The sequence below is a fragment of the Mustela lutreola genome, chromosome 4, assembly GCF_030435805.1.
Source record: "Mustela lutreola isolate mMusLut2 chromosome 4, mMusLut2.pri, whole genome shotgun sequence".
Classification (NCBI taxonomy): Eukaryota; Metazoa; Chordata; class Mammalia; order Carnivora; family Mustelidae; genus Mustela; species Mustela lutreola.
The window spans coordinates 11,371,884-11,442,906 of record NC_081293.1 but is presented as its reverse complement, the minus strand read 5'-3'; the positions used below and the strand labels follow the sequence as shown (position 1 = coordinate 11,442,906).

The 71,023-nt window shown below is 49.8% G+C and overlaps 1 protein-coding gene across 2 annotated transcripts; it reads right to left on the bottom strand.

Annotated features, from left to right (window-relative positions):
• Nucleotides 1–13,700: 13,700 nt before the first annotated feature.
• On the bottom strand, nucleotides 13,701–52,076 carry RGS10 (regulator of G protein signaling 10). Of its 2 annotated transcripts, none has more exons than XM_059173043.1 (5): nucleotides 51,929–52,076; nucleotides 40,180–40,298; nucleotides 38,694–38,780; nucleotides 27,928–28,071; nucleotides 13,701–14,055 (listed from the first exon to the last, which is right to left on the bottom strand). In XM_059173043.1, the coding sequence occupies exons 1-5, from the start codon at nucleotides 51,975–51,977 to the stop codon at nucleotides 13,909–13,911; spliced, it is 546 nt and encodes a 181-aa protein (XP_059029026.1). In that variant the 5' UTR covers nucleotides 51,978–52,076; the 3' UTR covers nucleotides 13,701–13,908. The 2 variants fall into 2 exon arrangements, with proteins under 2 accessions (XP_059029026.1, XP_059029027.1); XM_059173044.1 differs by lacking the exon at nucleotides 51,929–52,076 and adding an exon at nucleotides 46,274–46,430.
• Between the last annotated feature and the right edge of the window lie 18,947 nt (nucleotides 52,077–71,023).

Sequence of the window (71,023 nt, the reverse complement as noted above, 5' to 3'; positions counted from 1 at the left end):
CCTAATGCAGCAGCACAAGGGGCCCTACTGCTGCCGTTCTGGAGCCACCCCCTTCTTCCTGGCCTCGGCCTCCTGACCCTGTCACGTAGCCCCCACAGAAGAGGCAGGCTTGAAATGAAACTACGGGTCCAGGAGTAGAAGAGCCCCGGAGCTTGGCAGCATGAGCCAAAGGGGCTCGTTGTTTTAGGAAAATACTCCAGAGACGAACCTGTTCCACAGACCAGTGCAGATTTATGGAAGCCCTAAAGGCGGCGTGCGTGAACTTGCAGTCTACAAGGACCCAGAGGTCGAGTGGAAAGGACGCAGGCCTGGACAGCGGGGCCTCACGCTCTCTGCCAGCCTCTGTTGGGGGCCTGGGGGCACTGCCCATGAGGGGTCACGGGCTTCCTGCCTCTCAACCTCTGAACTGAAAGAGAAAAGTCACCGCTCAGCCCCTTACCCCTCTAGACCTCTGTGACACTTGAAGCAAGCTCTTTGGGCTAAAGAGCATCTTAGAACCTGTGTCTGCTCCATGAAAATAAAAACTAGGCCAGTGAACTCGTTCTACCTCTGAGGACACCGTGTGGTTTCTGCAGCCTGAACTTGAGCAACGCTGGGACATCAGGAAATTCTTTCCTTCTGTTGCATCTCATAAAACCTTCTGATGTGGCGTCCGCTCCAGCATGCCCCCCTTCCATTTCACGTAGAAGTGGTCCAACGAGTTGTCTCAGAAAACTCATGTTATTGTGCCTCGTTCTCGTCCCTCTGCCCCCTGCTGGCACCCTCGCCTCCTTGGGGACCCCCCGAAGGAGGTTCTTGGGGGAGGGGGCTGTGCAGAGTCCTCTGAAACGAGCTGCCAAGCGGTTTGTTTGCTTTTCTTTTTCATCCAAACTCCAAATGCCTCCAACCCAGCACCTGCAAATTTTCCTGGCGTATCCTTTGAACTTGCCGCAAGGGACTCAGTGGACCATTCCATGTCTCGGTGGCCGCATATGTGGCCTTCCCCCAACCCATTTGTGTCAGAGGCCCCCTGTTCCCCTCTCCTACCCCACCCTCAACAGCAACAACAACAAAATGGAAATGAGAACTTCCACCGTGCATGCTTGGCTATCTGCAAACACCCGGGAGAGCTTATAAGGCCCTGGCTCCCTGGGCCCTGTCCCTGTCACCACTGAGCTGAGCACACCAGCAGCAGTCACCGTGCCGAGGGGCACATCCGGGCGGGAGAGATGTAATTAGCAGCATCGTCTGTCTCTTTGTGCCGAATAGACAGCAAGATGTCACCACCCACATAATGCTTTGGCAAACGTACTGTCACTCATTTTCACAAACAATTCGGTGGTTTAAAAAAACCTTTTTAAAAAAACTCTTTGCCGGGTGCCTGGGTGGCTCAGTGGGTTAAGCCTCTGCCTTCAGCTCAGGTCATGATCTCAGGGTCCTGGGGTCGAGTCCTGCATCGGGCTCTCTGCTTGGCAGGGAGCCTGCTTCCTCTTCTCTCTCTCTGCCTGCCTCTCCGCCTATTTGTGAACTTGCTCTCTCAAATAAATAAATCTTAAAAAAAATAAAAATAAAAAACTCTTTGCCTACAACCAGCAAAGAAAAGGCTGGGGGTGGGGGTGAGGGGGACCCAGGGTGAGAATTCAGCCTGTGTTCCAAAGTTACTTGAGAGTTGTTCTGGGGACAGAGAAACCAGACCAGCCTGGTGACTCTTCAGGCCAAAGTCTGGCAGATCGATAGTCTCGTGCCCAAAGGGCTGGCAGCAGGAGAAGCACCAGGTTCACGGGGAGAAAAAGTGAGCTTAAATACTCAGGTGTTTCTGCAGCTGTGACATCTGCCTCTGAGTCTTATTTTTGCCATCTGCTTAATGGGCACAGGGACCCTGTGTGTTCCCTCCAGACTTGCAGCGAGGCTCAAAGGGAGCGCTTGGAGGAGTGAGCGCTTTGTGACCTGTGGGGTGCGAGCTGTTGTGTAGGGAACTCGGAAGACGGTACTATTGCTAAGGTAAAGCAAGTGACCAGCGCCTTCCTGACCATACCCCACAGCACCGAGCACTAACCCCTCCAAGGGTTTAGTCCCGCTGGTCTCTCCTCACGAAGCCCAAGGATTAATAAAGGAGCCCTCATCAAACCCAGAATCCACACGGTCCAGTCTCAGAGCCCTGAAGAGCCGCAGTCCAACGTGTTTTCCTTTGGTTCCCCCCAAATCCTGAAGGAGATCAAGATGCTGAGGTCCAGAAACTTCCTAAAATCCCTGTTTCTCTTCTACCCCTTCCCTCACGCCCTCCCCCCCTCGCCTGCACCTCCCCCTGCTTCTCCCTCCCTCCCTCTTCACCTTTCTGGGTTATGTGGCTCTATCCAACCTCTTTGGGCCAGAAAGAGCCCTTCCTCTGTGTGGGGGGGGATGCGACCCGACTGGCAGGAATGGGATTCTCACAGGCAGCTGGTAACAGAGGAAGGCTCCCGGGTTAATATTTATTATCCCACTGAAATTGTTTCGTTGGATGGTGTCCTCTAAGCTCTCCGGAGTCCAGACTTAAGAGCTTACAGAAATGTCGAAACAAATCATGCCTCTCGGGATATTCCTTCTGTCTTAAATCTCCTTTAAGCTCACTTCCTGCTTTCCCTCTGGATGGAGATGACGGAGATGAAGATGTGAGTTCTTGTCTTTGTTAAGAAGCATCTTCCAGAACGTAAACCCACAGCTTCTCAGAGTTGCAAGAGGCTTCAAGGGTCAGTAGAATCGCAAGTGATGTCTGCCCATCGCCGGGCCGGCTCCATCCCACTGGTGTGTGCCAGACCTCTGCTGGAGTGTCTCTGGAGGGGGGGACGCTCCTCCTGCCGCTGGAGCCCAGGATGCTTGGCTTCTTCCCAGCAAACTCTACTGAAGGGCACCCTGGCCTTCGTTCCCCGGGGTCTGCCTCTTCTGCCCCACGTGGCCGGCTCCCTGTGGCGGGCTGGAGAAAGTCAAAAGAAATGACCCACCAGTGTCCACCCAGTGCCTAGTGTAAAAGACATGCCCGGGATGTTTGAGCAGATGAATATTTTTAAGGCACATGACTGAACCTTGACCCATCAGGTTCTTGTTGGATTTGCAGCCGCAACAGTTCTGGAGCAGGGGACGGGGAAGTCGCTGCAGTGAGGAGGGAGAAGGAGCGGGGTCCCTGACTGCAGCTGCTGCAGAGGGCAGGTCCCAGGCACAGCCGGTCACTTACCATGGGGGCCGCGTGGCCTCGCCGGGTACACTTCATGTCCGTGGAGATGATGTAGGTGTGAGCTGGAAAGATCTGCATAAACTTAGGGGATACAGGGGTGCCTGGGTGGCTCAGTGGGTTAAATCCTCTGCCTTCGGCTCAGGTCATGATCCCAGGGTCCTGGGATTGAGCCCCACGTTGGGCTCTCTGCTCCACAGGGAGCCTGCTTCCTCCTCTCTCTCTGCCTGTCTCTCTGCCTACTTGTGATTTCTCTCTCTGTCAAATAAATAAAATCTTTTAAAAAAAAATTGGGGGGATACAAACTTATGAAGGAATGAAGAAAGAAACCCTAGAAAGACCCCCAACACTTCCATTTAGAATTTTAAATAATTCACTCTGGGAATGTTGATAATTGCATAGAAAAGGAGCCCCCGATTCCCCCCCCTCCCCACCCCCAGTGAGATTTGGGGACATTGTCTTATTTGCTATGGAATGGGAAGGAGAAAACTAGGCGGTAGGATCACTCAGCAGCCCTGGAACACTGTGCCGGCCCCATTAAGTTAGACCTCCCTCAACCCTAAGTGGTGCCTTGAAGATCCATTATTCGCACCCCTTTCCTCCTACCCCGTGGGCAGAACTCAAGAGCTGGGCAGGACTTCTTCATCTCTGGGTGCCACGCACCCCAGCACTTGGGGACTGTCACATGAGATGCGCTTACCCAGTGCTGGGTTCGAGAGATCAGGGGAGTGTGAGGCAGTCCCGAGGCCAGCAAACACCCTCCCCCGGCTGGAGCAAGACCCAGTCTCTACTGGCAGAGACGCTGTTTTCCTGTCTTTCCCCATTTTCTTCTGAGAGTGAAGTCTGTCAGATGAGCTAGAAGGCTTGTCGCAGCACAAGCTGGTTAAATGGGGGGACAGGGGCAGGGGGCTCAGGAGTGTTCATTTTGATACGCTTCCAAGATGTTTCTGAAGCAAAGCAGGCTTAGGAAGCGCAGCTCTAGATCAGAAGGCAGTGTTTCTGTCCATCCGACCATCTGTCCTTGTTCACGTGACCTTCAAACAACTGGGAATCCTTACAGAGGAAGCTACCAGAAACCACATACGGAGGCCCCCAGATGCCACAGCAAATCAACCGGAGTACCCCAGAACGCTCTCAGTTTTCGAGGGAAAGACAGTGACAACGAACGTTGTGAATTCGCATGTTCACAATGTCAACGTTAGATCGTGCTACATTCCTTTCCATGGAGTCCTATCTTTGCAAAACTGGTTTTAGGTTGTTTCTGCGACAAAAAGTCAGTCCCACACGGAAACCACTGTGGGACTGGACACAAGCCTGGTGGCATCGATCTGATTGCAAGGTCTGAGAAGCTGTGTGGGGCCCACAGGTCCTCACATGTCATTAATAAGTATTCTTGGTTATTTTTGAATGAAACAAACATTCTTGTAAATTTTCAGTTTGTGTTAGGTTTTCCTTTCTGGGTCCCCCCCCCTAATCAGCTGCTAAGTTATTAAGCAAAAATAATTATGAAGTTGTTTGGACCTTTTAAATAAATGGAATAGTTAAACTTTTGTTTGTTTAACTTAGGGATGCTGTGAAATTTCCTGAGACACTCAGGAGCCTCTGGGCTCGCGGGAAAGGTCAGGAGAGACCAAGTTCTCTCTCCTCGGGAGTAAAGGAAATACAAGTTGGATGACACCAGGAAGAGACAAGAAATGAAATGTAGGGCATTTTGAACTACACTTAGTCTGATTTCTTCATTCTGTAAAAACTTAAAAAGATGGGGAGGTCGGTCTGAGAGACATTGCAATATCTGCTCTTTGATTGGATCCTGGTTTGGAAAAAGGACGTTTCCAAGTGTTCTGTAGCTTGGAAACTTTGAATACGGAGCAGGTATTAGATGATACCAGGAATAATTGTTCATTTTATGAAGTGTAATAAATGCTCTTTTAGGTGAACCATCTTGTCTACTTTTTTAAATCCTTCAGGGAAAAAATATGAACAGATAGAGGAAACACGTCAGAATGTCAACAATTATTAAGTGTAGACAATTTTATTATAATCACAATTAAACTTTTATAAATATTGTGAAATTATTCCAATAAAATGTTTTTAAATCATGGTTTAGTGGTGAGTTGAACAAGACAATTTGTCGGCCCTGAAGAAGCAGGAATGAAGAGACAGGGCCAAGTCCCGTGAAAATCTCTCCCAAATTGGCCACCACATTATCCAAAGGCAAAATGGCGCCTTGACTGCTAAAGACTTTTGCCACGTGACTGGTTTCCCTAATGGTAAAAATGTCAGAAGAAGGTCTGAAGGAGCTCTGTGCAAGTCCTCACTCTGCGTAGCTAGACAAGGAGTTGGGGACAGGGCAGAAACACTCTCCATCTGCTGAGAGACGAACACATGGAAGCTTGGAAGGATGAGAAGCAGAGTGGGGACCCTGGCTTCCTCGGCTCCCCCTGGTCCCAGGGCTCAGGTCAGTGTTCCTGTGGGACGGACTTATTGAAGTCCCCCTAAAAACTCTACCCCAGATGCTGCTGGTGCTTCCATATCCACTGAGCCCCTACTTAAGATTTGTCTACTGAACATTCGTTTTATCTCAATACCCCCCCCCCCAATAATAATGCATCCCAGAGAACAGGGGAAGAAAGAGTAAAATTTTAGCCTCTTATCTTGGAAGCTTCAGAAATAATAATTACATCTTAGAACAAACACCAGAGCTGAAAGACGGGGATTTGGAGATATAGTTAAAATCCAGCCATGGGAGAGGGAGAGAGACTTAATATCTCCATTTTTAAACCTTTAAGCCTCTGTGCACACGGCAGTTAGTTCCGGATCTCGTTGTTAATGTAACTTTAAGTAGCGGGCCGTTTATCCCACCAAGTCCTAGAGTCCTTTAAGTAATAAACTTGCATCAAAATATTCTTACCAAGGGTTTAAAGAAAAAATATATATATTAGCGGTGACTTTAGAAATGAATGAAATGAATAAAACCGTCTCCCACTGATAGCCCGGGGGGTTATCTGGAGTCTCTAGAACCAGCAGAGGCCAAGGTGAGGGCATGGGAGACAGGTGGGCGGAGGTCATCGTCGTCCTGTCTGATCAGCCATGGGACTGTGGGAGCCAAGAAGGGTAGAGCAGCTGCCCTACCTTCCTGCCCAGTCCCAGTCTTGGTGACACACCCGGATGCCCAAGGTGGTGACCTTGGTCAGAGGGCACAGATCCAGTATTTCCAGGGCGGCCTCACCCCTGCGTCTGTGCTCTCTGAAGCTCTGGCACAGAAACCCCTTTATATCTGGACCTGGGGAGGAAGGAGTGCAGTGTATTTGCCAAGGTAGTGGAAGGGGGCGGAGGTTGGTGCCCAGGGCCTCAGAGGGCACTCCAGGGGCAGGGACGCAGCCCACTCACTCCCTCCACAGCTCACCAGCTCCCCCGTGAGCCCAAGCCAGGAACTTCAGAAAGGTTGTCCTGCTGGGTTCCTCTGCCCGGAGGACTCAGGGGGAGCGCTGGCCAACCAGACAGCTCCTCCCTGGCATGCACGCCAAGGGGAAGTCACCGAGGCTACTAGAGGCTCCCCAAAGGATACCTGGACTCCCTTCCCCATCCTCCTGATGCAAAAGGCCTCCGGAGGAGACTACTGGCTCCCTATTCACTGCGTTTCCCTTGTGGAATGCCAAACCCTGCTGGCAGTGACACTCCCACGGTCTTCCTCCCCTTGCACTTGGCCACTTGGCAGGACTAGGAACCTGGCTCCAGGTGGACAAAGGAGCTATCTCCTGGCCTTGTTACTGAATCCCAGGCCCACTCAGGTCTCTCCTCACTCTCCTGGCTGCCCTCTGCTGGGGCTTCTTCCTGAGGCCTCACCCTCTCCGGCTTGGAGATCCACCTGCTTTCAGCTTCTGTCACGTTAAGGACATGCAGATCCAACTTCCTGGCCCGCATTTATTGGATCACTAATATTTATTGACCTGTTAAGGACCAGGTACCGGCTAAGCACATTACATGAATTATCTCCTTAAATCTTACATTTGGGACTGATGCTTCCCCATCAAACAGGTGCAGACACAGGCTTGGAAAGATTTACGACTTGTCCAAGATCACACAGCTAAAAGGGGATGGGCTTGGGTTAGAATTAAGGCACTCAAACTCCATGACATGATCTTAACCAAAATCCTCCTGCTAACCAATCATAAAATAATAACAACAAAAATAATAATAATAGAGATCATTGAGTTTCTTCCACTGCTTAGACTCTAGAGGAAGCTACAAGTTTAGTAAAAATGGACCCACGTTTTCCTATCTCCAGATCATGGACAGTGACCTCATCCATCTAAAAAAAATTCAGAGAAATACTCCCTCAGGGAGGGGCAGAATCAACTTGTCTGGGGGGACCAGGGTCTCGCCTCTACCATCACCAGGCTCTGTGAACACAGATATTTACTGAACAGACTTCAGCACTGGATTTCTTCCCCCCTTCTTTTTAGGAGGGTTGGTGGGCGGGGGGAGCATGTGGCCCAAAAGCCACATATCCGCAAAGGCATCCTTCCTCTGGAGACCAAGAAGCAGCAAATTCTTTTCCTGGGAACATCTCTATCAAGCAGACATCTGTTACTCTTAGGCGATCTGTATGCCATAACAGTTTAAAAAACAGTGTTTAAATGCTTAAATAAGAAGAAAACAGTTTGCCCGTGTTGCAAAACAGCATATAAACTGTACTGGAATTAGCTCAAGGGAAACATTTATCTTCCCTAGATAATCTTGAAACTGGACTTTTTTGGGGGGGATGGTGTATAATTATGTTTACTGGCATAGAAAGATGGTCATGATGTATCCCTAATGGAAAAAAAAAAAGTTGGTGACAAATACAAAACCAGTCCACTGAAAGGAGCGTTTGACTCGACCTTCCTCGCTGCGGCAAAGCCCCTTCTGCACATCCTGCAGAAGGAAAGGGAGAATCGGCCAAGAGCAGCCAGTGGCGGCCTGCTCCCTGGGAGAACATGGAGGAGGTTCTCTTTTCTCTAGTTGGAATAGCCAGAGGCTGGCCTGAACTGAAATCTGGTCCCACTTGGGACAGTGACAGGTGGTGCCCCGGGTGGGGAGGAGGGGGGTGTCTGAAAGACCCGTGTTCGAATCCCACCACTATCGGCCATGAGCTGTGGTCCAGGTTCCACGTCTCTGAAGAGCATTTCCCCCGGGATACAGTGGAGGTGTCCTACCATCCAGTAGGCCTCACCCCAGCCTGTGCGAGGTGCCCAGGAAATGGGGGTCTCTCCGACCCTACCAATTCTGCATTTTTATGACAATCATGAGAGTCGGCCATTAGCAAGGGCAACACCAAGGCGCCAGACTGTGCAGGAAGTCAACCAAATGTCAAGATGCTCCTCCGTGTGGCTTCGTTTGCTCACTCAGGAAGCACTTACGGAGGGCCTGCTGCTCTGCGGCTGCTCTGGGCCGGGCACTGGTGAAACACACTGGGTCCTGGTCCTTCGGGAGAGAGAGCACACTCCTGTAACAGGTAAACAGTCATGTCCCAGGCTCTGAAGGGTTTGGGAATGGGCCTGCGGGGGAAGAATGGCTTAGCGGGGTCCTCAGGAAAGCCCCCTCCCAGGAGCTAACAGGTGGCCTGACACCAGGGACAGAGCTAGCCATGCCCAGGTCACGAGGGCACAGCTCAGGAGAGCTGTGGAAAGCAGCATCGGTGCCCTGCTCTCGGATCTGAAAGTAGGCTTGGGAGCCATGGAGGGGCAGAAGGTGAGGGGAGCTGGGCTCGTCTCTCCTGGCCTCTGAACTTTCCTTCTGCGAACAAGGAGAGACACGGCAGGGGCTTGTATAGGGAGCACGGTGAGGGTCCTGCCTTTGCTGGATGCCAGCGGGGAGCAGGAGTGCAGTGTGGACGGACCACCAGGAAGGCTGCCCCGGGCTTTGGGGCTGGCGAGAAGGGAGGCACCTCGGCCTGTCTGGGGCTGAGCTGTGGACACGGGGAGGCACATTTGGGCTCGATTTTGGAGACCATCTAGAGGACCAACTGATGAAGCGGACACAGAAGTTCAGGAAAGGGGAGGCTCTCAGGCCACAGCCAGGTGCCCCTACCCAGAGGTATTGTGGGGACAGGTGAAGGCCCCCATCCCCAAACAGATGCAACACCATGACCCCCCCCTGCCAAACACCCAGGGAGGGCATGACCCACAAACCCCTCACTCAGAGGCCCCAAGAAGGGGGCCCCCAGGTTTCTGCTGGAGCAAATCTGGGCTCACAAAGCGTGCAGAGCCCATGGGAATCCGAGGACAGCCCACCTGCTCTACCCAGGGTCTGGGCACCTGGGCAGTGACCCTGCCCCCCTGCATGAGGCTTCTGGCCTCCTAACCCTGGCGCCTGCCCTCTCACGGCGCCCACTGCCTTAGATAGAAGCCACTAACTTGAGAAGAAACACAAATTTAAAAACCTGGACACTAATGGTACAAGACCATTTAGCCTTAAATAAATGCAAGTTCTAGAACATCTGCAGCCAGAACGAAGGTAAATAATGAGAGACTGAGTCATGACTGTGCTTGCCTAGCCGTTTACAGAGCTCGTAAACAAAGCGTGCTCCCAGATTCGGAGCCGGGACCTGGCAGTGGGTACCGATCCATCAGCCCGTGACGCTGTAACACAGGAAGGGGCCTCTGTCCTCGTGAGCGAAACCACAACGGGAAACTTGGTCAAACTAATTCTTCATTTCCCAGAATGCACCTGCGCCCGGAAGGAAACGCGGATGCTCCCAAGAACAGAGCAGCCATTCTCGCCTTTTTGGAAGCAGTCATTTCACCAGGGTCCACGTAAAGCCTGACGTCCTGATATTTAGGGGAAAGATTAAAGCCACTGAGTTTGCAGACTAAAGGGAGCGCAACCAGCCAGGCAGGTCCCAGCGGCCCCCCTCCCGGGGACGGTGGGGGCACTGGTCACTCCTGTGTCCAGTATTCGGCTGGGATACAACAGGTGTCATTCAGCCTCTGTCCAGGCAGAGGATGGGCCTGAAAGGGAGCTGGGCCGGGGGGCCAGAATGCATGCACGGTTCCAGCCTCGGACTCTACCGCTCACGGGCACGCGCCTGTTTGACTCAGATCACAGGCTCTGGTTTTCCCTTCTCTAAAATGGGGGAAGTAGCTGTTCCCCTCCCCTCCGCTTGTTTTTTGTTGTTTGTTTGTTTGTTTGTTTGCTTTTCAAAGCAGGCTCCACACCCAGCATGGTGCCCAGTTCAGGGCTCAAACTCATGACATTGAGATCAAGACCTGAGCTGAGATCAAGAGTCAGATACTTAACCAACTGAGACACCCTGGTGCCCCAAGTTCCCTTACTTTTTAAGCTTTGCTGTAAGAGGCAGTGGGAGAGAAGCACTTGGAGGGGGCTATGCATGTAGGTGAGCTTGCCACCCCATGCCTGGGAGGGGGAGCTGCCCTTGAGAAGGCAAGGTAGTAATGGGTGCCTGTGTGGCTCTGTTGGTGAAGCAGCTGCCTTTGGCTCAGATCATGAGCCCAGGGTTCTGGGATGGAGCCCTGTGTTGGGCTCCCTGCTCGGCAGAGAGCCTGTTTCTCCTTTTCCCTCTGCCTGCCACTACGCCTGCTCATGCTCTCTATCTCTGTTAAATAAATAGTCTTTTTAAAAAAAAAGAGAGAAAGGCAGGGTAGTGGTGACCACGCAGGGGACACGGACAACGGCTCACTCCTAGAAAGGCATGTGCATCAGAGAGTGGATCCTGTGGTGGCACTAAGGACTGCGAGTTCACAGAGGAAAACATCACCCAGACCGTGCTCTCTGCGCAAAGGAAGGGGAGCTCAGGGCACAAACTATGCACCGGGCAGAGAATTTGTGAGTGGCCCATCATAGGCAATGGGGAGTGACAGAGCCGGCAGACACCTGGAGGGGACACTCACGCTCTGCCTAGGCATTTGCATGGGAAGATTTAGAACAGCTTCCCTGTCACCCACATCTGTGGCCTGCCGGCTGAGAGTGGGAGACCCTGCAGGCTGTTGTACTAAGCATGTTTTAAAAAATTTTTTTCTGATGCCTTGACACGGGAGACCTTGCTGACCCTGGAGGGATATCCCTCCCCGGGCTGGCCAGTTCCTAGAGAGAGCAAGCCGCTGGGGCTAACTAGCCAATCCAGAGCTCATCTCCCACCCACATCCTTTCTCAGGTCCTCCCTGGGCTCTTGCCCACTGGGCCACCCGCCCTCCTCACCTAGGCCCAGGTACTGGACAGGTAGGGGCAGCCCTGGGGCCCCAGGGCCCATGGAGGCTATTCAAACTGGCCAATCCCACGCCTGCTTGCCTCGCTTTCCCTCTCCCGAGGAAACCACAACAGATGCCCTTTGCCCACAGCTTCCCGTCTCTCCCTCTGCCTCCTGACCAGCCCTGGTGGTGCCCCGGGCAGCCCCGCGTGGCACGGCCCGCCCCTCCTCTCAGGACCTGGAACAAACTCCCTTTGCAACAGTCATCATCTCTTGATCTCACCACACCTGAGTCAGAACAAAGCCTCCATGTGGTAACACCTGCGAGTGCCACGAGCTTATGACTCCTCTTGGCTGCTGTACCCCCGGGGCTCTGGGCACCCAGCCTAGTCGCTGGCCCCCTGCAGACACAACTGAGATCCTAATCAACATGTGGGGGGGGGGTCAGACGGATGGGGTGAGTTGAAGAGCTGGGGAGAACTTTCTATCTGGCTGCCTGGATTCCCCCCACTTCCGGCTTGCTCTCACCGTGGCTTCAGGAAGCTTTGCAGCTGGCGGAGACATGGGCAGCGGGCGGGAGCAGGTGGAGGAAGTGGCAGGACAGCACACGGGCAGTGACACGTCCGTGGCTCACATTCCCCGGGCGCCCAGCTTTTCAGGTGGCTCCCACGTGACAGGCTTTCCTTTGCTCAAGTGTCTCGGGGCTGACTCTGGCCGTTTGCTTTATTCGAGCACTTACAAAGCAACCACCACCCTAAGGGGTCTCTGAACCCAGGGGTTAAGAGGGCTCCCGCCCCGCTGCAGTGCCCGGCACCTGCCCAGTTAAGGCTCTCCACAGGGGGCCCCGAGCTGCTCGCTCCACTCTCTCGTGACCCCAAGTTACCCTCTCTCCACAGTGGTGGGGTGGGGTGCAGCCCAGCACTTTTCTGGTTAGGAAACGGCAAATTGCGAGCTGATGATGGCATGTCCCTTGGTTGTCTGTCTCAGTGTCACTACCTCGTCCCGGGCAGAGAGCAGGCCTGTCTGGACGTCCTGGGGAAGGCCGAGAACCCCCACAAGGGAACCAAACATTTGCAGTTTCTGGAGAATGCTCGATCAGAGGACTTGGTTCTCAGCAGTGAGTGGCTCCCTGAAGGCCACCCCTTCCCCAGGCCCGAGATGGACAGGAAACCTTCGACTGCAGCAAGTAGACAATTGAGGCTGGGGAATCAGGGGGACAGCAGAGCGGTCACATGAGGGGTGGCTCATCGTCACCAGCTGGCTCGCTCAGACAGATCCTGTCTCCGCCAGTTATCCCGTAATGACCAAACTCCGTTCCCTTCTCTCTCATAGCGATCCTGGTGTGATTAATAAACTGCACAGTCACCCTCGACAGCAGGGAGTTTTGCAAATGGGAAAGTCTGAGTGGGAAAGCTCACAAGTAACCTAGTGTGGTCGCTGTGTTTGTACAAACAGGAGTTGAAGATTTGGCGAACGGGCTGGAGAGGTCTGGCAGCAGATGGTGGGAGCAAGCGGCACTAGGGAATCGAGCCTGACTTGGGCTCTGCCGGGCTCTGCTCGCAAAGGGGCGAAGAGGGGCTACCTGGGCCGGCTGGGACAGCCCGGGCCAAGCAGGGTTTCCCTCACAGCCTCTCTACCCAAAAGAGACTTTCAAAAAGCACTTCTTTCCCCTTGCTGAAGTGTCAAGCCCGGAGTTAACAAGTCCAGGAAAGCGTAGGGCAGAGGAGAGGGTTCCAGTGTTATGGGAGGGTTCCAGACGGGTTATGGGAGAAGAGGACATGCCCCAACTCCATCATCGGCACAGGCCACGAGCCCATTCACCAGTGCCTTGCGCTGCCATGGGGACCCTGAGCAATTCTGCATTTATCTTTCTTCCAGACGAGATCTTGTTTCTGTCAAGATGAACTATTTATCTGTGTCGCATGAAATGTCACAGACTGTAGGCAACACCAAGACAAACCCACACACAAGAAATAACCCTCTGGGGTGCGCATACACAGCTCCCTAAATCTGGAGAGGCTGTCAGTGATGACTTCCCAGCCGTGAACTTACTCTTGACAAGTACTTAACCCAAAAGGCGCTTGACAGCCCACACCCCTGGGGCCCTCCGTTTGTCAGAGCAACTCACTGTCCAGCCGATTTGCCAAGGGAATCCGTGGACATACATGGCCCCTCCCCCAGAGGCTGGGCAAGGGCATAAAGGGTAACAGGTGGTTCTAGGTCTCACCTGGTGGCCTTAGACGATGTTTCATCAAACTACGAAATGCTCAAAGCATCCAGTGTTTAAGGACTCTTCTGCTCGTGTGTGTGTATGTGAACTAAAACTTCAAAGCTATTTGGTTTTTTATGTAAGATTAGTCATCATGCAAAACTCACTGGTCAAGCAGTTAATAAAATACACATATCCCACGGGAGGGTTTTGTACATTTCAGTCCTTACAGAAAACAAAGCAATTATAAATCCTGCACGGTCCTGAAAGAGAGGGAGCTCCTTCGCCTCTGAAAGCCGCCAGTCCTGCCAGCCCCTCGGCGGCTCATGTGTTGTAAATTCTCGAAGCCCTTTTAGCAGCAGTTTGGGCGTCCGGGGCATCTTCTTCCTCTTCCTCGGTTCGCTTGTGTTTCAAAAACAAGTCAGACTTCAAGAAGCGGCTGTAGCTGTCATACTTCATGAGGTTGAAGATCTAAAGGAGAAAAGGATAAAGGAATCTGAGGTTGAGGCTAATCGGACCGTGAGTCATTCTCTCAAATGTGTATCAAATTCCTATCGTGTGCCAAAGAGGGCAGCTACGTGCAAAACCCACAAAGCAAGTAAGTCTGGTGCCGGGCAAGGAAGATTTCTTGGGTGGTTTTGGTCATTAGGAGACAGACTCAGCAGAATATAATAGTTAGCCACACGAACGAAACTACCTCTATCTTCCTTGGAAGTACAAATGCACACAACACTGATTCACACCCTTGTATCAAGAGGTCCGTTACGAAACTCCACTCTGTTTGGTTAGATAACACAGATAGATAACAAATAGGGCTGTATTTCTCCAGAAACTTGAGATGGCGGAACAGAAACCATTCCTGTAGAGGGGGTGGTGACTGGAAAGGCCACCGTCCTCTCAGATGATGCCAACCTTGTTAAGAACCCCCACCCCAGAAGTCTGGCATCCAAAATCTCAAATTAGCCTGTTAGGATGCCAAGAAACAAAATGGGGCTACTTGAACGCAGGCCGGGGAGTGAAATGACAGTGTTAGCAAGGAGAGGCTCCGGGAACAGGCCCTAATTAAAGCAAGCAGCCGCTGGCTACGGCAGGCGGACCCCAGCACACTCACACAGCCCGGGACACTGCTCTGGGGAAGCGAGGACTCTCAGATACGAAGGGAGGACCCCCTCACGGAGCCTAACTCTCCTGGATTATCAGGCTGCGTCCTGCCCCGGCAGGTCCTCAGAGAACTGCCCCCTCTTCTTAGCCATGGTCCCTGTTTCCAGCCTCCCTCCCCTCCACTCCCACCAGATCCTTTGCCCCCCTCCTCCCTTGCCCTACGAAACCGGTGGAAAAAAAGAGAAGCATTTTCCGGCTGTTGCAGAATACAGTCTCTTGAGAAATCCTCCTTCTGTTTCTCTCTCTCAAACCTTTCAACTGAATTTTCAGGACATTCTGCAGAAGAAAAATCCACACCATGCACCCTGGTGTCTTTGCTTCCTGCACTGCGATGGGCTCAACAAGTGGGAAGTTCCAGGGCTGTCTAGAATGTCGCTCACTGCCAGGCGGGGTTATCAAGTGGGTGGTAAAACCCTGACATCGTTTAAATTCGACCTCTCCCAACACACACAAGCAAACTATTTTGAAAACTGAATGTCGGATAGAGCCGAAGAACTCAGAACGTCTGCCTGGGGGATGGGAGACCTGGAACCTTCTGCCTTTATACCTTCCTTTTCCTGAGACGGCTTCACCCACAGGAGAAGCGCCTGAATCACTCTGCTGCCGTCTGAGTCACTGCTCAGGGAAAGATTTAGGACTTTGTGTATTCCTTAAACTCTTGCACTGTGGCCTGCCCGTCCCCGGGGTGCCCTCCAGCCCTGCCTCGGATCTGCAGCTGTTCAGGAAGGACACGCCCCCGTGAGTCCCCACCTTGTGCCTCTCCGAGACCGTCACCTTTTATAGCAATCTTGCAATCTGAGACTGATGGGCTGACGTTTGGAGAAATCATTCACTTTAAAACAATAAAAAAAAAAAAAAACCCTCCCAGAAAACACAAAAATCAGAGTCAAGGGCAAGGCGGGGGATGAGGAATGCCATTATCGCTTGGCGGCCTCCCACAAGTGTGCCGTGCAGGTGGGACCGCCCCGAGGCACCTGCCTGATTCTGCTCTCCCGGGCACAGAGCTCCCAGGGGGCCCCCTGACGTGCCCGCCCTGGTGGTCTGGCTCGAGGCTCAGAGTGACTCACGAACGCCGCCTCGTGAGGACCCCTCCTGGCACCCAGCTCTGTACCCCCCTCCCACTCCAGGTCCGCAGCAGATGGGACCCAGCACTGCCAGCAGGATGCGGTTGGACCCAAGTGTCTCGTCTGAAGTCTCCGCGTGTGGGAGGATAGCATCCTGTTTGCCTGCCGTGCTCGGAGGCTCACCCTTCAGAGAAGAGAAGAAAAAAGCCCCCAGGGACGGAGCAGGCAGGGGACGGAGGCCAGGGCATCTCTTCGGCTGAGGGGGGCTGCTCTAGGGCAGGCAGGACTCGGCCTCCAGAAGATCCCCAGAGGCCACAGGCTCTCGGCACTCGATGGTGCCAGCGAACGCGAGGGGACAGGGCTACAAACTATTTAACAGGAGCATAAGGGCCACTCCCTGCCATGGGCAAGTGTGAAATGCCCAGGAAGGCTTTTGGGCTCAGGTTGCCTCTGGCAGGAGCCTTCGCCCGCCTCCTGGAGCTATGCAGTCACCAGGCAGTGGCCGCGGGCATCAGACCCCTGTAGGAGAAGGAACCACATTTTCCGAGGCTGCAAGCTGCCTAGCAGCTCATCCCTGCCCCCAGCAAAGGGTATCCTGGGCACTGGCCTCAGAGTGCACAGGAACAGGGGGCTCAAGTCCCAGCCCCCCCCCCCCATGGGGCTGCTGAGTGAAAACACCTGGAGGATAGAGAATGCTCCTAAAAATCCCTTCCCAGAAAGTGCCCAAAGGCAGTGTCTCCAGCTGTGGACCCCAGGCCCCAACCTCATTGGTCACAGAGCAAATGGCTGTGACTGGGGTCCTGTAAATCCTCACTCAATGAATGCACAGAAACTATCTAATGTGCAGCAACAGAGGGCTGACAACATGGGGGGGGCAGAGGAGGGGCAGGTACCATCCCTGCCGAGGGCACTTTCCAGCCCAGCACCAGGCCATGCACGGAGCATCCTCTCTGTCGAACCCTCACCGAGACCCTCTGACACCTGCTTGCAGAGAGAAGAGACAAGGCCTCAGAGACTCAGGGCTTTGCGCCACAGGCGGCACGTCTATCTACTGGGGCTGCTGTGAGACGTAACCCAGACTGCGGGGCTCAAACAACAGAAAGTTCTTTCCCACGGTTCTGGAGGCTGGGACTCTAAACCGAAGGAGTTGGCAGGGCGAGCGTCTTCTGAGGCCTCTCTCCCGGACTTATTCAGATGGCCCCAACTTGGGGTGGTTCAACTTACAATTTTTTGACTTTATACAACACACATTGAGTAGAAGGCGTACTTGGAACATTGAACTTTGGTCTTTCCCCGGGCAAGCGATAGGCGGTCTGACCCTTTCTGGTGATGCGGACCCGCCACCATGGGCACCAACGGCTCACGCTGACAACCATCCTACCTCCGTACAGCCGTTCTGTTTCCACTTCCAGTACAGTAATCCATAAACGACGTGAGATATCCAACACTTCATGTGTGAAATAGGCTTTGCGTTGGATGATTTCACCCAGCTGTGGGCTAATGTGTGTTGAGAGCACGTTCAGTGGGGCTAGGCTGAGCCATGTGGTTCGGTAGGTTAGATGTGTTTAATATCCTCTTTAACTTGCAGTATTTTCCACTTACTGTCAGGATGTAGCTCCATATTGAGTTGAGGAAGATGTGTCCATGGCCATCTTCCCCCTGTGTCCTTACATGGTCTTCCCTCTGTGTCTATGTCCTAAACTCTTCTTCTTAGAAAGAGACCAGTCATACTGGATTAGGGCCCACCCCCAATGACCTCATTTTACATTCAGTATCTCCTAAAAGGTCTTTAAACACAGTCACATTCTGAGGTCCTGGGGCTTGGGACTCTGACACCAGGTTTTGGAGAGGACACGGTCGGCAGCAACGCAAGAGAGATGGGCGGGATGCGGATGCTGGCCCCCTTGCCCCGAGCCCATACTCGGAACTGCTAGGCTGTCCCACCACTCAGCTGGCAGACCAGGAGGCAGTCACTGAAAATGAAGTCTGCGAAAGGAGTTAGACGTGAAAAGAATGCAACATGTGAATGTTACATGTCTAAACACTCAATTTTAAAAACGTGCTGAAATGAAAAACAATGATCCCAAACATGTTCCTCAAGAGTGTATCTGTGTAGGGGCGCCTGGGTGTTTCAGTGGGTTAAACCTCTGCCTTCGGCTCAGGTCATGATCTCAGGGTCCTGGGATCGAGCCCCCCATTGGGCTCTCTGCTCAGCAGGGAGCCTGCTTCCCCCTCTCTCTCCCCCTCCACTCTGCCTACTTGTGATCTCTCTCTCTCTCTCTGTGTCAAATAAATTAAAACCTTTAAAAAAAAAAAAAAAAAGGAGTGTATCTGTGGGGGCACCTGTCTGGCTCAGTTGGAAGAGTGTGTGACTCTTGAACTCGTGGTCATAAGCTTGAGCCCCATGTTGAGTGAAGAGATTACTTAAAAAAAAAAAATTTTTTTTAATGTATTTGTATGTGTAATGGGAAACAAATATCCCTAAAAGTCAGTGTGGTGGGTTGAATAGGGGACCCACAAAGTGTATGTCCACCGGGAACCTCAGAATGTGACCTTAGCTGGAATAGGGTTCGTTGAGGATCTCACGATGAGACCGTCTTCCAAGGAGCGGTGTCCTCCTGAGACAAGGAAAGGACACGGACAGACACAGAGAGACGAGGTCCCATGAAGGCAGAAGCCGTGATCAGAGCGAAGCAGCCGCCAGCTAAGGAACACGGGGACGCCAGCCCCCACCAGAAACCAGGAGGGAGCAGGGAAGCATTCTTCCGTAGAGCCCGCAGGGGGGGGGGGCACAGCCTTGCCAAAACCTCGATTTCAGACTTCTGGCCTCCTGAACTGAGAGAATGGATTTCTGTTGTTTTAAGCAACTCCGTTTAGAACCATTTGTTAAGACAGCCCTTGGAAACCAACAGTCGACTTCTTGATTTCCGCTCGCTCCTACCTGAGCACAGAAAATGGAATGGCTCTTGGCGTTCCAGAAGGTCCCTCTCTGATGAGGAGAACTGGCCTCACGGGGCCTGAACAGAGAGTATCACCTTCCAACACACCTCAAGTTGTCCTTGGGGGAGAGAAAGCAGGAGGTGGAGACAAATCGGGCTGGGGCTGGGGCCCCCGTGGGCAGACGGCATCCGAGCAGAGCGATGCAGCTGTCTGCAGCCTGCCGCGACGGTAAACTACCCAGCACCGCTGCGCTGGGCTCACGCCTGCAGGCAGCTGGAGGAGGAGCTCTCTGTGATCCGGGCAAAGGGAGCCCTCCTGCCCACGGGCATCGGTGGGCCAGGTCACGCCACCCAACCAAGGCCCCTCTGTCCCCAGGTCCCAGGGTGCTACTGATTAGCCTTGGCCTTTCTGCGAGGGAAAACATCCACGCGGTGCTCCAACTGGAGGTTGTTCCGAATCTGCTGTTCCGAGAAAGGACGCCCTTCCAGAAGCACCTTCGTCCGGGGAGAAGACAGGACACTTCACCAGGCTTGAAGGCCCCTCGGTGGGGATTTCATCACTGTCTGCAGCAGCACGTTTCAAAGCTAATCGTTGAACGCCGCTCAGACAGCAGGGGCATGGGAAGACCTCGGTGCGCATCCCCCCTCCTCTCCACACCCCTCTGCCATGTTACTTCAGCTGGATGCAAGGGGGAAATAAAGCCTTTAATGCAACAGGAAGTGCTTGTAGTGAGATTTTGTATTTGCTTCAAGAACCAGGGTCTTGAAAGAAGGCAGCAAGCGCCATGTCTAACTGCACCTTCTGGAACGCGCTCTCTGCCCACACACGCAGACCACAGACATGCTTTCCTACCCACGTGTACAGACAGAAAGCGTGAAGAAAGCAAGCTCCCTCCCTCTAGCCCTCAGGCCATGGAATGACGAGAGGCCGTGGGGCAGGGCACACACAGGGATGTCCATACCATGCAAGTTCAAGACCCCCTCCCTGTCTTCTGAGTGGGGTGCCACTCAGAAGGTCTGAGGGCGGCCGGCAGAGAGCAGCTCAGCTCAGCTCTTGTCCCAACCAACCAGGCTGTGGAAGTTTCTCTCCTGCTTCGGGACAGGCTGTCAGAGACGGACGCCAAGACGGGTAGGATCGAAGCTCCAGAAAGAAGGTGAGCATGGACCAAGAAGGAGCGCCCCCTGCTCAAGGGCGATACCCCTCACAGGCCCATGGGTCTGATGCTGTCCCATGGAACAGAGGGCACTTGGTCCACTTTTTCCTGGGGTCCATCACGCTCAAATCCCAAGCCCAAATGATGTGCTTTCTACGTGGAGAGAAAGTATTTTCTTTTGCTTTCTGCCAAGGAGGAGACTTAAAAGCACCACCCGACCTTCTTCCCCTAAATACCTTTCTAAAGGTATAAAAAAAAAAAACCTCAAAGTATTTCAAAGGCTGTCTTTCCTGCCCTCCTGAGGCAAACAGCTGTGGGAGATGCAGGGAGCCAACTTTTCTTCCATTTGAATGAAAACCCACAACCTGCCCTTTCGAGCTTTGTTCACTGGAAAATGCCAAATTGGGGACTGGATTTAATCCAGGGGCAGGTGTCAGCTGGCACCCACGAGACAGAGGCGCCAGGCCCAGCCATCACTGTGGACTTGGAGATCCAGGGCATGGGGGAGGGGGTGGACCCCGACCTGCCCCCGGAAGCATGGCAGCCCCTCCCCCCACGGCCAGGTCCTCACCCACCGGCCCACCCCTTCGTCTTGATGTCTAAAAAGGAAGTGTTTCTCTCTTCTTGGGTTCTGGGGAAATTCAAAGTAAAGACACTGCCAACAAGCGGCCGGACGCATGGTTCCTTTCTCTGTCAAGGATGTGGCTGGGAGCATTGACATCTCACTAAAGTCTTTTCTACTTTTTTTTTTTTTAAAGCATCAGAGGTTGAGAGCTTCCTTTCCTGTGGAGAAGGCCACCTCCCTCCTGCTTTCCCCAGACTAGACTTAGCACCAAGCCTGGGCGAGAGGGTCCTGGCAGCACTTGAAACCTGCTTTAGGTATAGGCACTGGCTCCCTCAGGAACATTCTCTTTCATGGCCCCAGGAAACCATGATTTCAAGGTGCCACGTGCAATGAACTTGACCCTCCCACTGCCTCTAGACTCCTCGTTGGCCCAGGGGGAGCCGACCTGGCTATTCTGTGGAATTCAGACCAGAGGATTCAGGGCGAGAAAGGTGTGTAAAATGGTGCGGAGACACTTCTAGGAGCAGAGTTGTGTTTTAAATCTTTTGACATGGCACGATCTCAAGTCACTGAGCAGATTTCAAGGCACACCATTCTTACCCCTTCAGGGAAGGGTCTGGAAGGATACGGAACACACGGGTGTTACTGCTAGGGAGAGGGAAGGCACGGCCTAAGGGGTTTTAACGCTTTGGTTCAGCCCCTCCTGGGTTATGTGAATTTTCTTTTCTTCTCAACAACAAACGTAGTTATTTAGCTACTAAAAATCATTTTCAGGAGCGCCCAGGAGGCTCGGCTGGTTAAGTGTCTGACTCTTGGTTTTGGCTCAGGTCATGATCTCAGGGTCGTGAGATGGAGCCCCATGTCGGGCTCTGCGCTCAACACGGAGTCTGCTTGAGATTCTCTCCTTCTGGTGCCCCACCCCCACTCGTGCTCTTTCTAAATTAATTAATTAAAATCTTTTTTAAAATTAATTTTTGAAATTAACCTGCTCAGGGGCGCCTGGGTGGCTCAGCCGTTAAGCATCGGCCTTTGGCTCAGGTCATGATCCCAGGGTCCTAGAATAGAGCCCCGCATCGGGCTCCCTGCTCAGGGGGGAGTCTGATTCTCCCTCTCCTACTCCCCCTGCTTGTGTTCCCTCTCTCACTGTGTCTCTGTCGAATAAATAAGTAAAATCTTTAAAAATTAAATTAAATGAACGTGCTCGGAATCCTAGGTGACACAGTAACGGGTTGCGCTCATGGCTCTTGCTGGCCAAGTGGACCCCTGGGCCGGCCTTCCTCCCTGGAGCTCACAGCCATGGGTCCAGCCCGCCGAGCCGACAAGCCCAGCAGGGACGGACGCTGTCATGTCTTGTACAAAGGAAAACATGTTAGGCTGCTGTGACCAATTCGTGTTGTAACTGACTTGGTACTTGAGGGACTGACAGGAATGTTCTAGAATCAGCTAGGCCAGCGGGACAGACGAGCCCGGCAGGGCCAGGGAGACAGATGTGGGAAAGGAGAAGGCAAGAGCCCTGGCAGGTCTTTCAGGGCCAAAGACGGGGCTGCTGTGAGGCCCGCGTGAAAGAAAGGTGGCGGCCCAGGCACGGAGGAGGACGGCAGGGCCAGGCGGCAAGGCGGAGGGTCAGGAGGACGGCCTGGCCCCCAGGAAGCCCCACGCCCACGCGGGTTCCCCTCGCCCAGCGTGGAGACCTCGGGCTAGTCGGGTCACCTGCCCCTGGGGTGAACTTTCTCACTTAAGAGCCGAGGCTCCGGGTCCCGGCTCTGGCTGCTTTCAGTTGGGGACGGAGGCTCGGGGAGGGTGAGGCACGGCCACTCTGCCACGGCTCCGGAAGTCCCATCAAGCCCAGGTTTCTCAACCTCAGCACCGTGGCCATTTGGGGCTGGATAATTCTGGGTCGTGCGGGGCTGTCCCATGTGTCCCATTTAGCAGCATCCTGGCTTCCACCCAAAGAGCCCGGTGGTACCCTCCGCCCACCCCCGTTGTGACAGCCAGAAAGCTCTCTCCAGACATTGCCCAGGATCCCCTGCAGGGGGGAGGCAGGGAGGAGCCAAATCGTCCCTGGTTAAGAACTACTGCACCAAGTTCAAGTTTATCTTCATGTGACATTCTAAAGGACACGCACAGCCCCACCCACAGAGGGTCCTGAGTAAACACACCGAGGATAACAAATGCATTTCGCCTCCCAAGTGTCTTATCATAACCTCCGTTTCACAAAACAGGAAGCTGACGCCCAGAGAGGGACTGCATCTTCCCCCAAGCCTCCCAGCTACCAAATTCTAAAGTCCAAGGAAAGGGGGAAATGTTGGGTCTAAGGGAAAAAGGATGTGGCTGGCAGGGAGCAACTTCGTAACATCAGGGCACTGACTTTGTAGACGGCGTCATGGTGCAGGTCCGAGGGGCAGCAGCGCCGGCCAAAAGCCCCATGGTACAGAGGTGGACACAGAGGTCACCCTAAGAAAAGGGAAGGCTGGACTGGGACGAGAGCCCCCACGTGCCCCTCCCAGCTAACCTGACATGCAGAGAAAATGACGGGAAGTCTGAGCTCAGCATCCAGGAAGTGATGGGCAGTGCGGGAGGGGACGAAGGCAGGTGTCAGGCCATCTGGGTACGAATGATGAGCCATGGTCAGGAGGCTGCAGGGTCACAGCTCGAACAGAGATGGCTCTGCACCGAGTCATCACCATCCTCTTGCACAGCTCGAGGCCCAAACCTTATTAGCCCGACTGGCACATTCTATAAATAGTTACCAATCAAAATCCTTGGAAATAAACTGCTTACCACAGCTTCAAGGCCTAACCCCAGCCAGTCCCTCCTGACTTAGTTTCTACCATCTTCCTCACTGACTATATAGTCCAGCCATACTGACCTCCTCTAGTAGATCCCCACCCCAGGGCCTTTGCACTTCCTGTTGCCTCTCCCTGGAAGGTCTTACCTGGCTTCCCCTTGCCACTCAGGTCTCAGTCACCTCCTCAGGGAGCCCTCCTTGACCACAAGATCCATAGTAGGCCCCTCCCAGTCACTCGTAGCCCACCACCTGCTGTATTTACTTCATAGCCTTTATCTTTTTTCTGTCTTTGTGGTTGGATGGCGGCTGATTTCCTCTCTGCACACACAGCTCCTAGCATGGTCCCTGGTACATAGTAGGCTCTCCATCAAGATGGTAACATAAGGGAGTGAATGAAAGAACAAATACCAGCAAACCAACCAGAACGGAAATAGACCTTCCAGCAGAGGGTTTTTAAAAGGGGGGGGAAAGAAAAGACACTGCAGGAAATTGCAGTTCATTGAAAAAACCAGTTCTTTGTAAGGTCGCCTCCTCCTTCCTGCTTCCCACAACTTAAATTTGTCCTTTGATTCTAGGCTAAGGTTCCAAGGAAACAGCCACAGTCCAAGACCAACCCCCACCCCCACGGCTGCCGCCCGCTCCTGGCCATCCCAGCATTGTGTTGAGCACACAATGTTTGCATGAACTGAGCTAAATCAGAGAAAGATCTCTCTACTTCCCTAAGTTTTCAAAGGGATGGAGTTTTAAGCCCCCAAACTTCTTTTAAGATGTCAAAATGTTGGGGCACCTGGGTTGATCAGTGGGTTAAAGCCTCTGCCTTCAGCTCAGGTCATGGTCCCGGGGTCCTGAGATCGAGCCCCATATGGGGCTCTCTACTCAGTGGGGAGCCTGCTTCCTCCTCTCACTCTGCCTGCTTCTCTGCCTGCTTGTGATCTCTGTCTGTCAAATAAATAAAATCTTTAAAAAAAATGTCAAAATGTTGGGGTGCCTGGGTGGCTCAGTCATTGGGTGTCTGCTTTGGCTCGGGTCATGATCCCAGGGTCCTGGGATCAAGCCCCACATCGGGCTCCCTGCTCAGTGGGAAGCCTGCTTCTCCCTTCCCCACTCACTTCCCTTGCTTGTGTTCCCTCTCTCACTGTGTCTCACTGTCAAATAAATAAATAAATAACCTTAATTTAAAAAAAAAAAAAAAGATGTCAAATGTCTAACACATCCTTCATAGAACACGCCGACCACAATTCTGGCCTGATGCTTTGGGGGATCAGACAAATGGTGTCATCGTCCCACGGCACAGGGATGCCCTTGGTGTAGTGCGTGGGGCTCAGGGCCCCCTCGGTGGCTCCAGATATCGCTACGGTTTCATATTCAGTTTCCTTTTTCTGCCTCCGCTCTGCCTGTCACTTGTTACTTCTTGCTGCCCATCCCTGCACAGCCTCCACCTGCATTTCCAGCTCGCCGTGACCTGAGATGCTGAGCCTGCCGGAACCGTGTGTACAGCAAGAATAAACAGGACTTGGATGAAGACCCAAGAAGCCCTGCTTCAAATCAGACGCACGGACAAGGGGTCTTCTAATTTACTGCTCACGGAGGATCTTCCCACCCTTCTAGGCTCTGGCTGTGAACTAATGTCCTGCCCTCCCCCCACCCCAGGAGGGTTGAGGCTCCCTGATGTCTCCCTGCTGGACGGGGAGCGAGAAGCAGGCGGCTGGACAAAGCCAGAGCCACCAAGTGGGGCAGAGCTTGAGTTAGGTGAATTCTCTTGGTTCTACATAGGTTCCTCCTGGCTTCAAACTCCTGCACTTAGAAAAACAGCGTCCTCCAGGGGCGTCTTTTGGGAGCAGAGAGCCACAGGCTGTGCTGAGCACACATTTTGATGGTCACCAGCAAGGCTTTTGAGGGGCAGAGTTTTCCCAAAGTGGAACAGAACGCAGAAGCCCTCCCCAGGGGCTCCCTGTGGCATCAGCTCGGATTCCAAATACCTTGTTTCCACCCTGTTGTGCCTTTGGAAGATGGTGCCTCTTTCTCCCTCTCAAATAAGTGAATTTTAGCAACAGGAGACACAAGTGCTTTCTTCACATTAAGCACTTTGAACTGCACTGTGGCACATGCGTACTTACAGGAAAGAGAAGGATGGAAAATCTAGAAGTCAAACATTATCCATGGCTTTTTTTCCAAGTACAGAATTATGAATTTTTTCATCTTTATACTTTTGATTTTCCAAGCTTCTTTTGTTAAGCATGTATGACTTTTTATAGTTAAATGAGGGTAATTTAAACAATATTTTTCTTTGGGGGTGATTCAGCCAGTTAAGCATTTGCCTTCCGCTCAGGTCACAGTCTTGGGGTCCTGGGATCGAGACCCGCATTGGGCTCTCTGCTCAGCAGGTATGTTGTTCTCCCACCCCCTCTGCATCTGCCCCTGCTTGTGTTCTCTCTGTCTGTCTCCCCCTCCTTCTCTCTCTCTCGAATGAATAAATAAAATCTTTTAAAAATATTTTTTTCTTTGTCGTTTAGAAAAAGATGGGCCTCTGTCCCTTGTGCCTGCTCCTTTCCGTCCCAGCAAAAACCCCCAGCGTCTGCGGCAAGTGGAGCGTGCCCGGCCACAGGGCTCCAGTCCACCCTGAGACGTGCTTCAGGCCCAACTGCAGGACATCTGGGTCCTTGGGAGCCCGAGGTCCCAGGGAGTGGAGTGATGTCAGTGGACTGCATTCCTCCCTACTACCTCGGCTTCTGCGGCCCTGGACGATGGGGTTGCCGGTATTCACCTGGCCTTTCCAGTCCCTCTGCTCCAGCTGCTTTGAAGAGCCATGAGGGGCCCCCACGGATCCAGGCTGTGGGCGTGGCAGAGAGTGCGTGGTCTTTGAAGGCAGGTGGACAAGAACACATCTGGCCTCCAGCACCTCCTGCTACCTGTGTGACTCTGTACTAACAAACCACTGAGTCTCCTTGAACCTTGCTTTTTGCATCACCAAAATGGGAGTAATAATAATGCACGCAGAAGATTAATGAGATGGGACAAGCCAAGCAGACATGAGACGCTGAAGGTACCCTGAACAATAAATACTGCTCTTAGTGAAAATATCCAGGACACAGGGGGTTCAGTCCAGGTTCTCAACCCTGCCTGTACTTTCAAGTTCCCTGGGAAATTTTAAAAGACTCTGAGGTCCATCGGACGCGAGCCCTACATGGGGCTCCACACTTGGCAGGGAATCTGCTTCTCCTTCTCCCTCTGCCCTTCCCCCACCCCAGCTCGATCTCTCTCTCTCTCTCTCTCAAATAAATAAATCTTTAGAAGAAAAAAAAAGACTCAGCGGTCCAGGTCGGGGCAAAGATCCTCATGCAGCTATGGACACAAGAAGTGCCTTTTCACCATCCATTCTACTTCCTTTCCAGCCACAAATCCATGTCCATGGCTTCCTTCCCATTGGCTCAAAACCACCGCCTCCAGGAAGCCCTCACCAAGTCACCCACACCCACTGGAATTCCTTCAACACCTAAACTTGGTTCAGGATTCAACTCACACGGAGTTTGCACTGCGCGCCCTGTCGCCGCCACGTCAACTTGAAAACATTCCCAAGCCACTTTTTGCCTTTGGATTTGGTGCCAATATACTTGTTTCCTAACCTGACGCTGAGTAAGGATGGATGCCGGCACAGGCTCCGGGCTCTCTACTCCAGACGATCCACAAAAGGCCAACCGAGGCACTGTACCGGTTCCCAGAGTGTGGTGTTAGGACCTGAAGCAGGAACTAGTTAGGAAGGCAAAGTCTCAGGCCACCCGGGAACCATCGCACTGGCAGATTAACTCTGGGGGTGAGGCCCAGCGTCTGTCTGATCAAGCCCTCCAGATGGGTCTGGGCTTGCTCACCTTGGAGGGCTGCTGAATGAAGCTAAAAGCCAATTTCCACCTGGGAGTCAAAGAAGGCCTTTGCTCCCTCGCCCCAGAAGGGGCCAGCAGAAGTTTGATATTGGTCCGTGTTCCCTCATCGACAAGTGTATAGGTAACATTTCGTAAGCACACTCTGAAGAGTCACATCTGCAAATTCATGTCTAAAATCTCTGGAGTGTAGTTTCGTCCCTTTTCCTATTACCACTGGCATAGCTCATAAAAAAACTTGCCAGAAAACTAATGTACCCCTTAGAGGTCCATTTCTTAAACTCAATTTGTCCTGCTTTAAGTGGAATAGAGTGCCCAACATTAACCTTTTCCTTAAAACTCAGGAGCCTCACTGTGAACTCACTCACAGCCTAGGGCCCCCAGAAGTGGGTGGCTGTGCTTAGATACTGGCACAAAAACAGCCCCAGGATGAGTACCACTGTGAGTCCTTGCGCTTACTTTCTAGATTTTTCTCTCTGTTCCTACCTGCAGCAGCTACGTGTTGCTTCCTCAGTGTGGGTCCCTCAAATAGCTCCAGCCTCCCTTCTAATCTGGGTTGAGAAGAAAGATAACCCTGCTGGTTCAAACTGTGTGTAGACCAAAAGTAGGCAGGCCTGAGGGAGCCTCCTATGGGTCAAATCCCAAGCCTGGCATTCCAGTCCCCTCTCATTCACCAACCACGGCCCTTCAGTGCGCCTCAACTTGCCCAGCCGGAGAGATAGCTTCTGGGGAACCTAACATTCTTCCAGCCTGGGAATAAGTGTCACATCCGGGGGCAGATAGGGCAGTCAGATTACCTGGTCCTGGAGTTTCTGGAACATCAGTGGGTGTGGTTCTTCTAGTATCTTCTCATTGAGCCGGGATTGCCCTTCGACATTGACTTGTGACGAGGCCTTACTGGACAGAAAGGTCATGTAGATCTCTTTTGCCTTTTCCTGCATCTGGAGGAGACAGGGGGAGCCTGTTATCTGGGAGCCCAGCCCTTCCCGCCTGAGCCCAGTTCTCTATACCAGCCAGCCCCAGAAGCTGCAGGAAAAGCAGCCCCATAGCCCTTTGGGGCTCTGGTTGCCGTCCCGGGGCTAAGCGCTGTGTGGGAGGCTCGTGCTGGACCCAGCCCCTGCCGCCATCCCTGCCACACATCTGAAGCCACTTGTCCTGTCAGGAAACTTCAACACTATCCACTCGGAAATGATGACAGAAAGCATCCCGGCCCAGAGTGGATGGTAGTCTGCGCCATTCAGGACCATCCTCGGAAGTCCCCAAATGAAGGAGAAAGAAGCCTGGCCCTAAAGGCCCCACACTGCATGGCTCTATTCCCATGAAATATCCAGAAGAGGCGGATCCACAGAGACAGAAAGCTGAGGGGTGGCCCAGGGTTGGGGCAGGGGGCAAGGAGGAGTGACTGCAAACGGGTAAGGGCTTTCTCTGCAGGGCAGTAAAAGATTTCTGGAACTGGATTGTGTGAAGGTACCTTATGCCGCTGAACTGTGTACTTTAAAATGATTTAAAGCAGTAAAAATGAAAGCCCTAAAAAAATGGTTAAGTAGTAAGATTTGTGCTATGAGTGTAACAGTGCAATTAAAAAAAAGTCAAGTTTGGGGCGCCTGGGTGGAGTGGTCAGTTAAGTGTCCAACTCCCGATCTCAGCTCAGGTCATGATCTCAGGCTCAGGAGGCGGAGACCCACGTTGGGCTCTATCTTGGGTGTGGAGTCTTAAGATTCTCTCTCCCTCTGCCCCTCCCCCTTCTGAAAAAGTAAAATTAAAATTAAACATAGAAATAAACATTAAAAACATCAAGTTAAACCATGCACAGTATGCCAACCAGTCTTCGAGAACCTACTATGCCCTTTATAGCCATGACCCCATTTCCCTAATCCCCTGAGCATCCAGCAAAGGGCCATTTCCTGGTGACGCCACTTCCCTGATGAGGACACAGAGGAGGTGATGTGGCTTATTCCAGTCTTGACTACCCTTCCCCACCCTGTCCCTGTTTCACACCTGTGAGAGACATCACCCCCTCCAGGGGTCCAGTCAGTCCACGTTCCAGGACAGGGAATGTTTTGGTGCCGGGATATGAGTCTAAGCAAAAGGGAAAAGGCTTGCTGCTGCCCTGAGTCCCAAGTGCAGTCCTGCTGGAAAGCATCAGTCCTAAGTGGAGACAGGCCCTTAAAATTCTTCTAAGCACAGTTGGAAAAGATATGCCCACGTGCACTCAGGATGCTGCAAAAACCTGGAGCAGAAACACTTAGCGTAAGTGCTCTGTCTTAAAAACAGCACGCCTGCTTGCTGCGTGGTCCTCCAGGGCAACCCCAGAGCGCTCTGTTTTCTCCTAGAGAAAGGAGGCACCTCACTGGCAACGAAGATGGGGGTCAGTTCTCTGAACATCACTGACAACGAAGATGGGGGTCAGTTCTCTGAACATCACTGACTTACCCAGTACCTCGCCCCACAGCAAGTCGGGAGACAAATGCTTCTGACCTGCAGCCATGGAGCCATGACTGGTTGGGGGCGGGGACAGGGGGGCTTCCTGAGGCCCAGAAAAGTGCCATTGTCTTCAGAGAGCCCACCTGGGACCCCTCACAGGCTGCCGAGCTCGGCTCAGGGAAGCCCAAGCTCTGGAAACATTCAGACTTCTAGAAACCACCGGAAGACTCCAAAGGAGCCTTGAAACAAGGGGAGTTTAACTGATTTTGGTTCCAGGGACTGGTTGATAAAAGACACCATGACGGTCCTACCCCCCCAGAAAGAAAGTCTTGACAGTATGGGGTCAACGTCTCAGGCCACAGTGTCATTTCTGGATCAACTATTGCCAAGAACCATTAATTGATGTCCAACTCAGCAACACAGTAGCCTCTCGGGGCTTCTCCAAGGGACAAGTCTGGAGGCCATCGCAGAGATCCAAGCGCTCTGGAGCTTCTTGCCTTTCCAAGGCCCACCATGACTCCATGAAGTCAAGAGCCTCACTCCCACCACCCCTTCTGTCTGCGAGGAGCAGTTTTGGAAACCACTTCCTGTCTTAACAATACTTCATGAAAATACAATTTCAGCTAGTCTGATCAGCAGACTCCATGCAGAGCTCTGGAAATAGAAATCACTCTGGGGCTCCCTTTCCCCTTGAACACTCACACAGACACACATACACACATGTTTTCCAGATGAATCCAGGCTCTCTTGGGTGGTTCCGCAAAGGAGAAGTGTAATGAGTAGCTTGAGGCTTGGAGGTGGGGGGTGGAGCAGAAGGAGAGGAAGCAGGTTGGGGGCCTGAAGGTACGCTAGCCTCTGGGGTGCTAAGCCTCACCCACCCTGAGGTCCCCAGCCACCCCTCCTGAGTCTGTCTGGAAAGATGGTGGGGTCCCCGAGGCACACAGTCTGGGGCCAACCTGGTCCATGGCTGCCCCCACCCCCGGCTGAACACACAGAGGGGACTGGCTTCAGCCCCAGAGCTTATCTGTGCTGGGATAGGAAGCGTGACCAAAAAGGGAAACCCTTAGACTGCAGACCACAAGCCAGTCACGGGAAGGCCTGATGCCCATGCCGAGAACTCTTAACAAAAAAGAAGAACCAGGTCTCTTGAGTTATTTTGGTAGAGTTTCCATAGCTTTGTTAACCCTATTCTAGCTCCCGCCGGGAAGAGAACAGAAAATGGTGGAGCGGCCCAGGGCTACGGTTCCAGGTATGAGCTGGAAGGAGGCTGCCCTTCCCCAGCCCTGCCAGCCTCCAGCAGGGCACCTGCTCCGCGGAGAGCAGACAGGCCCAGCGTCCGACCCTGCCCAACTAGAAGGTGCTGGAAAAGGATCCCCGCCCCCGGGGCCCAGGTGATGACTCCTGGCATCAACCTGAGGCCTGTCTGTGGGAGTGTTTGCCCCCAGATGAGCTTCTCCCAGACGCTGCTTGAATCTGGGGCTTTCCTTCCCGCCTGGTGATGCGTCAGCCCTAACAAGACTCAGGCAGAAGTCAGCGCTCAAACGCTGCTCCCTCAGCAGATGCATGTTGAGAAGCAAATCCGCTTGAGTATCGGCCCTAGACACAGCAATCAACTCAGGACAACAGAAGCATCAGCATTCCAGAGCTCAGAAGAGCGTTGTTTTGACTGCCTCACTCCTCTCCCCCATCCATTAAGGGCACTGAAGCTTTTTCCCTGGGGAAAAGAAAAGCTCCTTCCACTCCACGTGCCCTTATAGCTAATGACCTCCCCACCCCCTGACTTGTTCCTGACACATCTCAGAGGAAAAGTGCGCACTTTCCATCTCCATCGTCTCCGTGACCCCCTCCTTGGCCTCCTCAGTCTGGCCTCCACAACCCCCCTGCCCCCCCACAACCGCCAGCTCAGCCTCCCAGCAGCTCCCAGACGTGTGCTTGTGCCTCAGTCCCTCAGACCTTCTTCTGATCTGCTCTCTGGCCCCTGCCTGCCCTCTCAGCATCCTCCAACTCCTTCCTGTTTCTGTCTCCTTTGTAGGTTCCTCTCTCTCTGTTCCCCCATGAATTCTGGGGTTCCCAGTCCTCTGTCCTAGCGAGGATGTTTTCCTAACCACGGGCTCTCCCAAGATTTCATCCCAACCCTCTCTCCCCAAGCTCCTAATCATGGAGATTTCTAGAAATGTGGGCTTGGATGTCCCACAGACACCTCCACCTTAACACCAAAAAGCAAAGTGGCCCCTCCTGGCCAGTGCCATCTCTACCCCAGGAAGCAGGGAGGCACAGTCCCCAACACCGGTCTCACCCCAAAACTGCGCCTGTCACCAAGATCTGTGCACCCGGTTCACCCGGCCTCCCGCACACGCCTGCACAGCCGGTGCCCGTCCACTCCTGCCCCTCAGCCGGAGACAGACGACAGGAGAGGGCACAGGGGAAAGTTTAAGGATCGAGCCACTACCTTTACTCATATCAGCTTCAGAAAAAGAAGGAGGCAAAGAAAATATCAAGTAGACGATGCAAGCATAGTTCTGAGAAGTGGCTCAGGAAATGGAAAGCAGTTGGAGGGACGGGGGATGGTTCTGCCAAGAGCAGAGACAACAAAGGTGCACCTGCAGGGGTGGGGAGGGCGTGCCAACGGGAGCACCTGCCAACAGCAGGAACCCGGGGGTGTCAGGTACCCCGGACGGAAGGGAAGAGGAGGGCCGCAGAAAGAAGCCACGAGACCCCCCGCCCCGAGCCCTGATGCCCCCAACCCAGAGCGGTTCTCCCCTCCCTTCTCCATGGGAGACTAGAGTTTTCTCCACTAAAGAAACCGACTGGGGGAAGCTGCCCAACAGAGGCACGAGGAGGGCAAGGATGAGACAGCAAATGGTTAAGGGGAGCCCTACCACGGCCCGGACCCCCCGCAAAATCCTCCCAGCCCCACGCGCTGGACGTCCGTGTGGTTTGTGAGCAAATCAGGCGTGCGGCCGCCGCAGAGAGACGACGGGGCCCCCGTCTAGAGAAAACAAAAGCAGAAAAGGAATTCCACAGAAGGATGTGGAAATAAAGTTGAAATCTCCGAAGGAGAAGTAGGAACCAAAAGCCAAAGAGATGAAAAAAGTAAGAGGGAAACAAGGTACAAGTGAAGGTCTCGCTCCGTCCGGGGGAGCAGGGCCGTCCCTGGGAAAGCGGCCAGAGAAAACAGACGGAAAGGAGTGACCAAAAGTCATGACAATCCTAACACCCTAACATTGCCCAGAACTCTACATTTCCAGATTAAAAGGCTCCACAAAACGCCCACACAGGGGATGAACCCCAACCCCCAGAGCTTCTGCCTCTACAGCTGTAGGATATTTGTGATGAAGAGCGTATGCTCTTCCGGAGGGAAAAGAGCCAATGAAACAGGAGAGTTGACATATAAAATACTAATACAAATGGAAGACAACGGGGCAGTGCGTTCAAAGGCCTAAGGCCGTGTCAACCTAGAATTCAATTCCGTTCCATCACAGTATCAGTAAAGTGGGAGAGTAGGGAAAAATAGCATTTTCACTCAACCATTCTTGAAATGTCCACGGGCCACGGCCTCTTCCTCAGGAGGCTACTCCTGGCCACGCTGCCCCAGCACCAGGGAGCGACTCAGGACAGAGGATGTCCTGGGTCCCCGAAGCAGGCAAGGGGCCGAGGGAAGGCCTGTGGGGGCCGAGGAAGGCCTGGGGACGCCCCGGTGGCAACTGCGGTCAGAGCACCCCAGGCAGGTCCCTGGGGGAGCCCCGGCTGCACAGGAGAACCGAGAGGCCTGAGCCCACGCGACACCGTGTCGGGAGGCGTTTCAGAGGCCGCTGGAGGTTGGAAGAGTAAGAAAAGCACAAGAGGGTCCGAGGAGAGCAAACGTCACGGAGGCATCCTCTTTGGCTCAGCCGCAAACAGGAGAGAAAAGAGGCTCCTTCGTGAGTAAACAGTGACAAGGAGGCTGGTAAGTGCGGGCTCCGTCACAGCGAGGGGAAGCCGGGAGATAACATCTGGACGCGGCGCGGTAGCTCGGAAGCCACGGGGGCGCGCGGCGGGCCAGTGCTGGGTCCGGACCCCGCCGGGGGCAGCGGAGCCCCACACGGGCCAGCCCGGACCCAGCCGGACCCAGGCCGAGACGCGCAGCACGAACCAGGGGGCGAGTGAAATCTGGAGGGTGCTGCGGGGGGAAGGGAACCAGCCCACCTTACTCCCGAAGAAGCGTGGGTCACGTGGGGAGGTCTGAATACTTTTTTTTTTTTTTTTTTTTTTAACAAAGAAGATGGTGTTTTAGCCTTTTAGGAAAACCTCTGCTTTAGTACTTTTTTTTTTTAAAGATTTTATTTATTTGAGAGAGAGAGAGCAAAGTTTGGGGGGGGGGTGCAGGGAACAGAGGGAGTAGCAGACGCCCCGCTGAGCAGGAAACCTGATGGGGGGCTCCAGGCCAGGACCCTGGGATCATGACCTAAGCTGAAGGCAGAGGCTTAACCCACTGAGCCACGAAGGTTTGCCCTTTGGTACGTTAAATAAGAACCTCAAACACTTTAAATCCTGAAACAGTTTATAGTGTTAAATAATATGTAATAAAAATCATAAATACCATAGACCCCTCCCCCTATAACTCTGTTAATTCTAAAACACTATAAAAAGGCAAGGTACCATTCTATTTAAGTGCCAGTGCAAGCCCTTCTCGAAGGTATGATTATTAGAAAGTGGCGCTGTGGGGCACCGGGGTGGCTTAGCTGGCTATGCATCTAGCTCTTGGTCATGATCTCAGGGTCATGGGACAGAGCCCCATGTCAGGTTCCCCACTCAGCTCGGAGATCCTCTCTCTCTGCCCCTCCTCCCCACAACCACATGTTCTCCCCCTTCCTGTCTCAAATAAATAAATCTTCAAGAAAGAAAGGAAGGGAATCTGGGTGGCTCAGAGGGTTAAAGCCTCTGCCTTCGGCTCAGGTTATGATCCCAGGGTCCTGGGATCGAGCCCTGCATCGGGCTTTCTGCTCAGCAGAGAGCCTGCTTCCTCCTCTCTCTCTGCCTGCCTCTCTGCCTACTTGTGCACTCTCTCTTAATAAATAAATAAATAAAATCTTAAAAAAAAAAAAAAAAAAAAAAGAAACCTGCATTGCCCCGCCACTTCCCCACCCCCATTCCTGGCTTGGTTTTTATAAATCTGTACAAACTGCTGTATCCCTCTACACAATGTCACAGAGTGAACAAGCCCAGTATGCCCATGCAGCTGGAATGAATGAATGAATGAATGAATCATGGATACCCAAAACCTTGTTGGGGCTTGTCCTGAGGCTTTATCACTCATAAATACCACTCGGTTTGAGAAGATAGATCCATCTCTCGTGTTATTTCATGAGGGAAAGGCACTTTACAGAAAAATTTCAAGCCATAAAGAAATTGGGAACAGAGAGAAGTGCTTTGAAAGCTGCCTGCTGGGTATGAACCCCCTGAAAGGTACAGCCATCACAGAAGCCCCAAGGAGGGCGGGGGTGCGGGACGTCACCCTTCCCAACTTCCTGAAAGCCGGATCCCTGTCGAGACCTTCTCCCTCCCTTGGGAAAGCACGGGCCAGGGCAGGCAGCAGGGACACAGCGTGGGCCCACTGTTTGGAGCTTCTGAGAAACATGTCTGTCCCTAGGGCCATCACCGTGGCAGGAGGGCAGGGGCCAGGACCCACCCCAGTGGGTCCTCAGGTGTCTGCTGACCTGAGTGGGGAGAACAGGAAGTAAATGACATTGGGCTGCTCTAGGCACTTGGATACAGTGGGGAGAAGACCCAGATCTCAGACCCCCAGAGCCTGCGTGGTAGCAGGAAGACAAGACAGTACAGAGAGGAAATAAAGAAACTCTACCCAGAAGAGGTCTGGACTCTGGAGAGATCCAGCGAGATAATCCTAGTAAAAGAATGAAAAAACAAGCCAGCACCAGGCCTCTTTGAAGTAAGGAATGGGCACCTGGGTGGTTCAGTCGGTTAAGTGTCCGACTCTTGGTGGTGATCTCGGGGTCGGTCGCGGGATGGAGCCCCACATCAGGCTCCACGCTCAGCACGGGGTCTGCTTGAGAGTCTCTCTCTCTGTCTCCCTCTGCCCCCCCAACTCGTGCTCTCTCTCTAAAACAAATCTTTTTTCAAAAAATAAGAAATAAAGCAATGGAGGCAACATGAGGTTCACACCGGTCCACCGCCACCTCCGTTCACTGTAGAGCTCGCCCCTCGACAGACTCCCCGCCGGACCAGACGAGGCACGTCTTATTGTGAAACTCGGTTGGACTCCCTTCTCCTCCTGCCTCTGTCCTCCTCCACTTTTTAAAATTAGTGTTTCAGAGCTTACTCCTGGTTTTACTTCCCCTATAGCCAGACCCACCAGAGAACACACAGACTCTGCAGTCTGAGCCCCGGGTCTGCGCTCTGGCCCCGACGGCACCGAGCCAGGCAGCGTAGGCAAAGCTGCTGCGTGTTCTCCCAAACCACAGCCCACACCTCTGGAAGGACGGGGGCGGTCATGAGGCTGAGCGCGATAACCCAGGCCGAGATCGGGGCCCCACAGGCCCCACGGAGGCTTGCTTCCTTCCCAGCACTGCTGCCTTCTCAGGCGGCTGCGGGGTGAGGCCCTCACTTCACATTCTAGGCTTCAAGACACGAACCTTCACGGGGTCATATGCTGGGTGTCAGGGGTGGGGCTACAGCGAGGGGTTCTCAGATTCTGGAAACACTGTCTGTGGGATGACGATGGGCCAGTCTAACCCAACCCTGTAGCCTTGCAGTGTTTACCCGGACTCAGGCTCTCCGCGTCTGACCTCACCTCCCTCCCAGCCTCAAGCCCAGCAGAGCTGGCCTGTGTCTCAAGCGCCACTGTCCCACCACCTGGCCTTCCTTCGGCTCTTCTCCCCATGCTGTCCCCACCCCCAAACTCCCCTTCAGGTGTCTGCTTCCCCATCGACCCCCGCCTGGGCTCCCACAGAACCCCCACTTTCCATTTCTCTGCTCAGCACACTTGCAAAAGCTTGATTAACAAGCTGCTTTCCTTCTCGATGCCTGTTCCTTAAAGCAGCTCATCTGTCCTGTCCCCGCATGTCTTCCACACTCGTTACAAGGCCTGGCCCTGAGCAGGCCCTCCACAGAGATCTGGTGGACTCTGCTGAACCCGAGAACACATGAGCCTGGTGTGCAGGGAGAGCACCCAGGTGACCTCGGAATGCTGGTCCAAGTCCCAGCTCAGCTGTGGGGGCCTCAGCTTCCATGGTGGCAGAGTGGTGGAGGGAGAGACGCCGACCCGGAGGCCCCTCTCACCCTTGACACACAAAGAATATAGCAGAAGAACGGATATCTGTTTGCCTGCTTGGCTCTTACCTAGGGTTTTAGCCCGAGTCTGGACAAATCAAATTGCACAGTCCAGCATTTCCGGACAGTGGCCCCTGAGCCCTGCCCTGAGTGCTGGGGCCAAGGGAAAACAGTGAGCACTCCTGTCATTAGGGCGGGACCCCAGCTTTCCAGGACTGGCAGACCCACCCGCTCGCTTTACCCTAGAGGCCATTCACTGCCCAGGAGGCTCAAACAAAGTCATCCAGGGACGAGAAGAAGCCTGAAGGAATCAAATACCAAGGGTCCTCCCTGGGAAGCCTTTCTAGGCTGACCTAGGAAATTTGAGCTAAAACGAATCTATCTTAGCACCCATCTTTGCCTCCACAGAGAGGAAGGCCGTAGAAGGAAGGCGCCCTGCTCCATCTTGGGGGAAGTGTGTCTGCGTCAGGAAAAGACTCTGAACAAATCAATGATGAACATTTTCCAAGCTGCTGTCTACAAACATGTACCGGCTGCTGGCTTCGCAGAGTCTAGGTTTAGAGACAGAGGCTCAAAAGCTGGCAGGCCACGAGCTACATCTGCCCATGGATATGTTTTGTTTGGCAGGCAAGGTTTTACGTTTTCTACAAATTAGTTCCAACATTTATAAAATCTAATGGTTTCCTAAGAATCCAAACATCCAGCTTCTCTGGATAACCAGGCAGCACTGGGCTAAAGATGCCTTAGGAAGAGGCCAGACCCTTAGGGTTCTGGGGGGCAAGGGTGAGCAAGCGAAGACCTAAGTGGGCAGAACTCAAAGCACAGAAAGCCCAGACAGCCACAGGCCCCAAAGTGTTCACTGCCAAAGTCAGCTACAGCATCAGGCACAGCTCCTGGAGGCGGGGCCGGCTATCCACAATGGCCCCAGTCCCCACCACTCCTTATAGCTTCACACCAAAAGCTTCACGGATTAGTGTTTACTCACTGGCCCTTGTAGGCATGTAGCTGGTAGCCTCTTAGAAATACACATGCCTAGGCCTCATAAACACACCCGACCCACAGGCCTTCGTCCCCATAATCTCCTCCACCTCCCCCTTACACCCAATCTTCAAGGACAGAAAATCTGCTGACATCAGAATTAAAGGCTACCTCCTGCAAAGAGCACACATTTACCCAGGAGAACAGTCAGAAACTTTCTATGCGGGACGCCTGCCAACTACAGGATGTTTTGTAAGATACGTTGAATAATTGACAATCTATCTGATTCGAGTTGCGCTTTTATCGCCACACATCTGTTTATCATTTTACTACATCCGTACAAAATGCCGACATGTCAAACTCTGGGGAAGCATCCTCATAACTTATTCATGAAGAAAAAAAATCATGTGCAATGATAAACTTGAAATGACAGAAATTGTTATTTTTACTTTAAACTCTTTGTCCATTGGAACAGCTCCATTTAAAAATTAACACAATTTGGGGTGTCTGGGTGGCTCAGTCAAGTGTCAGCCTTCAGCTCAGGTCATGATCTCAGGGTCCTGGGATCAAGTCCCGCATCAGGCTCCCTGCTCAGCAAGGAGTCTGCTTCTCCCTCTGCCCCTCCCCCCAGCCCGTATGCTTGCTCTCTCTCTCTCTCTCTCAAAAATAGATAAAATCTTTAAAAAAATTAAAATTAACACTTTGAAAAATTATTAATATTTGATCACTGCATAATTTGAAGCTTTAGTCTTCCCCAAATCCAATATGGTTCAGATTTCTTGAGGCAATTTCAAAGTCTGTTGGAAAGGAAGCTGTAACTTCATAATGAGAGAGAAAAAAATGATCAAGAACTCAAAGAATTCAAGAACTAATTACAGACTCGAAGACATACCTGCTTCTTATCCTGTGTTTTCTTAAAATCTTCACAGGCTAGCCAAAATAAAACATTTTCTTCACTGAATTCTTTTTTTAAAAATTCCTATAGATAAAAAGAGGAGAAAATATCAAGCAATGTTCTACTTTAAGGAAAGAAAATAACAAGTAATTTCCTTCAAGGGCCAGTTTGGCAAAATGGGACTAACGAATATGGTTCTGTCACCCTTCGAAAACTCCATCCTAAAAAACAAAGCAATGTTTAATGTTAAAGCTAGAATTTCATATGCATTTGAATTTACTGACTCGGACATCGTCAGGAAGACTAAAAATGAAGCAAGAATTTACTCAGAAGTCTAAGATAACAATAAATTACCAAAGAGTAAATTTAAGTGGGAGATATATTAGTTCCTTCCAGACAGTGTTTAAACAAAGTACATTCCTCTAAAATCAGCCCCATTTTTTTTTTTTTTTTTTTAAAGATTTTATTTATTTATTTGACAGAGAGAAATTACAAGTAAGCAGAGAGGCAGGCAGAGAGAGGAGGAAGCAGGCTCCCTGCTGAGCAGAGAGCCCGATGCGGGACTCGATCCCAGGACCCCGAGATCACGACCTGAGCCGAAGGCAGCGGCTTAACCCACTGAGCCACCCAGGCGCCCCCCATTTTTTTTTAAACAAAAGAAAAGAAACAAATTAAGCATGTCTAAAAATGCCACGATGAAAACTATTTTAAGCTGGAGGTGTGTTTTCTTTGGGCAGCAGTGGGGGTGAGCAGCACGGTCTGCCATCCCACTGGGTGCAGAATGGGGTCCTCCCTGAGATCTAGACGGTGTCCCCAGGGCCCGGATGTCCAGGGATGTTAGGAGCGCAGCCCACCACCCCCTCCCCCGGCGCTGCAACAGGGACCAACAGCATCAGGGCTAACGCTGACCTGAGCCAAAACTTAAAGGCAGAAGGCGGTGGGACTCGGTCAGATACAGGGCCCTCTTGAAATTCACATGTGGTTCTTCTATCCGACCCCTGGGGTTTCTGCCAGCCAGAGGGCTCTTTCTAGGCAGCGCCGACACGCCCCATGCATCAGCCCTCCTCTGGGAGTTCATGTTCACTTCTCCAGCCGCTGTCCTCCTTTCTCCCCGGGTCCATAATGAATCCCGAGAATCCCGGAGAACCAACCTTCACATCCGAAACCCAGACCACCCCCTCCCAGGGGTCCCAGAGCTGGAAAGGCTTTGGGGATTCTGCCAATGAGCAAAGCACGTCTTTGCCCATCACCCCCTCCCCCTCCCATCCAACTACATAAAACCCAGAAACAGCCTGTGCGTGCCCCTCCGCTCTGGCCCCAGGCGATCTGGGAGAGAGTCTCCCCCTTGGCCATAGCAAGTGAGAAGTCCTAATTCTCAGGTTGGGACACACAGAGGGGAAAAACCAGTCCGTGTTCCCCCCAACAGGTGTCTACCCTTCTTCACAGGCTGCACCGATCCCAGTCAACAATGAAAAAGGCAAACCCTAAATCTTTTCACGCCTTCTGGGTCTTCGAGCAGATTCTCCAGAGAGGCCGCCCATTTGGCTGTGCTCTTGGGGTTCTGCTGGCTGCTGCTGGGACTCCCATCGCTGCCGTGGATGTCTGCAAAGCAAAGTTCAGACTGTGAATTTGGCCCAAAGATACTTTCACGTAAAAATATCTGCAAGTAATGGTCACTGTCATCACCATTGTGGCTAATACAGGTTACGTGCCAGAATCTACGGCAGGCGCTTCACACGGGGAACCCATTCTAGCTCCCATGATAACCTTAGAAAGGAGGCACTGCCATTTCCTCCATCTTACATGTGAGGGAAACTGAGGCTCAGAGCCATGACAAGGGGTCTTGTCCTTTCCCACCACTCTCCATCCATCCTTCCCCCACCCACGTGTCCTCTGGCCAGCCCTCAAGCCTCCCAAGGACTTCCTCCCAGGAACCCTGCCACCGTGGCGGCTGCTTCCCCATTACTGTGCTTTGGGCACAGTCTGGTAATTATCGCGCTGTCTTGTGATGATCTGCGTGACTGACGCACTGGTCCGAAAGCTTCTGTGTTATCTTTATGTTGTATCCGCAACACATGTAGTTCATTGCCCGGCACATAAATAAAAGTGTGCACCGGGGTTGGGCCAAGGGTGGGAAAAGGGAGACACTGGCTGCAGGTACATGATTTTAGGGGGTTGCTAAAAAACTCAGGCATCAAGATAAATGGTATTTTCATGCAAGATTTTGAAAAATCAAAATATGCAAAGAATTCCATAACGTGGGGCGCCTGGGTGGCTCTGTTGGTTAAGCGTCTGCCTTTGGCTTACGTCATGATCCTGGGGTCCTGGGATCGAGCCCCATGTTAGGCTCCCTGCTCAGTGGGGAGCCTGCTTCTCCCTCTCCTTCTGCCTTTCCCCCTGATTATGCTCTCTCACTCCATCAAATACATAAATAAAATCTTAAAAAAAGAAAAAGAATTCTTTAACAAACAAAATAACAAAATTGTGAATAAAAACAGGATTGGTATTACTGATTTTTCCTTTGTCTCCAATACGGTTCAGCATCACACCGTTACTACGTGTATAGATTGGACGAATGACTCTCTACCTGCACACCCGCTGCCTTCTCTTCCTCAAGAGCAGAAAAGTCTCTTGACTATAGGAAAGGGGACAGGAGACTTCCAACTAACACACTTTGACTACTTGCCTGAGAGGAAGTGACAGCACACACATGCCTCATTTTACAGAATTTGGTCCCTTCCTGGAGTCAAGGGGCAAAAAAAAAAACATTGAATGTAACTTCGGATGGGCCCAGGTTCCAAACCCAGTTCAGCAAATTCAGACTGTGTGGTAAGGGGCAAAATTCTGTGTGCAAGATAATCTTCCTGTCTCACTGGTTATCCAAAAGACTAAAACGGGAAGCCCATCGGGTATCTAGAAGCTCACAGAGGACCCTCACAAATGTTAGTTCCTCTCTCCTCTTCCCTAAAATAATGATGTATCAAGTGAACTCTTTTTATAGCTAATACTTTTCTCCGTTGCCTTTTGTCATTCGAAGTGGATGCCTATTTCTTTCTTTCTTTTTTTTTTTTTTTTTAAGATTTTATTTATTTGACAGAGAGAGCTCACAAGTAGGCAGAGAGGCAGGCGGGGTGGGGGTGGGGAGCAGGTTCCCCACTGAGCAGAGAGCCTGATGTGGGGCTCGATCCCAGGACCCTGAGATCATGACCTGAGCTGAAGGCAGAGGCTTTAACCCACTGAGCCACCTAGGCATCCCGTAGATGCCTATTTCTATAAAGAAAAGTTTGACTGTAGGAGAAAATACGCTTTTAATTTTAAAAATCAGCAAAGCAGACCATTTGAAAAGGACAAATGAAAAAAGTCCTATGAATATTAATTTCTGCAAACCACTAGGATGCCATAGAGTTTTAAACGTTTTTGGAAGAAAGTTGTATCCGGATACATTGGCCTTAACAGTAACTCAGCTGCCATGATCTTTCCTGTTCTATTGGGTCAATCCACGTGTTAATTTCTCGAGCAGCTGAGACTCTGTCCCCCAGGGTCTGGGAGAACCACCTGGATTGTAGACACTTGCTGGCTGACTGGGGCTGAAAAGCAGAAGCCAGAAGCCTGCCAGGGAGTGGGGATTGTGTTTCAATGCGCACTGGTGATAGAGCACATAAGAGAATTTTCAAGACAGATCTATTCCTTTCACGGAGAAGTAAACTCACTCAAACACAGCACAAATGGACCTGATTCTTCTTTAAAGTGAATCTTCAGTCCGTGGATATTACATTACTTCCCCTGCTCTCTTTGAAAATGCTAGAACGGCAAGCCTCTAAACACAATGAACACTGGGTTTCTTCCCGACAGAGTATAAATCGAATCAAGAGATCACCATTATAAAAAAGTTCTGCAAGAGGGTTCATTCGGCCAAGCATTTCACCAACTTAATCCTGCTCGTGAGTACAGTCTCACGACTTGCTACCCTCCCTCAGGAGATCGGCTCTGTATTTACATGCAGAGACACAAGTAGGCTGCTCCCGGGAGCAGTCTTAGGCAGCCAGAAATTTCTCCTGCTGTCACACAACACCTACTCTGCCTGTAAGTTTCCAACCTTGGTCTGAAAGGGTTTTAAAGCTCTTGACATTCTTTTCAACAAAAAAACAGACCACATCTTAGTGTTTGCTGCCACACGTATCTTGCAAATAAATTCACTCAGTGGATTCCCATTTAAAAATCCAAAAGAGCGCTCCTTTGGTTAAATAGGAGATAAGCTTTCTGACCCCACCATTTGATAACTGCCACCTCCCCCAACCCTTAATTTATACTCAAATTACTTTGCATATTGAATTTCTGTGCCAACTTTCACTTGATCGAAAACTCTTATAACTCAATACACACTAGTCTGGTCAGGTCCCTGTATTTTATAGACTGAGAAATAGAGGTTCAGAGGGTAAAGTGACCTACCCAAGGTGACCCAACTAGAGAACAGCTCGATGGAACCAGTACTGGGACTTCAGTGTGAAAGTGACCGTCCCCCGACCCAGGGCCACCCTCGCAGAACCCCAGGTCTGCTCCAGAACATAGTACCTGGCAAATAAACGGCACTTTCTCTTGGTTCTTGACTGGGCTATCATCTCCCTGCCCTCGAAAGTCATGAATTGCATTGACCCCGACAGGATTACAGAAGGGCACAGAATTTCCAGGGCTGGCTCAGGAAGTCCACCAAGATGCAGCTACTCTCCACAGCCACAGCCACTGGAGTCTGGCTCTGGTGCCCTGGATAAGACAGATCCCTTCTTGCCTTTTTGCCCACCTTCTGCCCCCACTACCTTTACTGTGGGAATCTACGCGCACTCTGTCTGATGTGTGTTTTTGTTTTTCTCAGGAGTATTGGTTCGAATTTTTCCAAGACTTCCTGACTGCCCTTCAATTTCAATAAGAGCTTTTGGCTACACCTTTTTTCCTTAATCTTTCTTGATTGGTATCAGTATAGATAGATAGCTCTAAATAGAACCACATTTGCAACTCCACTCATTTAACGGTGCATCTCTTTTCCAAGTCATGCTCCTGACCACCAGGGAGACTGAGCGGTGTGCCCCCCCCCCCATCTGGCACTGCCCTAGAGATCATCCCTCAACGCGGGCCATTTCTATTATCTCAGGAGACTTCCTCTACTTCCCAGTGCATGTAAGTAAAGGCTCCTAAGACAAGTTCACCTGAAATGTTACAGTCAGTCCAGCAATTGTAAGAAAAAGGAATAACCTTTCTCTATAAAAAGCAGGTTTACTTCTGAACTTAAGAATAAAGCAAAGCCAAGAGTTCCCAGCTTCCCAACTCCTGGCACCTGAAGCCATAAAGAAATAACAATATTCTTTGCTTTTTTGTTGACAAAAGTTGCCATTTTAGATGGATTACACAAGAAGTTAAACTTGGAATGCACAGGTGGAAAAAAAGTCAAACATACTTATCTAGCAACTTTAAGATCACTCAAGCTAGTAAGGAGCTATCGCTGATGACTTTTGTTTCAATTTTGTCCAGCTCTGTTTATCTTGTCTTGTTGTTTAGTTTACCTATTAAAATATTTTTGCAATGAAAAAAAAATTTTTTAACCTCCTGCGGTCTTTAAAACATTTTAGATCAGACTTTTGTAGGCATGATACTTATTTTTCTTTTTTTTTAAAGATATTATTTATATATTTATTTGAAAAAGAGAGACCGAGATAGCAAGAGAGAGCCGAGCATGGAGGAGAGGAAGAAACAGGCTTCCCGCTGAGCAGGGAGCCCAATGTGGGGCTCGATCGCAGGACTCTGGGATCCTGACCTGAGCTGAAGACAGACGCTTAACCCACTGAGTCACCCAGGAGCCCTAACAATACTTGTTTTTCAATAGATTTATGCTCAGAGCAATCTACCATTAGCTAGTAACAACAGGGGACACTAACACATTGTTTGTAGTGTGCTGGGGACTGCTTCAAGCTTTTTCTGTGGGTTCGATCATTCACACCTCACAATGAGCCTGTGGTGTGCTTAATATCCCCACTTCCGATGGGGAAGCACAGACGAGGCACAGAAACTTGTAAGCGTCGCCCAGCAAGGAGAGCGGAGACCACGCTCCGAGCACAGCTCCAGAGCCCATGCACTTTATCATAAGGTTCTACTGCCATTTTTGTTTTTAATAAGAGCCGATCTCCACACTCACAAAGGCCAGAACATAACGGCCTTGAAGAGGAAGACAACTGCACCGTGGGAAAAGATTGAGAAAACCAAGAGGGAATTCAGCACAGACAAAAACCCACACCAGACCGCTAGAACCATCTAGCATGCGAACACAACATACATACGCTTTCCATTTACATTTATGCTGTTCTGTGTGGTTTCTGACTTCAGCAAAAGCCATTATTTCACAGATACAGATGGCTGAGGCTGGTGGCTTGCAGCATATTTCGTAATGCATTATTTATAGATGCTATGATGTCATATCTACCAGAGACTTTCTCCAGACATTAATTCCTTGGAAATCCATACTCAAAAGACATCTGTAACACTCATCAGAGCTAAAGGCTTACAGCGTGGATTCCTGCTAATAGTCTGCAGGAAGGTCTAGGTTAATGATCCTGCATAGACAATTTTCCCAAGTCAGATAATGTCCTAGTAAAATCTCAACACCCACCTTCCTCAAAGCAGAATCAGGGTACATCATCAAAGAGCCTATCCTAAGTACCCCCCAAAACTTCTAGCATTATTAAAGAAAACATATGAAATATTCACGCCCAGGAAGAGGCAGAAATGTTCATTCCCAATTCTAAAGCAGTCTGGTTCAACACACACACACACACACCCCAAAACTCCCATAAACATTCAAGGAAAAGTGCACACCCCAAGAACCTTACGTGAAACCTCACATCAGGGGCGCCTGGGTAGCTCAGCCAGTTAAGCGTCTGACTCTTGGTATCAGTTCAAGTCACGGTCTCTGCGTTGTGAGATCGAGCCCCAGGTCGGGCTCTGCACTCAGCACAGAATCTGCTTGAGGTTCTTTCCCTCTCCCTCCCCCTCTGCCCCTCCCCTCATTCTCTCTCTCACAAATAAGTAAAATCTTTAAAACCTCATATCAACGATTCCGCATCAAACATATTACATTTTTTTTTTTTTTTTAAGTCATCCAAACTTAGAAGCAGAGAATCAGTTCGTTACAACTGGAGATCTATGTAGGGCTCCGGAGAAAGTGAGTCACAGAGACACTCTATCTAGAGGTTACTTAAGTGTTTACTGGCTCCAGCATCTAAGGTCAGAGAATGACCACCCTTCGAGCACGCAGTTCCCTTAGTGGGGAGGTTTGCGTGAAGTGCAAGGAGCAGAATATAATAATAAAAATTGGAAAAGTTTTTAAAATAATCATAATAGCAAGCATCAAAGACCAGAGAAGGCGAGCAGGCTGTAGAGGGTTGGCTGGACTCAGAAAAGGCTTCGTGGCGTTTTTCTACAAGAAGCCAGAGACCTCAGAGAAAGCCAAGGGCTGGGGCGGTGCCTCCCGGGGCGCCGGTGCACCTTTAAGCGGAGGACATCTGCCAAAGGGGGTGGGGGCCGCTCCTTACGTTCCATGCTCTGGGGTCCACCTGAGGAGTCTCACGAAGCCCAGAAACCCACTGCCTTCTCAGAGACGGTTCGTGGGAGACAGGCTGGGGGCTGTGGGGCTCCTGAGCACCCTTGGGTCTGGAGGAAAAACAAGACTCCACATCCTCTTTTGAGTGGACTAAACAACAGATGGCCACTGGCTTCCAGTTTCTACCAGAGGGAAGGAAATCAGAACGCCAGACTGTTATTTGTAGCCTCCCTAGATCTCTACTTTCTAGGCAAAGGCCCAGAAAAAATAAAAATTACCCAGGAGCCCTACGCTGGGGGTGAAAACGAAGATCCTGTCCTCATTTCCCTCACTTTCCAGAAGCCCTGTGCCCCCCCCCACCCCCCCGGAGGGCCTGACACTCACGCACAAATGTGCCCTCACTCCCCCCGGGGCCCCCACGGCTGGGCGAGTCAGTGACATTCTGCACTTCTTGAGGAGGAGCCGAGTCCCCCCGGGGGTCCGCCGTGTCTGGCGCTCATGTTCACGTTTATGTTGATGGATGTTTTCTGATAGATTGGGGGCGAGACAGAGAGCAGGACAGCTGTGAAAATAGCTCCGGACTGAGCGCTCGCTATATGGATCTGGTCTCCGCGTCACAGCGACCCTCTGACGTTGGGCTCATCAGGGGCCCATTTTACAGAGGTGGAAACTGAGGCACGGTGAGGTTAAGTCCTGTGCTCCAAGGAGAAAGCAAAGAAGTGGATGAGGTGGGGCTCAGCCCCCGTCCTCGGGCTGCAGAGCCTGCAAAGTCAAGAAGAACAGTGACAGACGCAGTAAGGGAAAGGCGAGGCCCTTTTTCTCACGGAACTTAAAATTAATTGAGAAGACCAGACCAGGAGTTCCCAGATGGCTGTCTGCCCACAGTGCCACAGGGCGCCGGGAAGCTTTTTTCACCAGTTCATGAAGAAATAAGGGGGCGCCTGGGTGGCTCAGTGGGTTAAAGCCTCTGCCTTCGGCTCAGGTCATGTTCTCAGGGTGCTGGGATCGAGCCCCGCATCGGGCTCTCTGCTCTGCGGGGAGCCGGCTTCCTCCTCTCTCTCTCTGCCTGCCTCTCTGCCTACTTATGATCTCTGTCTGTCAAATAAATAAATAAAATCTTAAAAAAAAAAAAAAAGAAATGAAAATAAGGATAAAAAAATATTCACCACGTAAGCTGTCTTGATAGGGTCAAGGCGGCCACGGGTTGTTTTTAGGAAAAAGATCATTATATTTATTTACATGGTACAAAATTCAAGAGACAGTGGGAGCACAGGGGAGCATGACTTCCTGTCAGCTCTGTCCCTCAGTCACCCAGTGCCTCTCTCTGGACACAACAACCTCTAGAAGATTCCGTGGATCAGGATGTTTCCTTACATGAAATTCTGTCTTTACTCTCTTGGGTATTCAAATGCCCTTTCATTTATGGAATGATAAAGATGGTTGATGATGGCATTGTTTGTAATGTCCTGACAAGAGAAAGGAAGAAAGGGGAGGAGGAAGGGAAGAAGGAGGCAGGAGAAGAGGAAAGAGAAAAGCTGTCGGCTCCGTATTCATTTATATATTCTAACTCTAAATATATTTTAACAAGATGACTCAGTGGACATTGTGTGAACTCATGCAGGTAGCTCTGGGCTTGGGTCAGAAATTTGAGTTCTCTGGTCTGTCCCTTCTAAAATGGGTGGTGGCTCCAGACAAGACCCTGCCCCTTGGCCTCTGTGGCTGTCCACAGAGAGACAAAACAGCCTGCGCTTCGGGGGAAGAGAGGGAGGGAGGCAGGAGTCTGGGGAGAGAGGCCCTGCTGGGGCCGGGGGAGACCCAGCTTTGGAAGAAGGCTCAGGACAGAGGACACCCCTGGGAAGCAAAGGGGCAGAAGCGGGAACGCACAGCCCCCAGGGGCAGAGTGAGAGCAGGAGGAATGGGCCTGGGGCAGAAGGCAGGCCCGAGGAGGGGTCCCAGAGCACCGTGCAGAGGGAACAGCACAGCTGACCCACAGGCACCCTGCAAAGCCCTGGAGGGATGGGAACCGGCTTAGAAGGGAAATGAGTCCCCGGAAGTCTGCAAGGGGCTGTTCCCCCCGCAGGGGATGCCTCCTGATGGCTCTTATCGGGTAGCTACTGCTGCTGTCGCCTGCCCCGGGGCCCCTCGGCCCCCCCACCACCCCTCTTAGGGCTGTTCCAGAGGAGAGCTATCTGGGGGAAGCAGAAGACAACCAGTGAGAGTAAATTTAGTACAATTTAAACAGCAACTTTCTAAGCCCAGCGCCCCAGGCCGAGGGGATTACTCAAGCACAGCAGGACGTGTGCCTTAGTCTACCCAGGAAGCCCCCAGGAAACAGCCTGCCTGGCACCTGCCAGGGTTCCCCAAATTTCTAACAGTGCAAGAAGGAGACATCGGTCACATGCAAAGCCAATGAAGAAGGCAGAGCTGTAGTAGCACCTGTGCCGCTGGTCTACGGGCTGCCCTTGGCGGCATTCAGAGCTGGTGGCATTGGAAGCTGACATCCCAGACACAGCCGGCTTGTAGGCTAACCATACCAGTCTAAAACAACACCCCTGGGCCCAGCCCGGCCTCCCTGTCCCCAGACTGCTCTCCCTGCAGCCACAGGCCAATAGGGCCCATGACGTTCTGCAGGGAAAGTTTTCCCAGAGGCCAAGACTGCCGGCTGTGGGGTTGTTAAAACAAAGACCTTAAGTTGCTATGTTGACTGTCATCTTTAAATAAAAACTTAAGCCCAGCAATAAATCCAAAACTGGTCCCAAGGGTTTAACCGGCTAGTGTACAACCGGCCCCCCGGGGGGAGAGCCAAGCCTGCCTGGCAGGGTGGGGATTCCCTCCACGGATCGCCCCTCGGTCTGCTCGCAGAGGGAAGACTGTGGCTTCGGCTTTGCTTTCCAGGTGAGCAGCATCACAACTACCACCGACTGTGTGAGTCCTTGTAGGGGGCGAGGGGGTGGACAGACTTCAGTGGCACAAGAATCAACTAAGGCATTTGTTGAAAATGCAGCTTATTCTCCCCCGACCTTGGGTCCCCAAGATGGAATCAGTGGGTCCAGGGTGTGGCCTGGAAAGCTGCATTTTATCCACGGCCTTGGCATCCCCGGTGGGTTCAAGAACATACTTTGAGAAATCCCCTTAAGGAAAACAAGGGAATTCCACTTTGAACCTTGAAATTAGGGCTTAGGAACTCCAAACTCTGAGCTTGAAGACATGGTCTCCGGTAAGTTTTTGCTGAAAAGCAGGAAAAGCCTATACAATCGAAGGTTCTGGGAGCCAGGACTGAAACTGGGCCTGTATCAGGCGATTGCAGGGCTGAATCCAGCACTTGTGGGGCTGGAAGCTTATACAATTTGGAGAGCCAGTTTAAGGAAAATAATTCAAAGTTACCAAGTAAAAATGCAGGACAGGGTCCCATGGATCACTTGGCAAGCTTCCCAGTACCTCTGCCTCGGGGCCCACATGCCCTTTCTCACTTGACCCCTTCTTTTCGCACTGCTGGATGGTGATGCCCAAAGAGCAGGGCCTCATTTGCCCTTTCCCATCGGTGGGGTACACTTTAAATCTAAAGATCCATTGCTGTTTGGGCTCTCAGCGGCGAGGCACCCAATGCCAAACCATGGTGCTTAGCTACTAATCTTTCTATCTGTCACCTAATCTCATGTTGTAAGGCTGAAAAGTGACAACCCTAAAAGAAGTACACTCCACTAGTGTCTCTAAATTGCCCCAATCTTTCTGGGGTACAACCCTCATCCCTATAACACCCCCAAACCAGGGATACCCCCAAATGATGCGAAGCAATGAATACCCAGGCAGAGGTGTTCAGAACAGCTCTGTTTGTAACATGAAAGGGGGGGAAACTAACCATTATTCCTCACATATTACATGCCAGGCATTGAACTACAGACCTTGTATGTTGTGTATTTAATCCCAAGACTCTATGAAACCCACTTTACAGATGGGAAAACAGATGCAGAGGTGTGCCAGGAAACCAGCTCTCCTAGATAAAAAAAAAAAGCTTGATCTGCAGTCTTTGCCCATTTCCATGGTAAAAGTATCCACCAACAGCCAGTTTCAAGCTGTCTGTGATTTGGCACCCAGTTCTCAAATTTCCCAATAATTTAGCAATTGGCTCAGAGGTCAAGTAACTTGCTCAAGGTCACTGAATGATAGAGTCAAGGTGGGAACCAGGAGCTGAGCTGGAGTCCAGGCTCTGCTTACTGTCCCATAGGCCTGTGAAGAGGCACCAACAGGGAACAGCTAAAAGGAACACCCAAAGGAATCCTTGGACCCACGGACAACCCAGAAAGAAGTACAAGCCCATTGACACCAATAAGAACTCTTTACAATAACCCTGTGAAGTCCTACTTTACTAAGGGTATCCTGAATATTAAATGCAATGATTTGCATAAGGCAAGGGACAGGAAACCAGCTCCATTCAAGGGCTCAAAGAGGGATAGCTGTTTTATTCCCATTCTGCAGAACCTCATTTGCACGCGACACAAAGTTTTTACAACAGTGGAGGTGGGATTTGGTCCCAGAGGGTCTGGTTCACCCGCCCACCCAGTCCCTCCTCTTAACTGCACTGTCCCTCATAAAATAGGATATTTAGTGAAAACAGGACCCACCAACATGTTCAGACTCTTAGCACTAAAGCAGGCACCGTCAGAGTGGGAGGTAGCAGAAAAGCCTCTGAACTCCACAGTCAGATCAACCTGAGTTTCAAAGATTCTCCATCACCACCACCCCCCCTAACTGGTTACCTAACAGCTCCGAGCTTCGGTTCCCTCTTCTGGAAAGTAGCCTTAACAGTACCTGTTTTACAAGGGCGCCCCTAAGGGTGGAGAGAGAACGCAGAACTGGGTGAACAGAGACCTGCGCCCACATTAAGAGCTCAAAGGAGCACAGCCGTAACTGTGAACGAAAAGGGTAAGGCGGTTGGCGTCAAAGGCATGGTCTCATTTTCACCGTGGATTCTCTGTCCTATCAAACCCCTGCAAACTGTGGCTCAGCCTGGTCCATTGTGGCAGCCAGGGCAAGTCCCCGTAATGTCAGCGCTTCCCTGGAGCGAACTACAGACGTGCCTTCTCTCCACCCTGGTGTTCACCCTCCTCCGCGGCCTCACATTTCGGCTCCGCAGCGCAGAAATGAAGGCGCTGGGCAGCCCGGGCCCCGCTGCCAGTCCGATGCTGGGGGTCCAGCCCTGCCACCTCCGGGCGCCTCGCGGGCATCATTCGCACCAACGCCCGCAGCGGAGAGAGACCGAGAACTCCCCAAGGGAAGGGACCCGTGCGACTTTTCGGATCTAGAGCCCACACTCCCTCCAAAGTTTGGGGGTGCATGGGATCTCCTTTCTTCTCCCAGACCATCACTAAAAAGAAAACTGCTGCTGTTCTTCCTTTTGTCCAAACTTCCTCCCCGCAGCGCCGCCCGGGGCTCTGCGCTCCCGCCGCCGGGGCTCTGCGCTCCCGCCGCTGGATGGAGCAACGAGCATTGGCGCGGTCGGCGGGGACCCTCGTCGGGTGGCATCGCCGAGCCGCGCCCGAACACAGGAGGGAGGGAAGGATGCCCGGGACCCTGGGCGGGCAGCGTCGGCCGAGGCGGCTCCTCCGGGCGCCCCGATCCCCAGCCCGCGTGCCGGGGAGCCGCTTACCTGACGGCGGCCGCTTCCTGCTGAGCCGGCTCACGGCGCGGTTAAACATCGCCGCGGTCGCCCCGGGAGGAAGGAGGAGCAGCCGGGCGGCTGAGCAGGAGGACGGAGAGGAGGAGGAGGCCGAGGAGGAGGAGCCCGCTCAGCACCGCCCCGGCGCGCCCGCCCCCGCCCCGCCGCCCTCCCCACCGCCAGGCGCCGCGTGGCGCGCTCGGTGCGCCCTGCCCGCCCGCCCCGGCAGGAGCCCAGCATTCCAGCCTCGGGGGCCTGAGTGGCCCAGGGCGGTCGCGAGTGACCAAACGCCGAGTCCCAGCCCCGCGCCCGGGATGGCGTGCGCTGGCCTGGAAGGAGCGCGCGCTGTTGCCTGTGGCTTAGGAGCCCTGCCCGCGGACCCCGGGGGCCCCGCCGCCCAGCGGAGCTCGCCAAAGCCGCCGCCCCGGGCCCCGCCCCGCCCCTCCGGCCCGCCCGGCCGCCCGCCTCGCGGCTCTCCGACCATCCCGGGCTCCCGCCCTCTTCTGCAGCCGCGAGAAACGGGCGCGGCACCGCGCGCGCAGCGCTCTCGCTCTCGGTGGCTCCGTGCGCCTTCGCGAGGCGGCAGGCGGGGGTCCCCTCCCGCTACACGGACTGGGAAGCCGAGGCCTCGAGGTTCTGCAAACCCATGGTGAGGCCCACGGCCTTCGCCTCCTCGCCCCCGGGATCCAGGATCCCCGCGGGCCCCGGCCTGCCCGCCCCGCGACTCCGGGGCTGCCCGGCCCTCCCCTGGCGGCGAAAGCTCGTGGGGCGTCGCCAGGGTCCCGGCCGCGGGGAGCGAGCCGAGCTGCGCTGCGCGGGCGAACTTGGGCACCTTCTCCCCAAGTCCTGGAGGCTCCAGGGGCGGGCTTCGGTGCAGTTCTGCGGGAACCCTTCGGGTTCCACCGCCGAGAGATGCCTCTGTCCCTCACAGCGACTGGTTGGGGACACTTCTCTAACTTTGGGGACACGTGGTGCGGCTTCCGGCAGGGCCTTTGCTCAACTCTCGGAGTCACTCAGGTCCACTTTGCGCTCCCCCTCTCCCGCCAGCAGTCACCTGCTCGGCCCGCCGCGCCCCCCTCTATCTATTGTCTCATTTCTGAGCAAACCAGCCCCCAAAGGGGTGTCATTAGCCTCATTTCTTGAGCTTTCGGTTTGCGAAGAATTGTCTTTCTGGCGAGTCTTATTTTTCTCCTTGTGTATCCGGCTTTGTCTCCAAATTGGTCTTTATTTTTAGCTGTGCTAATTGCTATTTTTCTAAACCGCTCCCCAGTCGTCGGGCCCTGCCACCCTCCTTTTGCAGTGTTTTCACTAGCTGGCACTTTCTTTTATATCTTCTATTCTGAGCTGCCCATTCTGCTCATTTTTCCTCCCTTGTTCTACTCACCCGCTCAGTCCCAATTCCACCCCATCTCTGGCTTTCCATGGTTGCTTCTCAGTGCTGTCCCTACCCTTGCCCTCTGAAACTCACTTTTCTCCGAGCATTTCAGAGCCTGCTCTCTCCCCTGCTGCCAGGAGAGGTTTTCCTGGCTCCTGAAGATGGTGAAGAGCGCGGGGTTTTGAACTGCGCCGCAGGATGGTCACTATGGGGACCAGGAACAAGCTCAGAACCCAGCTCAAAAGCTCAATTTAAAAACACCTCCTCCTGTCCTGGGCGAACTCTGGGGGTGGGCTCCCCACCTGCTTCTACACCCTTGTGACATACTGCAACCACAGGCAGCAGCTGCCCCCGTTGTAGGAGCCGGACTTGGAAACTCAGGCAGAGTCCTGGATCCAAACGAGATCACTACTTTCCCAAAGCAACGCCAAGGGTGTCTGTGCAGCACATCTCCCCAGAAAACCGCTCTGGAGACCAAATTACAGGTAATCCTAACACAGGAAACCAGGAGACTGGCACAGTGGGGAAGCATCAGGCATAGCTAAATATGCCAGTTGCCAGGTCCACCCCACAGTGTCCTGAAATGCCCTGGTGTGGCCTAAGACATACCCATGAATGCCTCCAGAACTAAGAAGGCAGCCGGGCTTAAAATAAGGGGGAAATAGCACAGCTTCAAGCCACTCTCGCAATCTTGTTAGCGTATCAGATAGTGAGTTCAAAAATAAAGACCAGGGTCAAGGTTTAATGTACACAGTTTTAAATTTCTGTTTTGGAAGGTTAAGAGACTGTCTCAGTAAAGTTGCTTTAAATATCTAAGTGTCTAAAGATCCAAAAGCCAGTTTTCAACAGGCACTGTGTAAAAGACCAAATATACAAATATAGAGCTTCATGGTTTCTAAAGTTTGCCAAAAGAAAACACACACACACACACACACACACACACGATTAAGTTCTGCCTGGGGTTTGCATGTGGGCTGACACTGCCCACCACCCGGGCAGCAGCGCTTACTCTGTGTGGCTCATCTCAGGCCTTCTCAAATGATGATAACCAACCTGGACAGGAAGAGGACAGGCAGCTTGGCCTCTTCCTACCCCTGTTGATTCCATCTTCTGTTGAAAAATCTGTGTTCAGCCTGGCCAGGAGAAAGAGCCTAAGATGTCAGAGGGATCATTGACTTCAAAGTTCAATATTTTTTGTTCTACTCAAAACTTCTAAAAATTACTGAGCTCTGAATATATTATAGAATTTCTAATACTTTATTATATATGTTGTATTTTAGAGTCATTCATAAAGAATATTCTAGCCCAGTGTAAGATAAAGAAGTGGCCTGAGTTGGAGTCAAGAAACCTGGGTACCAGTCCTGGGCATAGAGCAGCCTAGCTGAGTGTCTTCAAACAGCCTCACGGGACTGGACAAGGAAAGGATGCCACTCACATTCTAAGGGTGTGGTGTTTACTAGCAATAAACATGAAAGTCACCTGGCAAGGTGCCCTGCACATGTAAGCTCACAAAAATGTACTGGAATCTGAATTACTCTTGCTCCCCCTTACAGTGCTGCTTAAATAAACTTTATCCTGTGTGCAGTGAGAAGTGGCATTTTTAAAAGAAAATATGAGGAATCTGCAGGGGGTTGGGAACAGTGATGCAACTGACAGGCACAGAGAAAGGAAGCAAGTAAATTGTTACAACCTCTTCAGAAGCCAAGAGAGGCAGGTATGTTAGGATACATTTTTGGCAACATGTATAAAAGCTTTCAAAATGTTTATACCCCCCTGACCAGTGAATACTTCCACAACTAGTCATTTATCCCAAAGAAAGACTAAGAGAGGCAAAGATTTCTGGGTACTGTTGAACATCCGGACTCTTCTTTCATGGGTGCTGTTTATAATTCTATATGTACTCATTAATGGAGTGACTAAGGGACAATATATTCCTATGATGGGATATTTCCAGTTGTAAAAACTGATTTTGTTTTTTCAGGAAACATATACAGGAATTTTTCAGTGGGCAAGGAGAGGAAATATAGTTGATTTATGTATAGAAATCTTTCAGAAAACTATACCAAAATGTTACTAGCATTTGTATCTAGATGGGATAAGCAGTGGTTTTAATTTTCATTTTTACATTTTCCAGTTTTGCAAAATTTCTATGGTGTTTAATCCACCAATAATCAGTGGTTGGAAACTGGTCAAAATCTCTATGGGGTTTAATCCATCAATATTTAAACCCACATTTTTACAACATGAGTTTTGCTGTCTTTAAACTCTGCATTTCCATGGAGGGAGCAAGCAGACACCAATGGCCTTTCCCATCTTTGATCTCCCTTGCACTTCAACTCACACATTCATGGCATAGCACAGCCAGAGGTCAGCATACTACCCTGCAGATCAGGAGACAGGCCTGGGGCGCCTGGATAGCTCAGTCAGTTAAGCATCTGCCTTCAGCTCAGGCCATGATCCCAGGGTCCTGGGATGGAGCCCCCAAATCGAAGCAGGATCTGCTCTGTGGGGAGCCTGCTTCTCCGTCTCCCTTTTCCTGCTGCCCTCCTCCCCCACCCCCCCAACCCGCTGTGTGCTCTCTCTTTCTGTCAAATAATTTTTTTTTTTTTTTTAAAGAAAGAAAAGAAACTGAGGCCCAGAGAACTTTGGAGACAATGTGCTACTAGGTCTCCTGAGAGATTTGAGCCCGTTCTCCACACACACACACACACACACACACACACACACTCCCGCCGACTCCGGCCTCTTGAACCCCTCTCTTAGTTTTCTTTCTGCCACATTTGCTACCTGCGCCCCCCCCCCCACCCTTCCTTCATACAAGTGGGCGCTGCACACTCAGTCTTTGGAGCTCTTCTTTTGCACGCTTACTCCCCTGACCATCTCAAGTCTAAAGCCTTTTGATACCATTTTTTAAAAATAGGCTTTAAAAAATTTTTATTTATTTGACAGCGAGAGAGATCACAAATAGGCAGAGAGGCCGGCAGAGAGAGGAGGAAGCAGGCTCCCTGCTGAGCAGAGAGCCCGATGAGGGGCTTGATCCAAGGGTCCTGAGATCATGACCTGAGTCGAAGGCAGAGGCTTTAACCCACTGAGCCACCTATGCACCCCAAAAATAGACTTTTGGGGGAGCAGTTTTAGGTTTATAGCAAAATTGAACAGAACATACAGAAGAGTTCCCATGTGCTTCTTGCCCCCCAACATGCACAGCCCCCCACAGCCACCTCCCCCCCGAGGGGTACGTTTGTTACAACTGATGGACCTATATGACACAACAGTCCCCGAAGTCCCTACGAAATCCCATCTGGACACTGCAGAACACGCTTCCTTCTCCAGCCGGGGCTGGCCGGCCTGCGATCTTCTCCGATGCCTGATGGCACCTTCGGACCGAGCGTGTCGGGAGTGGAGCCTCCGCGGCTGCCCCACGCCGGCCCCCTCCAGCCACCTCCTCTGTTCCGGGCGGCTCCGCGTCTCGGCTGCTCAGACTAAGAATCTGGGAGTCGTTTCTGATCATTGTTTTCCTCGTACCTCCCATGTCCTCCTTCGAGGCGTCCTGCGGTTTGGACTGAACGCGTTAGTCCGCGCGCTCACGGTTTCCCTCCGGTCCACGGCACCACCTGCGGCCTGGCCACGGGCGGCAGCTGCCCACAGGCCCGGCTTCTGCCTCGCGCGGTCTGCGGGAGACCCAGCGCCCGGAGGGGGCACTGACACACGGGAAGTCTCCGCATATCAACCCTCTGCTCAGACTGCTCTGGGGCCCCGTTGTCCCAGGAGAAAGCCCACAGGATAAAGACGGAGCAGGCCCCACGTGGCCAAGACCTCCAGTCCCCTCTGAACCCCTCTCCGGGTCTTCCTCTGCCCCGCAGCTCATCTGCTCCCACCTCACCTCCTTACCCCGCAAACACCCCCGCAGCTCCGACCTCATGACCTCTGAACTGGCTAGTCCCTCTGTCTGGAACCTGGAACACCCCCCCACCCCCGCGCCCAGTGTGCATGTCACACTCCCTCTGTGGCTTCAGGTCTTTATCCAGAAGTTACTTCGCCCGTGTTTAAGCTGGCAAGCCCACCTCCGGTGCTTCCGCGGCCCCTTTCCTCCATCCCCGCCGTGGGGCTCCGCAGAGCATGTAGCACCTTCTAGCACAGCGCATTCTAGTTGTTATGTTTGCTGTTTCTCCACAGGGGCCCCTGCATTCCCCCTACCTTGCATTCTCCCTGGAGTCCCAGCTCCTGAACGGGGGCCTGTCACACAAGGATCACTCAATGAAATGTGTTGATACCCAAAAGAATCTTTTTTTTTTTTTTTAAGATTTTATTTATTTGTCAGAGATAGAGAAGACAAGCACAGGAAAAGGCAAGCCGGGTGGGGGGGGCGGGGTGGAAAGCAGGCTCCCTGCTGAGCAAGGATCGGGATGTGGGACTCAATCCTGGACCCCGGGATCATGACCTGAGCTGAAGGCAGATGCTTAACCACTGAGCCACCCAGGCGTCCGGACCCGAGAGAATCCTTACACCCTCTCTCCCAAATCCCCAGTCAGATGACAGAGAAGCTGCTAAACACAAGGTATATTTTTATAGTAAGGTACAAACCCACCTGGACAAGGTGTATGGGAAAGGAGGCAATAATGGAAGAGAGATTTCAACCAAACTGACAGCTGATGGGAATGCAGAAACCATTAACTCAGAAATTCTACTTCTTACTATCCTACACTCAGAAGAAATAAAATAAGTGTCCACACTAAAACTTGTACCTGAATGTTCATAGCAACATTTTTTTTTTTTAATTTTATTTATTTATTTGAGAGGAGAGAGAGCCTGAGCTGAAGGCAGACGCTCAACTGACCGAGCCACCCAGGCACCCTCATAGCAACATGATGGTTAAAAGCCCCAAAGTAGAAACAACCCAAATGCACATCAACTGACAAACGGATAAACTGTGCCATATCCTTACACTAGAGTATTATTTGGCAATAAAAAGGAATGACGTTCTAATGCGTGCTACAACACATATGAACCAAAACAAAACAAAACAAAACAAAAAGTGTTGCACTGGGTGAAAGAACCATCACAGAATAGCATTCATCATATAATCCCATTTATATCAAGTCTAAAATAGGCACATTGGTAGAGAAGGAAAAGATCAGTGGTTACCTAAACCCAAAGCAAGGAGAGAGTGGGCAGGGGCTGCTGATAAGTACAAGCTTGCTTTGGGGGGATCATGAAAAAGTCCTAAAATTAGATTAGGGTGATGGTTGCACAACTCTGTAAATACAGCAAAAATCATTTAATTGTATGTTCAATTAGGTGAACTCTATGTATACAAATAATATCTCAACAAAATTGTTTAATTTACAAAGATCCAAGACAGATCACATACAAAAGTTCAGAACTTGAACAGTCATCAGACTCCTTGGAAAGCTACTGGAAGATATGCTGCACCAAAGATGGGAGCCTTTACTATACGCTCAGCTCCATTCTAAATGCTCTTTGAAAGGCGCTTCTCATTGAGCAAGCACTCAGAGGGTCCTCAATTCTAGACCGTCTCTGCGGGCAGCTAGACCACCAACTAACTGCAAGTCAATTGTAGCTCTTCAGGGGTTAAAAAGCACATTCACACATATTTTCATTCAATCTTGACTAACAGGGTGATGGGGAGTTGATAGATGTAGAAACCGGGTCCAGGAGGTCTGGAGAACAGCTCGATGTCCTAGGTCCAGGGGCAAGAGGAGGGTTGGGCTTCAGGTCTCTTGGCTTCTAGTGCTCTTTGCACGACTGCCTCCCACCCAGGAAAAAATGATTTAAAAAAATCCCTGTTCCAGGTGTCTACTTTGGAACACTATACACGGGTGTTCTTTTTAAATGTTAAAGAATCCAGAGTTCTTAACCTGGACCTTCCTTCCAATCTAGATTCAAAAACGTCCTCTGAAAAGCAAACAATAGAAACAACAAAAGTGCGTGGGTGCACGCCTCCACACACTCATGTAAGGCATGACCGGACCGTAAGACTGTTCTGGGGTTCCTGAACAATTGCACTGCCAACACACAACCCATTCAGTGTGATCACAGACACCCTGCAGAGGCGACTGGGTAGCCGTCCCTGCTGAGACCTTTTCAAAAACTTCTCCTTTGGGATGTCATATGCTGCTGGGTATTTCTCATCGTGAACACTAAACACTAGCGTGAACATTAAAAATGCCAGATTGAAGCCACCGTAAGGACCTATCTTGCAATTGTGGGAAATGGCCAAAAGCTATGTGGTGAAGACCTGTGGACTGGGGCGTGTGAGAGGACAGTGAGGGGCCAAGGTGCGGACAGGAGACAGAGCTGGAAGATCGCTGCGCAACTGACCAGTGTGCCTTATAGGCCGAGCCCCAAAATGACTTCAAAAGGACCAGAATTTGGGGAAGAGAATTCCAGCTGACCCCTTTTAATGACAAACACATATTTCACATCTTGGATATATGAAATCTGGCATGGTTAAAAGAGATTCACTTTACAAAAGCAGAAAGTTACATTACTAAATTTTGTGGCCATCATACAATATACCTACAAATGTTCCTTACTACTTAATAAAAACAATGGATACTTTGTGAATTAATCAGCCCCATAAGACAGAATTCAATAAAAAAAAATTTTTAAATCATTTTAAACCCAAGCCTAATTGATATTTTAAAAATGCAGAAGTTTGGGGCACCTGGGTGGCTCAGTGGGTTAAAGCCTCTGCCTTCGGCTCAGGTCATGATCCCAGGATCCTGGGATCGAGCCCCGCATCGGGCTCTCTGCTCAGCAGAGAGCCTGCTTCCTCCTCTCTCTCTGCCTGCATCTCCACGTACTTGTGATCTCTGCCTGTCAAATAAATAAATAAAATTTTTAAAAAATGCAGAAGTTTTAATGATTTTTATTCTGTCTTCTGGTTATTCATCTATGCTTATAAATTAATCTCTAAAACTCTTTAAAATGCTTTTTTAAATCATAAAACCCAACCAAGGTAATTAGAAAGCCATCTTCAAAAGATAGATCACTTGTTAAACTGCTCCCATTTGCAATTTCCTAGTACCTTTTGCCCAGCCACCAAGTTTGACCAAAAAGCTATTTAATAACTGCTTTATATGTGGCTGTAGAAAATACATCAGAAAAGGTAGTAAATATCTAAGAAAACCATCTGACAAAAACTCAGGGACTATAAATCATATTGTTCTTGCTTAAATTTTAGCTCAATGGAAACTTTCTTGAATCACTGCTTTCTAGATAATACATTCACCAAGTTCTCCGGAATTGATGACCGTGTTCTTAGGCTCACAAACTTGGTATTTTTTTTTATCAGTGTTACATGTGAATTTTTGCACACTGGAGGAAAAAAAGCTGAAATAATATACAAAGCCATAACTCAAGATTTTTAATATATTGGGGTGGAAAAATATGTGTGTGTGTATATAGGTGTGTGAACATGTATGAATATGTATGTGCATATATACATACTTAAATGGGCATGTAGGCAAGCTGAAAAGCAGTGAGGTTTGTTGGCACAGCTGCTAAATGCATTTTTTAAAGTGGGTTTTTTTTTTTAAGCAATCTCTTACAACCAAAGTGGGTCTCGAACTTGTGACCCTGAGATCAAGCATTTCATACTCTCCCACCTGAGACAGCAACCCACAGCTAAATGCATTTTAGAGACCTCTGTACAGCTTTCATCTCTCAAGGGCAGGCATTAATTCCACACAGAGGTCTGACAATCATCAGACCCAAAGTTTAAGCCCAAAGATCTTTCCATAAGGAGGAGTTACCTGTATGGGGAGGCAAATACCACAAATGTCTGGTTCTTAGCTTCATTCTTAGCATCATTAGATAGCCAGGATCGACCAAAAAAAAAAAAAAAACCAAGAGAACCCATTAACGGTACTTCATTTCATATGCTTCCAGTCATAAATACCAAAACACTTTCTTTAATAACTCTAAGTCCCACACATTTACATAATAGGCTATAAAAGTGCCCTTTTGGCTCCAGTCCATATTTTGAAGGGATTTATAGATACAGGTAAAATTTGTTGCCAGGCATCATTTACAACCTCGCACGATCTTGTCCAGCTGAGGCCAAGTCTGTTCTCAGCCACCACTACCCTCAACCTTTTTTAGTCATGGTCACCAGAGAGTTTTTTCACCCTTAACATAAACAGCAGTAAATTCTCCAAGTGCAAACATACCATTCGTGACTTTACAGGCTAAACAGATACAGGGCAGTTGAGGAATAAAGATTGTTATCTGGTACATTTTGCAGACATTTGGAACTTCCTGGTAATGGACCCACCTTCTTTCTTCAGGTCTAGTGTTTTTGATACATTATATTTTAGATATGGATATATTTTGGATTAAAAATGCCAGATTAAAGCCACCGTAAGGCAATTTAAGAGGAAATTCACTAATAAGCTGGTGACTAGCTGAGATTGTAACTCTCCCTAATGTCAAATGTCTAAATTCTGTCATATAAAACGGGCAGTTAATATAAAGGCAAAGATGTGGAAGAATAGTATTTCTCAAGAGGAAAAATATCTAAGAACAGTCGCCTAACAAAAGAAAAGTTGGATAAATTTTGCATGGAGACCCAGATGTGGTAAGCAGTGGACGAACCTGAAAGATAAGTAACTAGCCTCAGGCAGGAGTTGTTTTCCGGCTTATTACTTTTAAATGTGATCTATACGATTTAAAAATCATGTACTTCTACTGTGGTGAAAATACACAACATAAAATTTACCATCGCAGCCATTTTTTAAATAAAGATTTTATTTATTTATTTGAGAGAGAACACGAGAGCGGAGAAGGTCAGAGGGAGAAGCAGACTCCCCATGGAGCCAGGAGCCCGATGCGGGACTTGATCCCAGGACTCCGGGATCATGACCTGAGCTGAAGGCAGACACTTAACCAACTGAGCCACCCAGGTGCCCCATCGTGGCTATTTCTAAGTATACAGTTCAGCATAATTGTATATGGTGCCCGTTCCCATGGTTGTGAAACAGACCTCCAGAACAATTAATCCTGCCAATCAGAAACGACAGCCCCTGGTAACCACCATTCTATGATTTGCTGTTTTGAATCTGACTACCTTAGAAACCTCATGTAAGTAGTATCGTTCAGTGTTTGTCTTTTTAAAGTGAGCGGCTTGGGATGCTTGGGTGGCTCAGTGGGTTAAAGCCTCTGCCTTCAGCTCAGGTCATGATCCCAGAGTACTGGGATCGAGCCCCGCATCGGGCTCTCTGCTCAGCGGGGAGCCTTCTCCCCACTCCCCACTCTCTGCCTGCCTCTCTGCCTGTCAAATAAATAAAATCTTAAAAAAAAAAGTAGAGTGGCTTACTTCATTTAGTTAAGATCTTCAAGGTTCATGCAGGTCACAGCGAGTCAGAAGTCCCTGCCATTCCAGGCTGAGAGCTGGCCCATGTGTGGACATATATTCTGTGTCTCCATTCACGCGGTGATGTACATGAGGAGCTTCTCCGTCTTGGCTTTTGTGAACAGCGCAGCTATAAACATAGGTATACAACACTTTCTCCAAAAATCTGCCCTTTTTTGGACATACACCCGGACATAAAATTGCTGGATCTTACGATAATTCTGGGTTTAATTTTCGACAACATTCCATGCTATTTCCCCCAGTGGCCGGACCCTTGTTATATCTCCAGCAGCACACAAGGTTCTACTTTCTCCACAGTGTCACCAACACCTATTAGTTTTGGGGGTGGGGTTCCCTTTACAGTAACACTTACACACACACACACACACAGATATACTTTTTATATCCATGGAAAAGTTTTTGGTTTCAGTTAAGTTACTGAATGTTGAAAGAACTTGGAAACAGTTGTCCAAAACTTTTCAAATATTTAAAAGTGCACATCATTGATTGAATCATTGTTCCCAGAACTTTTAAAAATTTTAACTTTAAAATCTTTTTGTTAATTTTAGACTTCAACTTCTCTTGAACCCCTGCCTTATTCTAGTCCATCGGGAAGACAAGGAAGGACCCATTCACCAGCAAACACAGGAAGGGCTGCCAATGGCAGAGCAGGGCAGAAAGGAAGGTGTTGTCCTGCACTGGCCGCCCTCAGGGATTTCCTTCCCAGTCACTGGCAACAGCACCTTCGGGAACAGCGATGGGACCTCTTAGGAAGAAGGGGACTTTCCTGTTCCCCGGAACAGCTAAGAACTGCGGCTCCCACCACCAGCAGCAGCCTCTTAGGCTACCAGTGGCCCCCCAGACTTTGGGAGATTCCTAAGCAGCAGGTGGGAGGCACAGCAACTATGTCTTGGAAAATAGAACGGCCTGTACTGCTTCATTTATTCTAACCATCAGACTGCTATTCCAAATGTACACAAGCACCTATTTCTCCCTTCTGTCCGAGTCCTACTTTATTATTTGCCATTAAGCCCTTCGTATTAGTTTACAAATTAACCTCCTATAAATCCATTTATTCACTCAACTATTCATTAAGCACATAGACACCATGAGTGGTAAATGAGATAAAATCTCTACCCCTGTGGAATTTATAATCTAGTAGAATATCACTAATCAAATAATCACATAAATACATGTCTAGAATCTCAAGGATCATAAAGAAAAAAATACAGGGATAATGAAAGCAAAAATGAAGGACCCTTAAATTACATGTAGGGCTCAGGCGTTGTCAGACTTCTGAGAACAATGATAGGCTGATGTAAACAGCCAGGTAGGTGGTGGTAGATGCACCTTCTAGGTTAAGAAGGTATATGCCAGGGCCCAGAGGTGGGAGGGCTCCAGGAATACAGGAAGTGAAAGACAGGCAGGGCGACTGGAGCCTGGAGCCTGCTAGCCGAGAGGAGGGTGGAGGGGTGGCGGAAGCTGGATGGAGAGGCAGCGGCTGGTCCTGCAGAGCTGGGAAGCCTGTGAAGCACTTGGGATTTCATGCTAAGTGCAATGCGAAGTTACTGAGGCATTTTCAAGATTCATGTTAATAGGAGTTTAAAAAAAAAAATAATAGTGCAACTGTTATAGAATAAGCTCTAAGATTTGTTATGTGAATAAAGAAAGGTGCAGAACAGTGTATACAACATGTTATCGTTTCTGGAGGAAGAGGGAAATTAACGTTAATATATAAATGGATATCTCTAGAAAAATACCAGAGACCGGTAACACTATGCTTCTTGAAATGGGAACTAGATAGTATGGCTAGGAGAGAGGAGTGGGAGGAAGTTTTTACTGTGTACCTTTTTATCTTTTGAGATAGGTATCATGCTTAAGAATTACCTACAGAACAGTAAACTAAATTAAAAATTAAAAAGTCACGCTGGCTGTTGTGACTGGCTGTTCTTAGGAAAGAAGAAAAAAACCCCAAAACTTAGGAAAGATACTAGAACAGTTAAAATAAAAACCGATGTTATCTACTGTTGGCAACGTGGGGATTAAGTGGAATTTTCATACACTGCGTCCAAGTGCAAACTAATGTAACCATTTTGGGAGATGCGGGGCAGCATCTTCTGAAACCCATCAGACACACACGGTAGAAGGCCAAATTTCATCCCTAGATATAGACTCAACAGAAATGAGTACCTCTGTTCCCCAAGACATTTATAAAAATTCATTACAGCACTATACGTAAATACCAAATGGAAAGCCAAATGTTTAATGAAGAGTAGAATGGATAGACTGTGGCACCCATTCACACAACACTACAGACAGCATTGAAAACTGGGCATGCAACAACTCAGAGCATTAAGTAAATCAGATACAAAAGGATATAAACTGCTTAGCTTTGTATTTATATAGTTTGAAAAAAAAGCAAACTGATCCATGGCCACAGAAATCGGGCTACCAGTTATGTCAGGGGAGGAGTGGCGTTAGCCAGAAGAGCAGGCAGGCTTCTGGGCGCTGGCAACATTGTTGCCCGATCTCCTGCCACCGTGTGACGTGTGCCGGAGTTCACTTTGTGAGTGGAGCTGGGCACACAGGTGTACTCCTCCGCGGAATGCTCGGATACATACTCGGTCTATGCGGTAGGAGCTCCTGCAGGGTTGCAGATGAAGGGCGGGGGCCGGACTGGGCGGGCGGTGGGGGAGGACAGGGATGGGTGCAGACAAGAGCTATAAACTGACAGGCTTTTTGTTATTTCCATTTTTGCATTCTGTCACCAGCCTAGTAAGTCTGACAAAATCATCAGCAAATCTAACGTCAAAACAAAGCATTTGCTTGAAAGAGGTAGGAGACTGGGGTGAGACTGTACGTATCTGTGAGTAAATGGAAGTAATTTCTAGCTATGAATATTTAAAACCTTGCTCTTTGATAGAAGAGCTAGATTCAGAGAACATTTAAGAGTTAACCAAAGAATACAAAGTCTTCAATAAATATTCACCCTTCAGGACTGAGGGGCAAACCAAACTTTAACCAAGACACCATTTTAATTGTGCGCTGCGTGGCAGACACCAGGCCATGAAAGACCAGTACCTGTTCAGGTAAACTGGTTTCCAACACTGTACAAGTCTTTTGTAAGTTGTCTTCTCATCCTCACTTAACCAACAAAGAAACTGCCTTCTGCTCTAACCAGTTTAATCAGTAAATACACTGAGGCACACACTGACTTTAGATCTAGTCTATGTGCTATATATATAATTGCCACTTTAAGAATCTTATCTGTGTCACTTCCCATGGCTATTTCCAGGTTGTCTGTTACACTCCAATGGTGCCTGTCCAGAAACCCAATTCCTGCCTTGCTGATAGCCCCTCTTCCTAAAGAAGTAATCCTCCCCAAGCTATCTGGCCCCACGGCCCAGTTATCACTCACATTCCTGAAAGCGCGCTATGCAGGGGCAGCTATGATTCCTACCTGGTGCACCCCAGGGAATTAGCAGAAGGGGTACATCCTAATCACTTTTCAAAGATGCTTGACAAGCTATAGTGGGTAGCAATTGCAAAGATGATACACTCCCCCCAAACCATTTTTTTTTTTTTTTTTTTTTTTTTTTTCTGAAAACGTGTGACTATGGCAACAGGGACTTCTTCCCTGGACAAGAGTTAGAAGAGGAAAAAAGGAATCCACACCAATTAACTTGATTTCAGATTACCTTCATCCACAACTACGGATCCTCAGAATCTGCATTTTGACAAGCACCCACTTGATTCTGATCAAGTTCTAGTTCAGCAGAACACCAGGTGGTGTTCTGCTTTTTTTTTTTTTTTTTAAGATTTTTACATTTATTTATTTGACAGACAGAGATCACAAGTAGGCAGAGAGAGAGCGAGAAGCAGCCAGCCTCCCTGCTGAGCAGAGAGCCCAATGAGGGGCTCGATCCCAGGATTCTGGGACCATGACCTGAGCCGAAGGCAGAGGCTTTAACCTCCTGAGCCACCCTGGTGCCCGGTGTTCTGCTTTTAAAAGGTAGACTAAAATATGTTTACCTTCACTTCCTCCATCATAGTCATGGCATTCAACATTTACTTAACATCTAGCATGTGCCAAGCACTGATCTGTAAGTCCTAGGCTTTGGGTCATCATCGAAAGAAAATCCCTGCCCCCACGGAGCTTACATTCTAGTGGAGGATGACAGAACCAAAGATACAAAAGTAGCAAAGCAATCTGGAAATGCTGAACATTTTTAAAAATAAAAGATTCCTGGTTATAATAAACTAAATGTGGATTTTGAATCCTATCTTAATCTCATTTTACTGAAAATGCTCGAAGGCAGTATTTGGAATCACAGCATCTGCCCAACGTTCTAAGAGCCTTCTAGATACATTAATAGATACACGTTATTAAAGGAAACTGGAAAAAAAAAAAAGACCAGGGTCAGTAAATAAGACAAAGGTGTTGGTAATATTTTATTTTCAAGGACCTGCTAAGTGTCCTAGTCTTCCTGGTGATATGTGCATGTCATCTTAAATTAAGAAACATGAAATAGCAGCACTGAAGCCCTGATCACCAAGGTTTGCTACACCTGCCTGGGGCCGGTCTGTTCCCACATCAACGACCTTTGCCCCCTTCTTTATCCTTGGCACCACTCCTTTCCAGGTCCAAATTCTCATTAAACAGATAACCAAGGCTGAGCAGGGCCACAGGCTAAAATACAACCTAGTCAAAGGAAACTAATGTTTTTACAAGTTTAGTCTTCTCCAAAAAAAAGCAAACTAAGATTACATGGCCATTCTCAATCTTGTTTAGGTAGGTTAAGATTTATGAATTACTTTTACTTCTGTGAGCAAAAGTAATCATATAAACCCCATACCAAACAATTCAACTCCGAACTCTTACCCAGTAAAATGAACTATGAAAATTTAAAACATATACAACGTATCACCTCTCAGAACAGGCAGCGCTGCATCTGGCTACATACTTCATATGCCCATTTTGTTCAGATGGTTTTGGACTTCTCTTCATTGGTATACCAAAACCCAAGGAAGAAAGAACAGAGGCGAAAAAATCAGTTGCACAAGTTATGATTTTGAATGGTTTATAGCAGAACCTGGGTTACCTTAAAAATGCAAGTTTCCAGTATCAGCTGGGAATTAGGCTCTTTGCAAATGCTCATCGGTTCACCAGAACGAAGCAGAGTGAAAACAGGAGATCTGCAGGCAAGCTGAGTCCAGCTACAAGACCAAGTGGACAGCTCCATTGCAAGAGCTTACTTCCCACCGGGCTGCTTGCCTGCCCCTCTTCTAACAGCCAGCAGACGGCTCTCCAGCTACATTCGTCTGGTAGACTTTCCAAGCTGACTTCAAAATATTAGAATATGGGGATCACTTTCCCAGTGGAACACTCCAGCAAAACAATGCTGAATTGCAAAAAACACAACAATCTGGAAAAGTTAAAATTCAGTATCTGTATTAAACTGAGTTAGAACATCAAGGAAATCATTTATTTGATACATACCTTTTGTCAGAAACTGTGACTTTCATGGACATTCTTGTTTAAAAACCAAACTGTGAACCCTGTGTGGATTAAGCTCTCTCTTCCCTCCAACAAAATCCTAACAATCAAAAAGTCGATTACCAGTAGCACCCTCTTTTGCCCAAGATTACAAAAAAACCCACAAAAAAACCAACTATATATAATTCCCCACCCCTCCCCTATTTCCTAGATATAAACTGAACTTCTTTCACATTTAGGGTTTAAAAACCCAAAAATCATTCTTGCCCCGCAAAGAGATATTTACACAAAGTAATAATTCACCTTGTGAATCAGTTTCTAGCCTCCATACTAACTGTCACAGCAGATCCATTTAAATAGACTGGAGCCCCGATTTCCTATCAACCTGTACTTATTAACACATTTGTTGAAGTTGTAATTATTCACATAATTTCCTTGTTTCAAAATAGAATAGATGGCAATCTAATTCATAGTAACCTATTTGGACACATAAGTAGGACACTTCTCTACTATACACAGCAGAATTTGTATTTAACAAAACCTTCTCATTTGGACCACTTAACAGAAGGCTAAACTGAAGTCTAAATCATTTTGCAGCTTTCCAATGCATACTAAAAATGCAATTTCAAAGTTCAAAATGTTTTAAGCTGAAGTCCAAATGCTGATTTTTAACAAATAGGAAGATTTAATTTGGGCACACCAGCTAGAAAAGTCTCAGGATAAATTCTTTTCCTATTTTTTTGTTTGTTGAGTGCAAACTTTACTCACAGATACTACCAAAGATCAACCTAGCTGTGGTAAAACAATGGGTTTCCGTGATCTGGGAACTCTAAATTAATGAAATTTTACTATATTAATATTCAGTAGAGCATACTTTTTTAGAAGGATGCAAATTTCTGCTGTTCCATATCCAGAAATTAAATTTTAATTAAAAAAATTTTTAATTCAACAAAGCTAATGGACTTTTGACACACAGAACATAGCAACAGATCCTGAATAATAAATGTTTATTCCACATACCTTACTAATAAAACAAAATTGCTTATTTCATGGCAGCCTGGAAGGAATACTTAAGTAATAAACGACAATAAGAAAAAAACCACTTATCAGACAGTCTAGTCTTTATTGAAAGACTTACTTCAACTGTGGTTTACAGCTTTGGCTTACGTTGGCCAGTCATTTTAGCCTCTCACTGCCAGCAGACATAAAAATCACGTGGGAATGGTATGGGGGAAATACTAATAAAGAGATTATTAGAGCAAAGATGGCAGTCAGAAACACATCACCAAAATAAATCTCGAAATATTAGTAAGAAACATTTTCTCGCATGCCAAAGAATCTCTGCTGTTGTTTTTAATGAACATGGAAAAGGCAACGATTCTTAGGCTTAAATTGATCAAGATAGCACTGACTTCACTTTGTTATAAAATAGACTTGAGTCTGTGTTAGCTTGACAGTTGAATTTTTAAATGGTGCGTTTCATTTGGATAAGTAGCTTTGTATTTTAAAAACCATTTAATATGAAATAACTTCCATTAACTGAGCTGATCATGAAATCTTTGTTTCAGATTGAGACGAAGGACACTTTAGAAATAGGTTTTCTATGGCGCTAGAACTAGCTTGGATCATCTTATGAAATCCTAGAACCACCAGGAAAACACTGCAGCTATAGTTCGCTGCTACCACAGTCAGCTACTTAATCTACTGGCAGACCAAAAAAGGCAAACTGAGAATACTGATATATAAAAAAAAAAAAAGTCGTTAGTTGTTCAAGTTTCACATATATTCAAGAAATTTTAAACGAGGCATAATTGATATAATTTGAGTGTTCTCCTTATAAAATATAAAGTAACTTTACCATAACATCCCCCAAGGACACTAGCCATAAACAAAGAAATAAGGGTAACTTTTGTACAGAAGAGGATCACAGAGGACTCCTGTGGTTAAAACTAAAGTGCCGTAAAAAAACCTGGCCTGAAGATGAATTTCAGACCCCGCAAATATTCATGTTTAATACATCTGTTTTCCTAAATGGGGGAAGAATAATACCAAAATTATTGTAGTCACCAATTTATAAACCCATCATTATTTTAAAGCTGACTGTTAAGACCTTAGACGTTTAAAAAATCGTGCTTTGTGGGTATTAATTGCATCTTACTCTGGTAAGGGTTTTCTCATTTTGGTGCCCAGGCTTCAAAGCAACATTTCAAATACACTGCCCTAAACATTTGCACCCTCTAGCTGTCAGAATTCGAATACATAGGATTTTTTCTTGTACATTCTTATTAGGAGAGAAATTTGAGGCAGATTTTATCCACATAGCCAGAAAAATACCTCTGAAGCAAACTTCTGTCTTCTCCATCTACCCAAGTGGTTCATTTACAAACTCTGCACACGTGCAACTCAGCCTCTGATCAGGCTCGCCATCCCATGCACACTACCCACAAGAAAAACGTTAAATAAAAATAAAAGTCACAACTCTGTGTACTACCTTAAGCTGAATATCCAATTATAAATTGGTACATCAAACTGTCTAAATAAGATGTTTTAGCAATCTTGTTAAAAAAATTCTCGGGCAAAATAGATCTAATTTTAAAAAACACCCCAAGATTTTTTTTTCTTTTTAAAAAACACTTGTACTATACAACTTATAGGAACCCTGGAATAGGTTTACAAGGTTTTAATCAAGGTATTTACATACCAAGTGATGTAAAGGAAAAAAAAAAAAAAAAGAAATCTGATTTCCAATGACATTTTAAAATGTACTAATGCATCAAAGATTTGTATGAAATTAAAATTAAGGCTTTTTCTGTATAGTAATTTGTATAATTTTAATTT

Bases quoted from the DNA above. Each gene is read 5' to 3' on its own strand.
- RGS10 (XM_059173043.1), bottom strand. From the start codon at position 51,977: ATGTTTAACCGCGCCGTGAGCCGGCTCAGCAGGAAGCGGCCGCCGTCA. The intron at 28,072-38,693 runs GTATGTCTTCGA...TGTCTCCTCCAG, and splicing joins AAACACAGGATAAGAAGCAG to ATGCAGGAAAAGGCAAAAGA. The intron at 14,056-27,927 runs GTAATCTGACTG...TTTCTCCTTTAG, and splicing joins TCCAGAAACTCCAGGACCAG to ATCTTCAACCTCATGAAGTA.